Here is a 72089-nt window from a genome sequence, read left to right as displayed (position 1 = left end):
AATCTACAAAGAATCTTGGAACGGGTCCCTGCTGCACGTCTGCGCCTGTGTCTCCGTTGTGCCATATCCTGGACGGCGTAGCACGATGGTCATCTGAAAAAGAGAGCAACTTAATTGAAAAGTTATCGTGCAAAAGTTAAGTTATACTAAATAAACAATATGTAGTTGAAAATGAGTAAAGGTGAGCCTTATTGCCACTTTTGCGCGCGCGTTGAGCCCCTTGTATTGTAATAGGGGTATAGCCATCAAACCTGTATTAATTACATATAGCTGAGCCGGACTCGTCTAGCCGTGTCCGTGGTCTTAACGACCTGTCAAATGCTTGAGTTGGTGAGGCCGTTTAGTGTGCGGCGGCCAAGGCGGCCGCACCGTCTTCGGCATGCAAGGAGCGCTCAATATTTCCATTTACTGTAATGATGCCGCGTGGACCGGGCATCTTGAGCTTGAGGGAAGCGTAATGCGGTATTGCATTAAAGCGAGCGAAAGCTTCGTGTCCGAGTAGTTCTTGATAGCCACTTTGGAACGGAGCGACGTGGAAAGTTAAATTTTCGCTGCGGAAGTTATCGGGGAAGCCGAATATAACCTCTAGTAGCAGGGAGCCCCTTTAGTGAGCCTCCAGGCCTGGCACTACTCCTTTAAAGGTAGCATTGCTGCGGCAAATTTTTGTTGGGTCTATCCCCATTTTGCGGACTGTGTCCTGATATATCAGATTTAAACTGCCGCCGCCGTCCATCAAGACTCGAGTGAAGTGGTATCCATCAATTATTGGATCTAATACCAAGGCAGCCCATCCTGCACGCTGGATACTTGCCAAGTAATCTCGATGGTCGATGGTGATCGGTTGGGACGACCAGCGGCGGAGCTCCGCGGTGATAGGCCCTGGGGCATGTTCCTCTAAAGGTGCCGCTTTGTTTCTCCCTTTTATCACGTGTAACACGTTGATTGTTTTGACTTCTGGTGGGAATTTCTTCTATTCCCCTGTGCTTTGCTCACGAGGCTCGTCCTCATCTTCACTTGGTGTATCCTGCCCCTTGTGTTCGACGTTGAGCTTGCCGGACTGTTTGAAGACCCAACATTCTCTGGGGGTATGATTTGCAGGTTTATCCGGGGTGCTATGGATCTGACATATTTGGTCCTGAATTTTGTTTAGGCTGGACAATTCGTCTCTGTTGCCTTTGGAGGGCGGCTTCTGCTTCCCTGGCCGAGAGCTTCTAAATCCGGCGTTTACAGTCGTGCTCTTCGAGCTGTCTTCTTTATTCCGGCGCTTATTCTTGATGCGTCGTGATTTCCCGTTTCCATCCCTGACTTTGGATGTACTTGGGTCGCTGGTGCTGCATCGGGCTAACCAGTTGTCCTCGCCCGCGCAAAAACGGGTCATGAGGCTTGTTAATGCTGCCATTGTTCTCGGCTTTTCTTGACCGAGGTGTCTGGCAAGCCATTCGTCTCGAACGCTATGCTTGAAGGCTGCTAAGGCTTCAGCGTCCGGACAGTCAACTATTTGGTTCTTTTTAGTGAGGAACCTGTTCCAAAGTTTTCGGGCTGACTCACCGGGTTGTTGAGTTATATGACTTAAATCGCCTGTATCCGATGGTCAGACATATGTCCCTTGAAAATTTGCCTGAAAGGCGTCTTCGAGCTCTTCCCAGCTTTCGATGGAATTTTCGGGGAGGCTTTTAAGTCAGTGCTGAGCTGGCCCTTTGAGCTTGAGGGGTAAGTACTTGATGGCGTGGAGATCGTCTCCTCGAGCCATCTGGATGTGGAGGATGTAGTCCTCAATCCAGACCCCAGGGTCCGTTGTTCCGTCGTATGCCTCTATGTTTACGGGTTTGAATCCCCCTGGAAATTCATGGTCCAGCACCTCGTCGGTGAAACATAGAGGGTGTGTGGCACCCCTGTATTTGGGTGTACCGTGGTGTTCAGATGTTTGTTGTGTTGCATTGTATGTTGGAGTGCGCCTGCGTCGTCCATACATGGATCTGGTTGCGTCGTCCTTTTGATGCGAGCCCTTACACGGATCGCGTACTAGTTTATGTGCGACGTCGTTTGCCGCTTTATGTTGGCTATGAAGTCGTCTATCCGACCGGATGGCCGTTTTATTTTTTAATTGTGGAGGATCTAAGGCCTCCTCATCAAATTCAGGTAGCAACTTTCGCTTCGGATAGCTCTTGGTGTGGTGATTACTGTCGTACTTCGCTGCAGTGTTGAGTACTTCACTCCATTTGATTTTGAGTGTGTCTTGTGCAGCCTTGAGCCTTTGCTTCTGTTTTTTCAGACTCCTCGCCGTGTCAACAAGCCTTTGGTGGGCATTATGTTGCTCCTGGCGCCTGTCCGGTGTGATGTCGTCCGGACTGTTATCTTCGACGGAGTCAGGTTGTTCGGTTTGATTCCCCGTGTTGCCCTGGGCGGGCGATGGTGCACCCTGCTCTATTGCTGGGTCTATATGATTGTTATTTCTGCCGAGGCGGGATTTGGAGCGGCGTTTACGCCGCCGCGTTGACTGCTTTTCGAGGGAACAACCCTTCGCTGCGTCCTTCCATTCCTCGTCGTTGTTTTCTTTGGGTGTGTCCACCATGTATACGTCGTGTGATGAAGTGGGCGTCCAGTGCCCTGTGGGCAGTGGTTCCTCTTCGTCTCCCGCACCGTCGTCCATACCGTCGATGTCTTCGGAGTCAAAGTCGAGCATGTCGGTTAAGTCATCGACAGTGGCTACTAAGTGGGTGGTGGGTGGGCGGCGAATTTCTTCGTCATCCGCATCCCAATCCTGCCGGACGTAGTTCGGTCAGGACTCTCCTGACAAGGAGAGAGACCTTAATGAGTTCAGTATGTCGCCAAAGGGCGAGTGCTGAAAAATATCCGCGGAGGTAAACTCCATGATCGGCGCCCAATCGGATTCGACAGGAACGGGCGCAGGCGGTTCGGAGTCCGTGGCCGGAGAAGGAACCAGCAATTTAGCAACACAACTCTCGTGAAGGGTAAGGTCGATATTCGGCTTGATCACCGCAGAGGATACGGCCTCCGTGCCGGGGTCTATCCACCCGTCCATGGATGGCGCAACTGGCTCCAAATTGAGGGTCGGAGCGGTTGGCGGTGCGATTTCTCAAACACTGTCCGATGGTAGAGCTAAATCGTACTCATCGTGACCGCGTGGCGCATAAGGCAGGGGCTCGAATCCGTCGAAGATCAAGTCTCCACGGATATCAACCGTGTAGTTTAAGCTTCCAAACCTGACCTGGTGGCCAGGGGCGTAACTTTCGATCTGCTCCAGATGGCCAAGCGAGTTGGCCCGTAGTGCGAAGCCGCCGAACACAAGGATCTGTCTGGGGAGAAAAGTCTCACCCTGGACTGCATCGCTATCGATGATCGTAGGAGCCATCAAGCCTAACGGTGACGACACAGAGGAACTCTCAATGAAAGCACCAATGTCGGTGTCAAAACCGGCGGATCTCGGGTAGGGGGTCCCGAACTGTGCGTCTAAGGCGGATGGTAACAGGAGGCAGGGGACATGATGTTTTACCCAGGTTCGGGCCCTCTTGATGGAGGTAAAACCCTACATCCTGCTTGATTTATTCTTGATGATATGAGTATTACAAGAGTTGATCTACCACAAGATCAGAGAGGCTAAACCCTAGAAGCTAGCCTATGGTATGATTGTATGTTGTCCTACGGACTAAAACCCTCCGGTTTATATAGACACCGGAGGGGGCTAGGGTTACACAAGGTCGGTTACAAAGGAGGAGATATACATATCCGTATTGCCTAGCTTGCCTTCCATGCCAAGTAGAGTCCTATCCGGACACGGGACGAAGTCTTCAATCTTGTATCTTCATAGTCCAACAGTCCGGCCAAAAGAATAGTCCGGCTGTCCGGAGACCCCCTAATCCAGGACTCCCTCAATAAGGTTGGCAATGTGTTTGCCAAATTTGTTGGTGCTCAAAGTGGTGTCAAGAAAAGAACCATTTGGGTAGCCAAGGTTACTGTGACTAACCTCTTAGGACCCAACTTGGTTGGGGACCAACAAGCTCAAACTTGATCAATAGGTGATGTTGGAGGTCATTGGAGACTTGGCTACATTATTAAGAATTAAGGGGACTTCATCATTCTTATTGTCTCAAGCCAAGTAATTCGTATTATCAAGTTTCTATCTTATATCCAATGTTCCTCCTTGCGGTAACTCATGCTTAAATTGTTTACATTGAAAGTTACTTGCCCCTTTGCATGTTTGGCTTTGTTCCTTGCATGTGTTTGTATATTTTATGCTTCCAACTTGATTATCTTGAGCAATCAAGTATGTGTGTGTTGGTTTGCACATCATGTACATGTGTGTCATTCGTTGAGCCTTTGTGCATCTTGGTCATATCTTAGTTGGCTCTTGTGAGAGATTAATGGAATATCCCATTATGGGGAGGGATGTGCTTTGTGCACTTCACAATCCTATAAAGGTGGGTACATGGGGAATACCACTTAGTATTGATATTGCAAGCTTATCTAGTCACTATGTGGTATGTCTTCTCATGAGAAATTCAAATTCTAAATAGTCCATTAATTATCTCTTGTTGGATCCTTTTATTTGCCTCTTGTTTATCCTTAATTGGTATCACATTATGGGGGAGTAATATGCTATGTGTATATTACTAGCCTAGAAAATGTGTACATTTGAGATATTTTCACCTAGTGTTGATATTGTAAATTATCTTGTTCCTAGGTGGCATGTTAGCTCTACAACTTGCAATTTGCTTGTGTTTGGTGTGAAGATGATGTTGGATATCCTTGCAATCTACCACCGGGAATTATTTCCAAATACTTCTTGTCTTTTGACAATTGGTACTCACTTGTGTGGTAGAAATTATTGATCATCTTTACATTAGCCTTTGCTTTTATTTGCCTTATCTCTTGCCTAGGATTGTGTCAACTCCCATTGTATTCCATACCACTTGTGGATCTTGTTATTTCCTAAAGCTTGTCTAGTGTTTGTATAGATATAGTGAAAGTGGTGATCCCATCTTGTGCTTTTTGTATTCAAATGCAAATTCTCCATAATGCACAATGCTCGGGGGAGCTATCCTATTTTTCTTAGAACACTCACCTTGTGATCCTTTTCAACTGTGTGTTGGTGGAATGCAAATTGTTTCTTTTGGTACTTTGTGCCATCATGAAACTTTGTAGAGCACTTGGTTTGTTTGGAACCATTCTCTCTTTTGGGAGTTTGACATCTTCCTTTTTGTGTATCAATGGATATCTCATTCCTTGATGTATCGTTTAATGATATCCTCCAAGTCATGATTTATTCATTTGGTATCCTTTCTTCACTTGGCTTTTCTTTTTCTTTTGGTTTCGGTTCTTGAAAGTCTTGAGCATGCATATTTACTTCGTGTAGTATCTTTGGCATGTTTTCTTCTTTGACCCAATATATAGGGGAAACTCTACCAAGTCTCAAATTGGATGAGATGTGCATGAAATTCATTTTCGTATCTATATGCACATTTTTATGTGGATTTTGTCCTATGTATTGTTGGTTCTCTAACTATTTGGTCCCAATGAGTTTGGGTACCATTTTGTTTGTGTTTTTGTTCTAGGAACAATTGGAGATACATTGGATGCTCGGCTTACTCACAAGGAAGGTGTTGTCATCATGTGCTTATTGGAGTTGAGCTACGATGATCAATTAACTACTATCTACCTTAAATTGGTATCTACTACATCCTTCCAATGTTAACTCGGTAACAAGTATCTTCATATTCTTCATGCACACATTTCTTGCATCAACCTTGTGTAGGTTGTATCATGGCATGTTATTCATTCATTCTTGTGATACTTGTTTCCTTTCTCAAAGCATCCAAACAATGATCTCTTGTTGCTAGTTGTGATGTATTTGTTGTTCGTGTGTGGACTTCATTTATATACAATAAGACCATATCTAGCCATGTGCTATGCTCCCAAGCAAATATCTTATTGGTATATGTATGACCTCCCTTTGGATATCTTGTTCCTCGTGTTGTAACTATTTCGGGTGTGCATCCTTCTTTGTAGATATATATCATCATGATTTCATCTACATAGAATCTTATACACTTGAGAGAAGTTGCATATCTAGTTGATATCCTTTCTTTCACGTCCACCTTGTCTTTCTCTTGTTATTTCTTTGGTGGCTCCGTGAAATCTTTTGCCTTGAGTGTGTGTCTTCTTTCGTTGCATCTTGATGCACTCTTGTGTGGTGGAGATTATTTTCCTCATGCTTATCTTTACGAGGCTTTTGCCATCTTAATTGGTATCCCTCGTCTTGATGAGGCTTTCATCTTCTATCTTCACCACGGGTTGTCACAAGCATAGGTTCTTTATATGCTTATTAGTAAGCTTGTGAACCCATTTGCTAGTTGTGTGTGGGAATGATAGGCCTTGCACCGTGTGCCTCATTCTTTCAAGACTTTATGGATGCTTAATGCTCATCCGTACTTTAGTCTTCTCAAGTGCATTGCCTTGACTCACACACATCATTTTGGTTGAGCCCATTCTTAAATTGCTTATTTTACTTGTTGCTCAACCATGTGTTTGTTGCAAGTACTAGGCTTAGTTTCCTATTTGCTCACTTGCACTTGTTGTAAGTTTCTATTGATTTTGGGGGAGCTATGATCCTATTTTGTGCACTTTGTATCCAAATACAAATATTCTTATGTGTGCACAAATCATGGGGAGCTTCTCTAGTTTCTCTAGAAGAACACTCCTTTGCTCATATCGTAATATCTTTTATTCTTGTGGCTCGTAGGATCATTGGTCTAGTTGGTTCAATTGGTATCTTTTGATAGCTTGCTTCAATTGGTACCTTTTGATGCATAATTCCTTGTATAAACTCTCTTGAAAGTGATTGTCATCAATTATCAAAATGGGGGAGATTGAAAGAACATGTGGTGCCCCCATGTTTGGTTTTGGTAATTGATGACAATCTCTATGGACTAATGATTGCCCTGAGTTATATTTGAAGGTTTTGTCCATAGGCTTTTCTTGGAGTACATGTGTTGGTTTCAAGGAGAGTTTGTGTCGACCAAGGTGCTATTCAAGGAATTATCCAAAGATTGGTCATGTGAGTGTTGAGCTTATTGCAAGCATGTCTTGAAGAAGAAGATTGTGTGATCATTCATGTCTACCTTCAAGACATCATCCAAATGAAGAGAATTGGAAAGATTCAAGGTTGATCAAGATTAAGTCAAGAATGAATCAAGTTGATCAACACACAAAGCATACAAGATGTACCGAGGGATCAAGTGATCCCATGGTATGGTAAGCATTGTCCATTACACTTTGTTTGCTAACCCATTTTTTTCATGAGAGTTCTTTGTGGGGTTAGGTTGCGATGTGCAAGTTCAAGTGGAGCATCATGAAGAGATCAAATGCTTGAAGCTTGCCGTCCATTTTGGTAACAATGGATTTATGAAGATATGCTGAAGAGTGGCTCACCCATAGTGGAGTATGGGGGAGCAATCAACTAGTCTTTATCGAGCCAACACAATCTAGAAAGGTGGTCCAACTTGAGGAAGTCAAGATCGTCATCATCTAGCTCAAGTGGACTATCTGCAAGACAAAGGTTTGCCCTTGATAGGTTTTCTATTTTACCGGTCTCATAGTGGTAGTTGGTGAAAGAAATATGCCCTAGAGGCAATAATAAAGTTATTATTTATTTCCTTATATCATGATAAATGTTTATTATTCATGCTATAATTGTATTAACCGGAAACATAATACATGTGTGAATACATAGACAAACATAGTGTCACTAGTATGCCTCTACTTGACTAGCTCGTTAATCAAAGATGGTTATGTTTTCTAACCATAGACATGAGTTGTCATTTGATTAATGAGATCACATCATTATGAGAATGATGTGATTGACTTGACCCATTTCGTTAGCTTAGCACTTCATCGTTTAGTTTGTTGCTATTGCTTTCTTCATGACTTATACATGTTCCTATGACTATGAGATTATGCAACTCCCATTTACCGGAGGAACACTTTGTGTGCTACCAAACGTCACAACGTAACTGGGTGATTATAAAGGTGCTCTACAGGTGTCTCTGAAGGTACTTGTTGGGTTGGCGTATTTTGAGATTAGGATTTGTCACTCTGATTGTTGGAGAGGTATCTCTGGGCCCTCACGGTAATGCATATCACATAAGCCTTGCAAGCATTGCAACTAATAAGTTAGTTGTGGGATGATGTATTACAGAATGGGTAAAGAGACTTGTCGGTAACGAGATTGAACTAGGTATTGAGATACCGACGATCAAATCTCGGGCAAGTAACATACCGATGACAAAGGGAACAACGTATGTTGTTATGCGGTCTGACCGATAAAAGATCTTCGTAGAATATGTAGGAGCCAATATGAGCATCCAGGTTCCGCTATTGGTTATTGACCGGAGACGTGTCTCGGTCATGTCTACATTGTTCTCGAACCCGTAGGGTCCGCACGCTTAACGTTACGATGACAGTTTCATTATGAGTTTATATATTTTGATGTACCGAAGGTTGTTCGGAGTCTCGGATGTGATCACGGACATAATGAGGAGTCTCGAAATAGTCAAGACATAAAGATTGATATATTGGACGACTATATTCGGACACACGAATGGTTCCGGGAGTTATCGGATATAAAACGGAGTACTGGGGGTTATCGAACCCCCCCGCTCCCCCGGGGGGGGGGGGGTTAATGGGCCTCATGGGCCCAAAGTGGAGCAGAGGAGGGGCGGCCAGGGCAGGCTGCGCGCCCCCTCCCCCTCTAGTCCGAATTGGACAAGGAGGAAGGGGCGGCGCCCCCCTTTCCTTTCTCTCCTCTCTCCCTTCCTTACCCCTCTCCTAGTTGGACAAGGAAAGGAGGGAGTCCTACTCCCGGTAGGAGTAGGACTCCTCCCTGGCATGCCTCCTCCTGGCCGGCCACCCCTCCTCCTTGCTCCTTTATATACGGGGGCAGGGGGGCACCTCTAGACACAACAATTGATCCTTGAGATCTATTAGCCGTGTGTGGTGCCCTCCTCCACCATAATCCTCGATAATATTGTAGCGGTGCTTAGGCGAAGCCCTGCGACTGTAGAACATCAAGATCATCACCACGCCATCGTGCTGACGGAACTCTTCCCCGACATTCTGCTGGATCGGAGTCCGGGGATCGTCATCGAGCTGAACGTGTGCTAGAACTCGGAGGTGCCGTAGTTTCGGTGCTTGATCGGTCGGGCCGTGAAGACGTACGACTACATCAACCGTGTTGTGCTAACGCTTCCGCTTCCGGTCTACGAGGGTACGTAGACAACACTCTCCCCTCTCGTTGCTATGCATCACCATGATCTTGCGTGTGCGTAGGAATTTTTTTGAAATTACTATGTTCCCCAACAGTGCCATCCGAGCCTAGGTTTTATGCGTTGATGTTGTGCACGAGTAGAACACAAGTGAGTTGTGGGCGATATAAGTCATACTGCTTACCTGCATGTCATACTTTGGTTCGGCGGTATTGTTGGATGAAGCGGCCCGGACCGACATTACGCGTACGCTTACGTGAGACTGGTTCTACCAACGTGCTTTGCACACAGGTGGCTGGCGGGTGTCAGTTTCTCCAACTTTAGTTGAACCAAGTGTGGCTACACCCGGTCCTTGCGAAGGTTAAAACAGCACCAACTTGACAAACTATCGTTGTGGTTTTGATACGTAGGTAAGAACGGTTCTTGCTAAGCCCGTAGCAGCCACGTAAAACTTGCAACAACAAAGTAGAGGATGACTAACTTGTTTTTGCAGGACATGTTGTCATGTGATATGGTCAAGACATGATGCTAAATTTTATTGTATGAGATGATCATGTTTTGTAACCGAGTTATCGGCAACTGGCAGGAGCCATATGGTTGTTGCTTTATTGTATGCAATGCAATTGCGCTGTAATGCTTTACTTTATCAGTAAGCGGTAGCGATAGTCGTGGAAGCATAAGATTGGCGAGATGACAACGATGCTATGATGGTGATCAAGGTGTCGCGCCGGTGACGATGGTGATCATGACGGTGCTTCGAAGATGGAGATCACAAGCACAAGATGATGATGGCCATATCATATCACTTATATTGATTTCATGTGATGTTTATCTTTTATGCATCTTATCTTGTTTTGATTGACGGTAGCATTATAAGATGATCCCTCACTAAATTATCAAAGTATAAGTGTTCTCCCTGAGTATGCACAGTTGCGAAAGTTCTTCGTGCTGAGACACCATGTGATGATCGGGTGTGATAGGCTCTACGTTCAAATACAACGGGTGCAAAACAGTTGCACACACGGAATACTCAGGTTTAACTTGACGAGCCTAGCATATAACAGATATGGCCTCAGAACACAGAGACTGAAAGGTCGAGCGTGAATCATATAGTAGATATGGTCAACATATTGATGTTCACCCTTGATACTACTCCATCTCACGTGATGATCGGACATGGTTTAGTTGATTTGGATCACGTGATCACTTAGAGGATTAGAGGGATATCTTTCTAAGTGGGAGTTCTTAAGTAATATGATTAATTGAACTTAAATTTATCATGAACTTAGTACCTGATAGTATCTTGCTTGTCTATGTTTGATTGTTGATAGATGGCTCGTGTTGTTGTTCCGTTGAATTTTAACGCGTTCCTTGAGAAAACAAAGTTGAAATATGATGGAAGCAATTACACGGACTGGGTCCGTAACTTGAGGATTATCCTCATTGCTGCACAGAAGAATTACGTCCTGGAAGCACCGCTAAGTGCCAAGCCTGCTGCAGGAGCAACACCAGATGTTATGAACATCTGGTAGAGCAAAGCTGATGACTACTCGATAGTTCAGTGTGCCATGCTTTACGGCTTAGAACCGGGTCTTCAAAGACGTTTTGAACGTCATGGAGCATATGAGATGTTCCAGGAGTTGAAGTTAATATTTCAAGCAAATGCCCGGATTGAGAGATAAGAAGTCTCCAATAAGTTCTATAGCTGCAAGATGGAGGAGAATAGTTCTGTCAGTGAACATATACTCAAAATGTCTGGGTATCATAATCACTTGACTCAACTGGGGGTTAATCTTCCTGTTGATAGTGTCATTGACAGAGTTCTTCAATCACTGCCACCAAGCTACAAAAGCTTCATGATGAACTATAATATGCAAGGGATGAATAAGACTATTCCTGAGCTCTTCGCAATGCTAAAAGCCGCGGAGGAAGAAATCAAGAAGGAGCATCAAGTGTTGATGGTCAATAAGACCACCAGTTTCAAGAAAAAGGGCAAAGGGAAGAAGAAAGGGAACTTCAAGAAGAACAGCAAACAAGTTGCTGCTCAGGAGAAGAAACCCAAGTCTGGACCTAAGCCTGAGACTGAGTGCTTCTACTGCAAGCAGACTGGTCACTGGAAGCGGAACTGCCCCAAGTATTTGGCGGATAAGAAGGATGGCAAAGTGAACAAAGGTATATGTGATATACATGTTATTGATGTGTACCTCACTAATGCTCGCAGTAGCACCTGGGTATTTGATACTGGTTCTGTTGCTAACATTTGCAACGCGAAACAGGGGCTACGGATTAAGTGAAGATTGGCTAAGGACGAGGTGACGATGCGCGTGGGAAATGGTTCCAAAGTCGATGTGATTGCGGTCGGCATGCTACCTCTACATCTACCTTCGGGATTAGTATTAGACCTAAATAATTGCTATTTGGTGCCAGCGTTGAGCATGAACATTATATATGGATCTTGTTTGATGCGAGACGGTTATTCATTTAAATCAGAGAATAATGGTTGTTCTATTTATATGAGTAATATCTTTTATGGTCATGCACCCTTGAAGAGTGGTCTATTTTTGATGAATCTCGATAGTAGTGATACACATATTCATAATGTTGAAATCAAAAGATGCAGAGTTGATAATGATAGTGCAACTTATTTGTGGCACTACCGTTTAGGTCATATCGGGGTAAAGCGCATGAAGAAACTCCATACTGATGGACTTTTGGAACCACTTGATTATGAATCACTTGGTACTTGCGAACCGTGCCTCATGGGTAAGATGACTAAAACGTTGTTCTCCTGTACTATGGCGAGAGCAACGGATTTGTTGGAAATCATACATACAGATGTATGTGGTCCAATGATTGTTGAGGCTCGTGGCAGATATCGTTATTTTCTCACCTTCACAGATGATTTAAGCAGATATGGGTATATCTACTTAATGAAACATAAGTTTGAAACATTTGAAAAGTTCAAAGAATTTCATAGTGAAGTTGAAAATCATCGTAACAAGAAAATAAAGTTTCTATGATCTGATCGTGGAGGAGAATATTTGAGTTACGAGTTTGGTCTACATTTGAAACAATGCGGAATAGTTTCGCAACTCACGCCACCCGGAACACCACAGCGTAATGGTGTGTCCAAACGTCGTAATCGTACTTTATTAGATATGGTGCGATCTATGATGTCTCTTACTGATTTACCGTTATCGTTTTGGGGTTATGCTTTAGAGATGGCTGCATTCACGTTAAATAGGACACCATCGAAATCCGTTGAGACGACGCCTTATGAACTGTGGTTTGGCAAGAAACCAAAGTTGTCGTTTCTGAAAGTTTGGGGCTGCAATGCTTATGTGAAAAAGCTTCAACCTGATCAGCTCAAACCCAAATCAGAGAAATGTGTCTTCATAGGATACCCAAAGGAGACTGTTGGGTACACCTTGTATCACAGATCCGAAGGCAAGACTTTTGTTGCTAAATTCGGAGTTTTTCTAGAGAAGGAGTTTCTCTCGAAAGAAGTGAGTGGGAGAAAAGTAGAACTTGATGTGGTAACTGTACATACTCCCTTATTGGAAAGTAGTACATCACAGAAACCGGTTTCTGTGACACCTACACCAATTAGTGAGGAAGCTAATGATAATGATCATGAAACTTCAGATCAAGTTACTACCGAACCTCGTAGATCAACCAGAGTAAGATCCGCACCAGAGTGGTACGGTAATCCTGTTCTGGAAGTCATGCTACTAGATCATGATGAACCTACGAACTATGAAGAAGCGATGGTGAGCCCAGATTCCGCAAAATGGCTAGAAGCCATGAAATCTGAGATGGGATCCATGTATGAGAACAAAGTGTGGACTTTGGTTGACTTGCTCGTTGATCGGCAAGCAATTGAGAATAAATGGATCTTCAAGAAGAAGACTGATGCTGACGGTAATGTTACTGTCTATAAAGCTCTACTTGTTGCAAAAGGTTTTCGACAAGTTCAAGGGTTTGACTACTGTCGTGGTTTTGTCACGGCAGATGTCCTAGAGAAAGGACTTAGTCGTGAGGCCATCGTAATGGGTTAGCTCGAAGGGGTTAAAGCGGACACAGGGACGCAAGAGGGTTTATACTAGTTCGGCCCCTTCGATGAAGGTAAAAAGCCTACGTCTAGTTGTGATGGGATTGATGAGGTTTCGATGACTAGGGAGCAAACAAGCTTCGCCTAAGTCTCGAGTTGTTCTCTGTCCTTCTAAACCGCCGCCGGGTCATCCCCTTATATATACGGGTGATGCCCGTCGGTTCACAGAGTCCTAACACCGGTTCATATTCGTATCCGGGTTGGTCTCTCCTTATTCCTATCTTACAATACAAGTTTACATACAGATGCCGGTTTACGGCTACAAGTCTTAAACCAACTACGGGACTCAGGCCCTCATCTATCTTCTTGGGCTTTAACACTCTTGAGTTACTGATGAAGTTAATCCGGCCCACATAGGCCGGTTTACGCCCAATAGTAATATTCCCAACATTAGGCCCCAGATTGATTTGAACGGGTTCATGTCAATCCTTAGCAAAATCTTCATCTTCAACATCTTCTCGTAGTTGCTGAACCGCCATGATGTCATCCTCTCCAGTTGCTGTAAGCCGAGGTGACGTCATCTGTCATAAAGAAAACATCCATGATATCTCCTTGTTTAATAAACTCACAACAACCGAGGCGACAGCTCCACTTCCGAAATTTTCGGTTCCTGGATTCACGCGCCTGACACATGTCTTTTTGCCTTATAAATAGGGCCGAAGGGTCATTTCTTTTCTCCCCTTCGTGCACTTCCTCTTCGTCTTCCTCGCGTCGCCAGTCTCAGAGCTCCGCTGCCGCCGTCGTCTTCTGCATCGACTTTGGCCGCTGCATCAACCTGAGCGTACCAGAAAACTGCGGCGACCTTCCGCATCTTCCTCAGCTCTGGTAGGTCTTCTGCTCTTCTCAACATAGATCTGTTCTAGGGTTTCGTGTTCTTGCTGCGTTCATCACCTGTTCATGTTCGTATACTAGCTCCTGGATACATCTGTGAACCCCTTCTCTGTGTAGTGATAACTTTTAGTATCTGCCTTTAGTTTCATGCCTAAAACCATAGATCTCACATATATTTCCGCCCGTTGATTCAATACTGTTCTGCTTTGAGCTTTTGAATATTTTCCTTCTTTTCTAAACTTGCTTCAGATCCATCGCTGTAGAGAAATCTTGTGAAATCTGTTTCTGTACACTTACTCATCCGCAATCTCAACTGTTTCAATGCTTAGATCCGGCGGTTTAACTTGGTGTAGAAAAAATTAACAAACCGGTATATACCATTAGTCCCCTTGTTGAACCGCTAGATGTTGTTGCTTCATAAAACTCCGGTTTAGATAGAGCTGTCTCCGGTTTAACATTGTACATACCAGTGTACTTTAATCAATGCATTCTTGAACCGGAATCACCTATCTTGTAGATTTCATCATGGCCAAGCAAGTATATGAGTGCAACTGGGTTCCTTCTCGCGTCACAGAGACTCAACTGAACAATTTAGTCCTGATCGGCGCCTTAGGCAGCAAAAATACCATCCATTGGAGGGTCCCTGGCAAAGAATGCCCTCCCACACCTCAAGAAGGAGAGGTCGTCGTTTTCGTAGATCACTTAGCCCGGGGCTTTAAGCCGCCCGGTTCTAAATTTTACCGGGATGTTTTAGCCAATTTTCAACTCCGCCCACAAGACACTGGCCCCAACTCTGTTACAAACATGTGTCACTTCCAAGTGCTCTATGAGGTGTTCTTTCAAGAGGAGCCCATAGTTGAGTTGTTCAGAGAATGCTTCCATCTAAACCGCCGCACCGAGTTTACTAATGGTTCCAATACGGAATTGGGTGGTGTGGCGATTCAGAAAAGGAAAGAGGTCACATACCCTCACGCCAAACTGCACAACCACCCCCAAAGAGTGGAATCAAACATGGTTCTATTGCAAAGACACCTCCCCTGCTGATGAAAATCCTTTGCCTGGCTTTCGTCCGGAGCGGCTTAGCAATACACACCCATTTCCGCAAAGGTTGACTGCCAAGGAGAGAATCAAATACGCTCCTCAACTGTCCAAGCTCAGATCCTTCATGGCCAATGGTTTAACAGGGGTTGATCTCGCTCGCTGTTGGATATTGTGGAGCATACTGCCCCTTAGTCAGCGCTCCGGTTTGATGTGCGAGTATACTGGCAGTGTTGATGACCCACTGCGACATGCTAAGATCCAGCTCACCAACGAAGAAATCACAGAGGCTGTGAATAAAATGCTGAATGAACCGGAACACATCTGTGCTCGAACCGGCCTGCTTCCCTTCTGTGCCACCAACAAACTGCCAGTTGTAAGAGTTTAATTTTTCTTTTTACTGAACCTGTTTATTGATATATCTGGTCATTGTTTAATATCAATGTCTGTTTAAATAGGGCAATGATCCGTTTTGGAGCAAGAAGCTTCCATAGGAAAAGCCAGAAAAAACAGACAAACCGGAAAGACCAACCCGGCCAAAGACTATAGTCGTGAAATGGCCTGCTCATAAGAAGAAAACCACTGCATCTTTTGATCCGGCCGCTGATGATGATGTGGGTAATCCGGACCTTGAGGTAGAGCTTGACTCACTTAGCTTATTTTTCACACGCCTTATTGATGATGATATTTGTCAGGATGATGCCGAAACCAGCCATGCTGATGCTGCAGAGGTAATTACTCTCTCTTCCGATTCAAACCCTTTGCCTTCGCTAAAAATCCGTCAGGCAAATCGGAAGGTTAAATTTTCTCATCCTCTTGCTTACTTGGATCCCAAATTTCTTATGAAGACCCAACAGCACGAAGCTCGCCGCACAACCCGGCACAGCGGCCAGGTAGTTACCTCCGCCGGTTTACCGAACAGTCCGGTTCCGAAACGCCGTTCAGAGGTCTCTAATTTGCTTGTAAATGCTTGTCCTAAAGCGGGCTGTTTTCGTCAACCTCTTAATCCATCTGACTCCGATTATCAGGTTACTTCCCACTCATCCTCTGGTGAGTCATCGGCTACTCAGCTGCCACCGCTCAAAATGGTGCTTGGGTAAGCTATACTTATCATAATATTTCTGGTACATCACCTTGGAACATATGCTGTATTTGACTTTGTTATTCCTTTCAGGGCCAAGCCTAGGCCGAGCAAGAAGGCTCGCCTGGATAAAGCGGCCGAGGAAGACGCCGTCCCTGAACCTGGTAAAACACCAGATCTTGAAGCGGCTATTCATGAAGATATACCCAATGATCCACCACAGCAGGATGACGATTTTATTGCTGAAGAAATGCCTATTGACACCTCAGGCCCTGTCAACCAGCCCACAAGCCCCATCCGGATTGAGAAATCCACCAGTCCATCAAAGCCTACTGATAAGCCAACGGCCCCAGTGCAAACCGGCGATGCCAAGGATGATGAGGTTGTCATTACTGGCATTGGTCGCACAGAGCCAGGCAATCCCATTGCTTTATCCAGACACACTGCCAAGGAAGAATTTGCTGCCATTGGCAAGGGAAAATGGAATGCCGATCTGACAACTTATGCCGCTTTGAACGCCCAAGATCTCCATTCCGGCTATCTGAACCGGCTATACACCAGCCGTGACTATGAAGCTGGTCTGGTTAATATGATGAAAGAGAAATATGAGGTAACTTCCATATGCTTATCTGCGTATGTACTTCAATCTGTCAACTCTCCTAGCCCCCAAGGGCCGGTTTAGAATCTCTGTTCAAACCGGGACTTGTCAATGCAGACTTCAATGTTTTCTGAATTTGCTGATATAGCCCCCAAGGGCCGGTTCAACTTAGTGTAGTTAAACCGGGACTTTAGGTAATCAATATTGTAGCAGCAGTATTAACTGAACAAATAGCCATTAGCCCCCAAGTGCCAAGTTGAATACTTGTATTGAGCTTGGGACTTTTCTGAACAATTGAAGAGCAAATATGCATTAGCCCCCAAGTACCAAGGGCATAACTTGTTATGTGGTTGGTACTTCAATTCTTGTACCGTTATCTAAATCGTATGACTGTCTATATGCAGGCTGAGCTGAACAAAAGGGAAAACCAAATCGCTGATCTGCAAGAAAATCTGAAGTGCCAACAAGCTGAAACCTCCAAAGCAAAAGAGGAATTAACCAGCGCTTTAAGCGCCATGGAACAACTTAAGAATGGCTGCAAGAAGGAGCGGGCGGATTGGGCCACTGAAAAATCCACTTTAACCAAACGAGCAGAAGATGCCAAGGCTGCACTGAAACCGGTGGTGGATGAACTGACCAGCATAAAGCAGCAAGTGCATGCCATGACCGCTGCTATCTTTGGTAAGCTGGTTTGATTTCTGGATTGATTCGGCCGTCTTATAGAGCTGCCGGTTTGTTAACCCTTTGTAATATTTCAGGGACACGCATTGATCACTTGGGGTCAGATGTGCGAAGAAATTGAAAGCCGCCTACACATTGATCGAACAACTGTACACTGGTGCACAGCGGATCATCTCTACTGCATCCCACAACAATCCGGCGCCCACTTTGATTCAGGACACTCTGAAGAGACTGTCGATGCTTCCTGCCCGGGCTGAAGAGCTGAAGAAATCTGCTGCTCAAACTGGTGCGATCAATGCCTTAATCCGGGCAAAAGCTTGGGTGCCGGATTTTGATCCTGTTGAAGCGGCTCAGGGCTATCCCAGCTTGAAGGAAGACGGGTCAGAGTTTAGTGAAGCGGATCTGCGAGCAATAAACCGGGAGGTGCGTCCACTAGCTTGTCAATTGGTTGAAGAAGTAGACTTGTCTCATTATTAAGCCCAATATGACAACCAAAACAAGCGAGTAGTTGCACCAATTCCTGAAGTGGAAAATCTTATCCCTCCAATCCGTAAGCATACTTACGCTCCCGATATTGAACCGTCGTTGCTGATCCATGATGAAGCTATCTTTCAAGCATTAATGGGAATCGACTGGACAACTGTTGATTTCCAGCCGCTGGGTAGAGAAGCTGAAGTTGAAGCTGCGCGGGATGACCCACAACCATCAGGCCAGGCTGGTGATCAAGCTTGAACCGGAAGCCGGTTTAAACTGCTTCTCCTTTGCGAAAAAACAATGATCTTATTTTGGGCACTGTGTTGCCTTGTAATAGGCTAGCCGATACTCTTGATTTTGATATGCCTTCGTGCATAATTACTGCAACTTGTTCTTCCTTTGGGTGATGAACTTTCCAAAGTATTTTCTGCAATACAAAAAATCTTAAAGTGCCACCGCGGTTGTACCGTCAGGCGGAGTATGATGTCTGCATATGTGAAATCAAAATATCTGAAATTTAAGCATATGATCAAATCTTTGGGATACATAATACCTGCCATCGTTGGGCATGAAGTTGGCTTGCCTAATCTTGAAGCGGAGGTTTATAAACCCACACTGTTGGAGGAGATAGCAACTCCTGTATATATATAATGCCGGTTTCCCATGTAAACCGTGCCGGGTTATAATAAAACACCGTGTTACTCCGTAATAGGATGTTAATAAAAAGTCAAACCGGGCAAATAGTCTCCGGATTAAAAATGGACCGTGTTCCGTCAATTGACAGTTTGAACCGGTTTAAAACTTTGTCGGTTTAAAAAACGCAACAAAAATAAAGAAATATCTATCAAAGAAAATTGTGAAGCAAAGGCAATGATAAAACCGTTTGCAAAAAGAGGCTTATTTGAGCCGATCAGATGGCGTTACCATGGTCGGACACGACCAAGCTCCCGATAGGTATAGCTATGGTTCAAGTCAACCAGGTCCCCAAATGAAACTGTGGCATTTATGCCGATCAAGAGGCGTGGCAATGGTTCGGGTTCGACCAAGCCCCCAAGTGATTCTGTGGCCTTAGGACGATCAAGAGGCGTGACTGGTTCAGACTTGACCATGTCCCCAAGTGATCTGGTGGCTTTCGCCTATCAAAAGGTGTTGCATTGGTTTGGATACGACCAAGCCCCCAAGTGATATTACATGATGCTTTGAAAAGCTAACTCAAGGGGTAAACCAGAGGCCGCTTTAGAACAACTCCGTGTAACCACACATGATGTAAAAGAACAGATACCCCACTTTAGCTGAGGTTCCGGTTTATTATATTAATCATAATATATACATCGTCGTAATATGTACATAAGTAGAGCCAATGGCTCAGGTATAGTAAGGCCGAAGATGAGCTATGTTCCATGGCCTGTTGGTCTCCTCCTCTGATGTACGTGAGTCTTTATGCTCTCGAATATCGATCAGATAGTATGACCCGTTGTGCAGATTCTTGCTGACCATGAAAGGTCCCTCCCAAGGTGGGGATAACTTATGCATATCAGTCTGATCTTGGATGAGCCGAAGCACCAAATCTCCCTCTTGAAAGGTTTTGGTTCTAACTCGGTGACTGTGATAACGACGAAGATCCTGTTGGTAAATCGCCGAGCTAGCAGCTGCTATGTCACGCTCTTCATCCAACCGGTCCAAAGCATCTTGCCGTGTTGTCTCGTTGTCCGCTTTAACATAAGCCGCCACACGAGGTGAATCATGACAGATATCACTAGGGAGAATCGCCTCCGCTCCATAGACCATGAAGAATGGTGTGTATCCTGTTGATCTGTTGGGTGTGGTATTGATGCTCCATAACACAGACGGTAACTCTTCTACCCAACAACCCGGTGTTCTCTGCAAAGGAACCATAAGCCGGGGCTTGATGCCTCTCAAGATCTCCTGATTAGCCCTTTCTGCTTGACCATTGGACTGTGGGTGCGCTACGGATGAAACGTCAAGCCGGATGTGCTCCCGTTCGCAGAACTCCTTCATGGCACCCTTGGACAAATTGGTACCATTATCTGTGATGATACTGTGTGGAAAGCCAAACCGGAAAATCACTTTTTTGATGAACTGAACCGCCGTGGCCGCATCACACTTGCTAACAGGTTCTGCCTCCACCCACTTTGTAAACTTGTCAACCGCCACCAGGAGGTGGGTCTTCTTATCTTTGGACCTTTTGAAAGGCCCAACCATATCCAGCCCCCAAGTCGCAAACGGCCAAGTAATTGGAATGATTCTCAATTCTTGAGCCGGCACATGAGCACGTCTTGAAAACTTTTGGCAACCATCACATCGTCTGACCAGAGCCTCCGCATCAACATGAGCAGTTAACCAATAGAAGCCATGGCGGAACGCTTTAGCCACCAAAGATTTTGAACCGGCGTGGTGACCACAATCTCCTTCGTGGATCTCACGGAAAATTTCACAGCCTTCTTCAGGAGACACACAACGTTGAAACGCCCCTGATACACTACAATGATGCAACTCGCCATTGACAATAGTCATGGACTTGGACCGCCGGATTATCTGTCGGGCCAGAGTCTCATCCTCTGGTAACTCGCCCCGGTTCATGTACGCCAGGTAAGGAAGCGTCCAATCTGGAATGACATGAAGAGTTGCCACCAATTGAGCCTCCGGATCAGGAATAGCCAAATCCGCTTCACCAGGGAGCTTGACTGACAGGTTGTGCAGCACATCCAGAAAAACATTGGGCGGGACCGGTTTGCGCTAAGAGCCCAGCCGGCTTAAAGCGTCCGCCGCTTCATTCTTTCGTCGGTCCATGTGGTCCACCTGATAGCCTTTAAAGTGACCTGCAACAATATCCACCTCACGACGATATGCTGCCATGAGTGGGTCCTTGGAATCCCAAGTGCCAGACACTTGTTGAGCCACGAGGTCCGAGTCACCGAAGCACTTAACTCGACTTAGATTCATCTCCTTAGCCATCAGGAGACCATGGAGTAAGGCTTCATACTCACCTACATTGTTAGTACAAGGGAACATTAAGTCGAGAACGTAACAAAACTTATCACCTCGTGGGGAAGTTAATACGACTCCAGCCCCCGAGCCTTCCAATTGCCTGGATCCGTCAAAATGGATGGTCCAATATGTGTGATCCGGATTTTCTTCAGGTGCTTGCAGTTCCGTCCAATCATTGATGAAATCAACAAGTGCTTGAGACTTAACCACCGTCCGAGGCACATACTTCAACCCGTGCGGCCCAAGCTCTATAGCCCACTTGGCAATCCGGCCAGTCGCTTCCCGGTTCTGGATGATATCCCCCAAGGGAGCAGAACTGACCATCGTAATGGGGTGCCCTTGGAAGTATTGCTTAAGCTTCCGGCTTGCCATAAAAACTCCATATACCATCTTCTGCCAATGCGGATACCTTTGCTTGGACTCAATGAGTACCTCGCTAATATAATAGACCGAACATTGAACCGGATGCTCCTTGCCTGCCTCTTTTCGCTCCACCACAATAGCCACACTGACCGCACGAGCATTAGCAGCAACATATAGCAGCAACGGCTCCTTGTCAATGGGAGCGGCGAGCACAGGCGGATTGGCCAATTGCCGCTTTAAGTCCTCAAATGCTTTATCAGCAGCAGAACTCCAGACGAATTGATCCGTCTTCTTCAACATCTGATACAAAGGGATTGCCTTCTCACCAAGGCGGCTGATAAACCGGCTTAACGCGGCAATCTGGCCTGCCAGGCGTTGAACATCACTGATACACTTCGGTTTAGCCAGGGAGGTGATGGTTGTGATCTTCTCCGGATTAGCCTCGATTCCCCTGTTGGACACCAGAAAACCCAATAACTTGCCTGCCGGTACACCAAAGACAGACTTGGCCGGATTAAGCATCATCTTGTACGTCCTCAGGTTATCAAAGGTTTCCTTCAAGTCGTCAACCAGAGTCTCCTTCTCCCTTGACTTAACCACGATATCATCCACGTAAGCATGTACATTACGGCCAATCTGCTTGTGAAGACAATTGTGTACACACTGTTGATAAGTTCCCTGGGCACTCTTGAGCCCAAAGGGCATAGACACATAGCAGAAGGCTCCAAAGGGAGTTATGAATGCCGTCTTCTCCTGGTCCTTAACTGCCATTTTGATCTGATGATAGCCAGAATATGCATCCAAAAAACTCAAACGCTCACAACCCGCTGTAGCATCAATAATTTGATCAATACGGGGGAGGGCAAAAGGATCTGCTGGACAAGCCTTATTAAGATCCGTGTAATCCACGCACATGCGCCAGGTGCCGTTTTTCTTAAGGACCAGCACCGGATTGGCAAGCCACTCAGGGTGGAAAACTTCAATAATAAAGCCAGCTGCTAAGAGTCTGGCTACCTCTTCTCCAATTGCCTTGCGTCTTTCTTCGTTAAACCGGCGGAGGAACTGTTTCACCGGTTTGTATTTAGGATCCACATTAAGGGTGTGCTCAGCGAGTTGCCTCGGTACACCTGGCATGTCAGAGGGCTTCCATGCAAAAATGTCCCGATTCTCATGGATGAACTCGATGAGCGCGCTTTCCTATTTCGGATCCAAGTGGGCACTGATGCTAAACTGCTTGGACGAATCGCCAGGCACGAAGTCAACAAGCTTAGTTTCAGCTGCCGATTTGAACTTCAGGGCCGGATCATGTTAGCAATTGCCGCATTTTATGATTATGAAATTTGGCAAATGGATGTCAAAACTGCATTCCTGAATAGATTTCTGGAAGAAGAGTTGTATATGATGCAACCAGGAGGTTTTGTCGATCCAAAGGGAGCTAACAAAGTGTGCAAGCTCCAGCAATCCATTTATGGACTGGTGCAAGCCTCTCAGAGTTGGAATAAACGCTTTGATAGTGTGATCAAAGCATTTGGTTTTGTACAGACTTTTGGAGAAGCCTGTATTTACAAGAAAGTGAGTGGGAGCTCTGTAGCATTTCTGATATTATATGTGGATGACATATTATTGATTGGAAATGATATAGAATTTCTGGATAGCATAAAGGGATACTTGAATAAGAGTTTTTCAATGAAAGACCTCGGTGAAGCTGCTTACATATTGGGCATTAAGATCTATAGAGATAGATCAAGACGCTTAATTGGACTTTCACAAAGCACATACCTTGACAAGGTTTTGAATAAGTTCAAAATGGATCAAGCAAAGAAAGGGTTCTTGCCTGTGTTACAAGGTGTGAAGTTGAGTAAGACTCAATGTTCGACCACCGCAGAAGATAGAGAGAAAATGAAAGATGTTCCCTATCCTTCAGCCATAGGCTTTATCATGTATGCAATGCTGTGTACCAGACCTGATGTGTGCCTTGCTGTAAGTCTAGCAGGGAGGTACCAAAGTAATCCAGGAGTGGATAACTGGATAGCGGTCAAGAACATCCTGAAATACCTGAAAAGGACTAAGGATATGTTTCTCGTATATGGAGGTGACAAAGAGCTCATCGTAAATGGTTACGTTGATGCAAGCTTTGACACTGATCCGGACGATTCTAAATCGCAAACCGGATACGTGTTTTTACTGAACGGTGGAGCTGTCAGTTGGTGCAGTTCTAAACAAAGCGTCGTGGTGGGATCTACATGTGAAGCAGAGTACATAGCTGCTTCGGAAGCAACAAATGAAGGAGTCTGGATGAAGGAGTTCATATCCGATCTAGGTGTCATACCTAGTGCATCGGGTCCAATGAAAATCTTTTGTGACAATACTGGGGCAATTGCCTTGGCAAAGGAATCTAGATTTCACAAGAGAACCAAGCACATCAAGAGACGCTTCAATTCCATTCGGGATTTAGTCCAAGTGGGAGAGATAGAAATTTGCAAGATACATACGGATCTGAATGTTGCAGACCCGCTGACTAAGCCTCTTCCACGAGCAAAACATGATCATCACCAAGGCTCCATGGGTGTTATAATCATTACTGTGTAATCTAGATTATTGACTCTAGTGCAAGTGGGAGACTAAAGGAAATATGCCCTAGAGGCAATAATAAAGTTATTATTTATTTCCTTATATCATGATAAATGTTTATTATTCATGCTAGAATTGTATTGACCGGAAACATAATACATGTGTGAATACATAGACAAACATAGTGTCACTAGTATGCCTCTACTTGACTAGCTCGTTGATCAAAGATGGTTATGTTTCCTAACCATAAACATGAGTTGTCCTTTGATTAACAGGATCACATCATTAGGAGAATGATGTGATTGACTTGACCCATTTCGTTAGCTTACCACTTGATCGTTTAGTTTGTTGCTATTGCTTTCTTCATGACTTATACATGTTCCTATGACTATGAGATTATGCAACTCCTGTTTACCGGAGGAACACTTTGTGTGCTACCAAACGTCACAACGTAACTGGGTGATTATAAAGGTGCTCTACAGGTGTCTCCGAAGGTACTTGTTGGGTTGGCGTATTTCGAGATTAGGATTTGTCACTCCGATTGTCGGAGAGGTATCTCTGGGCCCTCTCGGTAATGCATATCACATAAGCCTTGCAAGCATTGCAACTAATAAGTTAGTTGCGGGATGATGTATTACGGAACGAGTAAAGAGACTTGCAGGTAACGAGATTGAACTAGGTATTGAGATACCGACGATCAAATCTCGGGTAAGTAACATACCGATGACAAAGGGAACAACGTATGTTGTTATGCGGTCTGACCGATAAAAGATCTTCGTAGAATATGTAGGAGCCAATATGAGCATCCAGGTTCCGCTATTTGTTATTGACCGGAGATGTGTCTCGGTCATGTCTACATTGTTCTCGAACCCGTATGGTCCGCACGCTTAACGTTACGATGACAGTTTCATTATGAGTTTACATATTTTGATGTACCGAAGGTTGTTCGGAGTCCCGGATGTGATCACGGACATAAGGAGGAGTCTCGAAATAGTCGAGACATAAAGATTGATATATTGGACGACTATATACAGACACAGGAATGGTTCCGGGAGTTATCAGATATAAAACAGAGTACCGGGGGTTACCGGAACCACCCCAGGGGGGTTAATGGGCCTCATGGGCCCAAAGTGGAGCAGAGGAGGGGCGGCCAGGGCAGGTTGCGCGCCCCCTCCCCCTCTAGTCCGAATTGGACAAGGAGGGAGGGGCGGCGCCCCCCCCCTTTCCTTTCTCTCCTCTCTCCCTTCCTTCCCCCTCTCCTAGTTGGACAAGGAAAGGAGGGAGTCCTACTCCCGGTAGGAGTAGGACTCCTCCCTGGTGCGCCTCCTCCTGGCCGGCCGCCCCTCCCCCTTGCTCCTTTATATACGGGGGCAGGGGGCACCTCTAGACACGACAATTGATCCTTGAGATCTATTAGCCGTGTGCGGTGCCCTCCTCCACCATAATCCTCGATAATATTGTAGCGGTGCTTAGGCGAAGTAGAACATCAAGATCGTCGCCACGCCGTCATGCTGATGGAACTCTTCCCCGACATTCTGCTGGGTCGGAGTCCGGGGATTGTCATCGAGCTGAACGTGTGCTAGAACTCGGAGGTGCCGTAGTTTCGGTGCTTGATCGGTCGGGCCGTGAAGACGTACGACTACATCAACCGCGTTGTGCTAACGCTTCTGCTTCCGGTCTACAAGGGTACGTAGACAACACTCTCCCCTCTCGTTGCTATGCATCACCATGATCTTGCGTGTGCGTAGGAATTTTTTTGAAATTACTACGTTCCCCAACAGTTGGGAGACTGGGTTATAGGATCTATTGTCGTACTATCAAGGGGGGCTCTCGATGAGTAGCTTGATCATATCGTTCATAGAGAGCTCAAACCATTGCATCCTTGCATCATCTTTACTGGTTCTTGTTTGGTTCGCTTTGTGAGTCTTAGAGCTTATGGTCATCTTGATGACAAGCTCGAGTTCATCGAAAATGAAGTTCACATGCATCTTCTATGATGTTTTCGATGTTGGAGGTTTTGTCGGTTCTTCTCGGTTGGAGGTTTCACTCCTCTATTTCACTCCTCTATTTGATGCTACTCGTCGTCTTGTTTCCAACAAGCTTGAGTTTGCTCAATTCGGAGCTCATATGCAGAAGTTATAGAAGTTCTTGTTTTCTTGGAAGTGGCTTTTGTCTGGTCCCAGCGGTAGTACCGTGAGCCCAAGCGGTAGTACCGCTTGGAGCTCTCAGCCGTAGTACCGCTGCAGTACTGCTCTACTTCTGCCTCGATTTTGGGTCCTGCACTTTTCGTGTCGGGTTTAGTAGTAGTTGCACGGCAGTAAGACACGGTAGTTCTGCCTAAGCGGTAGTACCGCTCCGGTCGGGCAGTAGTACTGCTACTGCATTACTGCCGCGGTACTCTGCTCTGCCCTGCCTCTTTTGGTCCCGTGTTCTGCTCCTCCAGCGGTAGTGCCGCTGGGGTGAGCGGTAGTACCGCTTATAAGCGGTACTACCGCCCCAAGGTTCATGTTTTGTTGCTCCCTTTCCCTGCTTCTTCCGTCCGAGCGGTAGTACCGCTCGTGTGCAGGCTGAGCACATAACGGTTGGTTTTTTCCCTCCTATAAAAGGGGGTCTTCTTCCCTATTGAACCTTATCCTTTGAGCTCGTGTTCTTCCACCATTGTTGACCTTCTTCGAGCTTGCTAACTCTCAATCCCTCCATGGATTCTTGCTAGTTTTTGAGGGAAAAGAGAGAGGAGATCTAGATCCACATTTCCACCAATCACTTTCTCCTCTATGTGAGGGGAACCCCTTGGATCTAGATCTTGGAGTTCTTGGTGTTATCTTTCTTGTTCTTCCTCTCATTTTCCTCCCTAGCATTAGTTGCTTCGATGGGATTTGAGAGAGAAGGACTTGGGCACTCCGTGTGCCCTTGCCATTGCATTTGGTGCATCGGTTTGAGTTCTCCACGGTGATACGTGGAAGTTACAAGTTGAGAAGCTTATTACTCTTGGGTGCTTGGTGCCCTTGAGCTTGTTCCTCTTGGGTGCTTGGGCGCCCTAGACGGTTGGTGGTGTTTGGAGCTCAATCATTGTGGTGTAAAGCTCCGGGCAAGCGTCGGGGTCTCCAATTAGGTTGTGGAGATCGCCCCGAGCAATTTGACGGGTACCGGTGACCGTCCCCAAGGGTTGCCAAAGTGTACGGGTTCGGTGACTGCCCCCAAGGGTTGCCATTTGTACGGGTTCGGTGACCGCCCTCAAGGGTTGCCATTTGTACGGGTTCGGTGACCGCCCTCAAGGGTCCCTTAGTGGAATCACGGCATCTTGCATTGTGCGAGGGAGTGAGGAGATTACGGTGGCCCTAGTGGCTTCTTGGGGAGCATTGTGCCTCCACACCGCTCCAAACGGAGATTAGCATCCGCAAGGGTGTGAACTTCGGGATACATCATCGTCTATGCGTGCCTCGGTTATCTCTTACCCGAGCCCTTTACTTATGCACTTTACTTTGTGATATATAGCCATATTGTTTCTTGTCATATAGCTTGCTATCACTTAGTAGTTTATCTTGCTTAGCATAAGTTGTTGGTGCACATAGGTGAGCCTAGTTGTTGTAGGTTTTGTGCTTGACAAATTAACCGCTAGGTTTATTCCGCATTTGTTCAAGCCTCAACCGTAAATATTTTAAAACGCCTATTCACCCCCTCTAGGTGACATCCACGATCTTTCAGCATGGTTCGCAAGTACCAAGTGATTCATAATCAAGTGATTCCAAAAGTCCATCAGTATGGAGTTCTTCATGCGCTTTATACCAATATGACCTAAACGGCAGTGCCACAAATAAGTTGCACTATCATTATCAACTCTGCATCTTTTGGCTTCAACATTATGAATATATGTATCACTACTATCGAGATTCAACAAAAATAGACCACTCTTCAAGGGTGCATGACCATAAAAGATATTACTCATATAAATAGAACAACCATTATTCTCAGATTTAAATGAATAACCGTCTCGCATCAAATAAGATCCAGATATAATGTTCATGCTTAACGCTGGCACCAAATAACAATTATTTAGGTCTAAAACTAATCCTGAAGGTAGATGTAGAGGTAGCATGCCGACGGCGATCACATCGACTTTGGAACCATTTCCCACGCGCATCGTCACCTCGTCCTTAGCCAGTCTTCGCTTAATCCCTAGTCCTTGTTTCGAGTTGCAAATATTAGCAACAGAACCAGTATCAAATACCCAGGTGCTACTGCGAGCTCTGGTAAGGTACACATCAACAACATGTATATCACATATACCTTTGTTCACCTTGCCATCCTTCTTATCCGCCAAATACTTGGGGCAGTTCTACTTCCAGTGACCAGTTTGTTTGTGGTAGAAACACTCAGTCTCAGGCTTAGGTCGAGACTTGGGTTTCTTCTCCTGAGCAGCAACTTGTTTGCTGTTCTTCTTAAAGTTCCCCTTCTTCTTCTTCCCTTTACCCTTTTTCTTGAAATTGGTGGTCTTGTTGACCATCAACACTTGATGCTCCTTCTTGATTTCTACCTCCGCTGCTTTTAGCATTGCGAAGAGCTCGGGAATTGTCTTATTCATCCCTTGCATATTATAGTTCATCACGAAGCTCTTGTAGCTTGGTGGTAGTGATTGAAGAACTCTGTCAATGAAACTATCAACAGGAAGATTAACTCCCAGTTGAGTCAAGTGATTATGATACCCAGACATTTTGAGTATATGTTCACTGACAGAACTATTCTCCTCCATCTTGCAGCTATAGAACTTATTGGAGACTTCATATCTCTCAATCCGGGCATTTGCTTGAAATATTAACTTCAACTCCTGGAACATCTCATATGCTCCATGACGTTCAAAACGTCGTTGAAGTCCCGGTTCTAAGACGTAAAGCATGGCACACTGAACTATCGAGTAGTCATTAGCTTTACTCTGCCAGACGTTCTTAACGTCATCAGCAGCATCTGCAGTAGGCCTGGCACCCAGTGGTGCCAGTAATGAGGATAATCCTCAAGTTACGGACCCAGTCCGTGTAATTGCTACCATCATCTTTCAACTTTGCTTTCTCAAGGAACGCATTAAAATTCAACGGAACAACAACACGGGCCATCTATCTACAATCAACATAGACAAGCAAAATACTATCAGGTACTAAGTTCATGATAAATTTAAGTTCAATTAATCATATTACTTAAGAACTCCCACTTAGATAGACATCCCTCTAATCATCTAAGTGATCACGTGATCCAAATCAACTAAACCATGTCCGATCATCACGTGAGATAGAGTAGTTTTCAATGGTGAACATCACTATGTTGATTATATCTACTATATGATTCACGCTCGACCTTTCGGTCTCAGTGTTCTGAGGCCATATGTGCATATGCTAGGCTCGTCAAATTTAACCCGAGTATTCTGCGTGTGCAAAACTGGCTTGCACCCGTTGTAGATGAACGTAGAGCTTATCACACCCGATCATCACGTGGTGTCTCGGCACGACGAACTTTGGCAACGGTGCATACTCGGGGAGAACACTTTTATCTTGAAATTTAGTGAGAGATCATCTTATAATGCTACCGTCAATCAAAGCAAAATAAGATGCATAAAAGATAAACATCACATGCAATCAATATAAGTGATGTGATATGGCCATCATCATCTTGTGTTTGTGATCTCCATCTCCGAAGCACCGTCATGATCACCATTGTCACCGGCGCGATACCTTGATCTCCATCGTAGCATTGTTGTCATCTCGCCAACTATTGCTTCTACGACTATCACTACCGCTTAGTGATAAAGTAAAACAATTACAGGGCGATTGCATTGCATACAATAAAGCGACAACCATATGGCTCCTGCCAGTTGCCGATAACTCGGTTACAAAACATGATCATCTCATACAACAAAATATAGCATCATTTCTTGACCATATCACATCACAACATGCCCTGCAAAAACAAGTTAGACATCCTCTACTTTGTTGTTGCAAGTTTTACGTGGCTGCTATGGGCTGAGCAAGAACCATTCTTACATACGCATCAAAACCACAATGATAGTTTGTCAAGTTAGTGTTGTTTTAACCTTCTCAAGGACCGGGCGTAGCCACACTCGGTCCAACTAAAGTTGGAGAAACTGACACCCGCCAGCCACCTGTGTGCCAAGCACGTCGGTAGAACCAGTCTCGCGTAAGCATACGCGTAATGTCGGTCCGGGCCGCTTCATCCAACAATACTGCCGAACCAAAGTATGATATGCTGGTAAGCAGTATGACTTGTATCACCCACAACTCACTTGTGTTCTACTCGTGCATATAACATCTACGCATAAAACCTGGCTCGAATGCCACTGTTGGGGAACGTAGTAATTTCAAAAAAAATTCTACGCACACGCAAGATCATGGTGATGTATAGCAACGAGAGGGAATAGTATCGTCCACGTACCCTCGTAGACCGTAAGTGGAAGCATTATGAGAACGCGGTTGATGTAGTCGAACGTCTTCACGATCCGACCGATCCAAGTACCGAACGCATGGCACCTTCGAGTTCAGCACACGTTCAACTCGATGACGTCCCACGAACTCCGATCCTGCAGAGCTTCACAGGAGAGTTCCGTCAGCACGACGGTGATGATGTTGCTACCGACGCAGGGCTTCGCCTAAGCACCGCTACGATATGATCGAGGTGGATTATGGTGGAGGGGGGCACCGCACACGGCTAAGGGATCAATGATCAACTTGTGTGTCTAGAGGTGCCCCCTGCCCCCGTATATAAAGGAGCAAAGGGGGGAGTCCGGCCGGCCCTCTATGGCGCGCCAGGAGGAGGAGTCCTCCTCCTAGTAGGAGTAAGACTCCCCTCTTTCCTACTCCTACTAGGAGGGGGAGAGGGAGAAGGAAAGGGGGGCGCCGCCCCCCTCTCCTAGTCCAATTCAGACCAGAGGGGGAGGGGCGCACGGCCTGCCCTAGGCCAGCCCTCTCTCTCTCCACTAAGGCCCATAAGGCCCATTATTTCTCCCGGGGGGTTTCGGTAACCCTCCGACACTCCGGTTTTCTCTGAAATCACCCGGAACACTTCCGGTGTCCGAATATAGTCGTCCAATATACCGATCTTTATGTATCGACCATTTCGAGACTCCTCATCATGTCCGTGGTCATATCCGAGACTCCGAACTACCTTCGGTACATCAAAACACAAAAACTCATAATACCGATCGTCACCGAACTTTAAGCGTGCGGACCCTACAGGTTCGAGAACTATGTAGACATGACCGAGACACGTCTCCGGTCAATAACCAATAGCGGAACCTATATGTTCATATTGGATCCCACATATTCTACGAAGATCTTTATCGGTCAAACTGCATAATAGCATACGTTGTTCCCTTTGTCATCGGTATGTTACTTGCCCGAGATTCGATCGTCGGTATCTCAATACCTAGTTCAATCTCATTACCGGCAAGTCTCTTTACTCATTCCGTAATGCATCATCCCGCAACTAACTCATTAGTCACATTGCTTGCAAGGCTTACAGTGATGTGCATTACCGAGAGGGCCCAGAGATACCTCTCCGACAATCGGAGTGACAAATCCTAATCTCAAAATACGCCAACTCAACAAGTACCTTTAGAGACACCTGTAGAGCACCTTTATAATCACCCAGTTACGTTGTAACGTTTGGTAGCACACAAAGTGTTCCTCCGGTAAACAGGAGTTGCATAATCTCATAGTCATAGGAACATGTATAAGTCATGAAGAAAGCAATAGCAACATACTAAACGATCAAGTGCTAAGCTAACGGAATGTGTCAAGTCAATCACATCATCCTTCTAATGATGTGATCCCGTTAATCAAATGACAACTCATGTCTATGGCTAGGAAACATAACCATCTTTGATCAATGAGCTAGTCAAGTAGATGCATATTAGTGACACTCTATTTGTCTATGTATTCACACATGTATTATGTTTCCGGTTAATACAATTCTATCATGAATAATAAACATTTACCATGATATAAGGAAATAAATAATAACTTTATTATTGCCTCTAGGGCATATTTCCTTCACCAAGCGCCGTCCCGCACCGAGAGTTTTATTCTACGCGCACACATGCAACTGCCGCCGCCTCCTCCAAAAAAGTTAGAGTTCCTTTGTCTCCCGCCAGAGCCACAATTGGTGCGTCTCATCTCCGGTGGCCCTAGGGCCATGGGGGTGCGATGGATCCTGGCACTTGCCGGCAAAAGGGCTCCGTTTTTAGATATTTATTTTGGTTTTGTTAGGCTTTGTGTCTTGCTTAGAAAGACGAGACAACGACGAATCCCTGAAAATGGAATAAGGTTATGCCCGTCTGGCCTCCGTTCGGGTGGTGCATCTAGCATCGTCGGAGGGTGTGTGGAGGTGTCTCTCCAACAGATCTCATAGGATTTGGCCGTTGGTTGTTTTTGGTGAATCTACTCGAATCCGGTTATCGTTCGTCTCCGTTTATGTGTCTTCAGGATGGATCCTTTCGATCTACGCGTTTCTTCATCAGTGGCGGTTGTTGTTCTGGTGCGATGGTCCTATAGGTTGTTAGTACGATGACTTTCCGACTATCTACTACAACAAGTTTTGCCCGGCTCCGACGAAGGAGGGACGATGACGGCGGTGCGCCTTCAGCTTGTTTCATTGCTTGTAGTCGTCGCCAGGTGGTCTACGATTACAGATGTAATTTTTATTGTTTTTGTTGTTCATTATTCTAACATGATTTTAAATGAATAGACCGAAAGTTTCCTGAAAAAAAGTAACGAGAAATTTTAAGGTGTTCCAACTATTATAGATCATTCATTATTTCTAATTCAATGGCTAAGATTGAACTTACGAGCTAACAGATCACCAATGAGAGATAATAGGTTACCTACCTCTCATATTTGGTAAGCATCAGAAAAGAATTGATTATAAGATATTTCTAGTATTGCATATATCCTAGTAAAAGGAAATTATCGCATTCCTATTTGGTGCAACTAAAGCCATTAAACGTTGCGGCTAACACGGAAATGTTAGGAGGTCAGAGAATAATGTGACGACAAATTAAAATTTATTCTTTATGACAACTTTAGTTACTTGAGGGTGACAACTTCAGTTGTGAAACATGATAACTTTCTGTTTGGATGGTAAATTTTATTTTTTTTATTTTTTTGGATGACAACTTTAACTGTAAAAACGTCAGGACGGTGTTATTTCGTGCTACACGTGTGGCACTCATCATTTAGGCAAAAAATTGTGAAATAGAGGTTGTAACGTGAGAGCAGATTAAGTTGGAACACAGAACTGGATAAAATATTTACACTGATATTGTAACGTGACAGTATTGATATTTTCCCTGAAGCCGCTACACATGGGTACACGACATTTGGACATGGACGCGTCTTCGGAGCACATGGTCGGATTTTATTTTAGGGTCTGTTTAGGACACATCTAGATGTGACATAGTTATGTCACATCTAAGCTGATTTTCACTTTGTTTGTGATTTATTTTTTTTGTTCTAGTTTTTTTGTTTCTTATTGCTTCATTATATATTTATGGGAGGTTAGATGTGACATCCTTATAAAACATCTAGATATGAATTAGACAAATTGTTTATTTTACTCCGTATTATTTTGCGCGAGAGCACATGGTTGGATTTGACGGAGAGACCAGGAATATGTAAATCCAAAAATCTCACGTACTACGATTGCGTACCGCATATTCCGATTGGTGAGCAGCAAATCATGTTTGATTGTGCTAATTAAATGCTCAAGATCACAGCGGGACCGACCGGCGCCGGCGACCGGGCTTGGGAGTAGGCACCAGCCACGCCACACTAGCGAGAAGTACTACTAGTAGGAGAATTGGCGTGCGTCATGCATGCACAGCCAGAATCCATGACTGGCTCGGCTGGCCGGGCGCGTCCGTCGGCCTGGATCCATCTGCGCGCGAGTGCGGCGGTTCACTCGATCCAACTCTATCTTGGCTGACGTGCCGCCCCCTCCATCGGCTCGGCCCAGTCAACCCGCCCCCGCTGCCTTCGCTCCATACTATACAGCGCGCGGCAGCCACCAGTGCTCCTCCCCACCCCACCCCACCCCCCGCTCGCGCTCACTCCTTCGCTCGCTCGGTCAGTGGCGGTAAGCCGGCAGGAAGGCTCCCTCCCGGCCCACTCACAGCTGCCTGCTGCCATCGACAACGCGCGCTCGCGCACGGGAAGGAGCGCGCGGCGTCCGTTCCGTTGTTTCCATGGCTCCATCCCGCGCCGGCGCCGGCGCCGTGCTGCCCGTGGTGGTGGCGCTCCTCCTCGGCGTCGTCGCGGCCGCCGCCGCCACCGGTGGCGCCAGGAAGATGGCGTCCCACGGCGAGGTGCGGTATCGATCCCTACGAGATTACTACAAAGTTGTCTAGTAGTGCTGCAGTATCCGATTGTCACACGGCGCATCCTCTGCATTTACTATTCGACTATCATGCGGCGCATCTGCTGCATGCGTCGATACCGCATGCGGCGGGGTTATTTCTTTTAGAGAGGGCTAGTTGATACTGATTAGGGAGGGCTCGTCTGTATACTACTTAAAAAAACGTAAGGTTCCTATTTCATTTTTTTCCACCGTCCCTTCGTCCAACCTTTCATATATATAATAATTAATCACCTTAGTTTACATACCTTATGAACCAATTTCACTTTAATTTACTTACCAAACTTCTAATCAAAATATAAGATAATTCACGGGCAGAATTTGATGAACACTTATTTACACAATCACATTATTATTGACAGATAAATCACATGCTAACGTACTAGAATATTTATATCTCGTTGCAACGCATGGGCATTGTTCTATTGATACTGATGGACGGAGACTTCACGTGGTGGTGGGCAGGTAACTCCAACTGGGGTCTATCTATCCTCTATCCCCTTGCCCGCGTGACGGCAATCAACGAATCCATCTGACATTCTGACTATATATCTATGTAATCTAGGCAACGTGCGGGCGGGTGACCCCCCTGCTGAGCTGCGAACGGAATGGGCTACTGTCCGAACCCGATTTCGCTTCAACGTACTAGCAGTAGTAGTACTTGCTACGATCTGTGTCGAATATTACCGCTGGGTGCTCTCGATCTTGATAGGCGGTAGTTCACGCTGTATTATCATCACGTGGAGCGTGGGTTCGTGTTGTACCCAATCTTTGGCTATCGCCGATAAGCTAGCTATCGCATTCTCACGTCCGGCCGGCTGGCCGGAAGGCGCAAATAACAGTTAAAAGTCGCCGCAAATCTGAAGATAATGATTGTGTCCATAGACACTAAGAGCTCCAGATTTTGTAAATGTTTTAATATTTTTTTGTAGATGTCACCAGAGGCACAACAAAGCTGGAGTGCACGTGATTCTTTCTCATAGATATTTTAACACAATAGGAGGACTATATGGGTCAAATCTTGATGTCAAACAAATACACAAAATAAGATTTATGTTTTGGTTATGAAGTATAGATTTTCCGTGTTAAAAGCATAGATTTTCCAGCCATTTCTCTAACTGATAAAATAGATATGTTACCAAATAATTAATTGTTACTTATTTGCTTCTAGTCATATATTTATTGCTATTTATATGGCCGACACTTATCAGGTTTTACCATAAGAAACAAATTTTTTATAGACCATGAATTATTGCTATACCGTAAATTGATCTGTTTTATTGGGTAAAAATTGGTTTGATAAAAACCAAAAGGGGGTGAAAAACGTAGGATAGAGTGAAAGATGGAACCTTAGGTTCTTTTTAAGTAAGTAGAGAGTAGAGATAGAGATTATTAGATATTTTGATTAATTATATTGTTGTTTATTGGATTCATTATTAGGTGTATGAAAATGGCTACCGATTTGTGAAACAGGAAGAAAACAATACAATATGCATCTTTACAACAAAAGATCAGATACACTATAAATAATATAACATCAATAGAATTTCATAATTAATAATTTGCTTTAAAATCACATCTGGATGTATTAAGTGAGTACTCTATTTTAGTGGTAATTACTAAATGTGTACATGCAATGCACATTGATGCTAGTAGGAAGTATCAATTGAGCGGAGATATTAGGTAGAATAGCTGATATTAGATAATATATTAATTGCATGTAAATAGTTGGTAGGATATTTTTACGCATTAACTACATGATTAGTGCTAACATTGATAGTAAGTTAGGTAGGATGCTTTTTACGCATTAATTACATGATTATCGCTAACATTGATACTCCCTCCGTCTAGGTGAATAAATCATTTTAGGTTGTGCACCGTGACCAAGGAGGAGGGGAAAACGAGAGAATTTAATGTTTATTTGCTAATTAATAGCATTGCATGCAATAAACTAACCACTGCATGTCGTGTTTGGTAGTCTCAAGTCATTAAAAGCATGCACACCCACATCTCTTATTGGTTGATATGTCAAGAAACAAGAAACGAGGTAGACGTTAATGCATCGTGCCTAAGTGTTTTGGGATTATTTGATTTTCGTAAGATGACTTACACACATAGACGGAGGGAGTAGTAAATTGAGTGCTAAACATGTTAAACACTCGTCGTTGAAACAATCTAAGTCGTTGAATTGACCTGGTTTGATGGTTGAGATTAGTTGGATCTCCCACTTTGAGTTTTTTATATTGATATATAAATATATAGATATAGATATAGATATAGATGAAAAAGGAGAGAATTGACAAAAAAGGGAGAACATGCATTTTCGAAAATGGCGCACAAAATGTATATATTCTAATCGCAAAAAAAATATTCTAGAAACAAAAGAAAATTGTAAAAGCTTTTCCCCCTTCCCTTTGCTGCTCTCGTCTTCCGTCGCGCTAAACAACAACGGGCCGGATGCACACGCACGCAGGGCGCGAATCTCAAGGCATCTCCCGGCGCGCCTGCGGCGGGCGGCTCGGCGGACCAGTTCCGGGGCAAGGCGCGGCTGCCGAGCTTCGCAGCGCCGCGCCGCTACGAGCTCTTCCTCCGCCCCGACCTCGTCGCCTGCACCTTCTCCGGCTCGGTGGCCATCTCCGTCGCCGTCTCCGCGCCCACCCGCTTCCTCGTGCTCAACGCCCTCGACCTCTCCGTCAACCGCGCCTCCATCCGCTTCCAGGTAAGGAGAATGAGAAGGATTATGAAATTCCTGGAGACCTCGCCCTGTCCTCATCGTCCTTCGCCGGCACGGTTCTCGCAGGCTTTGGAGCCCACGGAGGTGGTGTTCTTCAAGGATGACGGTGTGTTGGTGCTCGGGTTCGCCAAGCAGCTGCCCCTCGGCGAGGGCCTGCTCAAGATGGACTTCAACGGCACTCTCAACGACCAGATGAGAGGTTTCTACAGGAGGTATGCAACGACTTCTTCTGGAATCTGCCGCCCTTGGTATTTACACCGCACATCATGATCAACGACCCCCCAACATTTGTAGGAAACCATGTCATGATTTGTTCCAAAAGATACCAATAGAAAATGACAAAAGGGGAAAAGTTGAACTGTGTTCTGTATTAACTACTCCCGATTAGTTACTCACCGACCAACCAAGTGACCAGTTCCAACTCCCGAGAATGCACTTACTATGAATTCGACGAATTTTTGCACTAGTTTGTGCTTAGGAAGTTCACTGTGAAGCCATTATAGTATTATATGATCTATTTCTAAAACTAGTAAATGAGCATGTGCAATGCACATTGATATTAAGGAGAAAATTAACTGCATGTTGATATTAGGTAGGATATCAATTACATGTTAATTATAAGATTAATATAGATGTTGATGTTTGGTATGCTATCAATTGCATGCTCAACATGTTGAGAGCTCACCATTGGAGCAATCTAGGTCGTTGGATTGACATGGTTTGATGGCTGAGATTAATTGGATCTGCCCCTTTGGGTCTTTTTATATTGGTATAGATATAGATAGATATATAGATATAGATATAGATAAGAGTTCAATCGAGCAATTTGGTATGAATTTCTTTCCTGCTATTTATGATTTTCTGATTCTATTTGATTGCAGTAAGTACCAGTATAAAGGAAAGGAGAGAAATATGGCGGTGACGCAGTTTGAGTCCGTGGATGCACGGCGGTGCTTCCCCTGCTGGGACGAGCCCGCATTCAAGGTGAATATATATGATAGCTGGAAGGAGTGTTCACGTAATTAGATTTTTCCCGCTCCGATCAACTATTTTGGTACTCTTGATTGACATTCTTAGTCCCTTATAAGTTGAGTATGTATATAATTAAATATATGTGGAAGCATATTCTCCCTGCCCAGCACACGACTTTATGTTCCTCAAATATGTGCACATAGAGCATCGGTGAGGTCAGATATATTTTCTAACATTTCTTGTTTTGCCGTTTCGATTTTCCAGGCTAAGTTCAAGCTTACACTTGAAGTTCCATCTGAGCTGGTAGCACTGTCCAACATGCCAGTAGCTAACGCGACATTTGCTGGTCCTATCAAAACTGTGCGTTACCAGGAATCGCCACCTATGTCAACTTATTTAGTGGCCATAGTTGTCGGTTTGTTTGAATATGTAGAGGGTATGACAACAAAAGGTATCATCTCTGTTTCTGAAATCATCCATTCAAAGAGTGTGCATGAGACCTTTCTCTTTCCCTTTATTTTATTTGTTTGTTTAATTTTATTCAGGCACGAGAGTTCGTGTGTACACTCAAATTGGTAAGAGTAACCAAGGGAAGTTTGCACTAGATGTTGGAGTGAAGTCGTTGAATCTCTATAAAGAGTAAGATATCTACCCGTGCTTCCACACTTTGGTTTCTAAAGAATAGACATGATTGATGTTAATGAAATACTGTGTCAAAGCCACGGTTGTTGCTGAAACAGTAACATTAACAAAAAAACTCATTTCCTCAATTGTTCAGTTACTTTGACACTCCTTATCCACTCCCCAAGTTGGATATGATTGCTATCCCCGATTTTGCTGCTGGAGCCATGGAGAACTACGGATTGGTCACTTACCGGGAAGTAGCTTTGCTTTTCGATGACAAGTCTTCATCAGCATCCAGCAAACAGAGTGTATCTATCATAGCTCAGAAACTTATTTAACTTATCTTTTCATCGTTTACAGTTCACCTCTTAACTAACCGTGCTATGTTACTATACATAAATCGGTTCAGTAAGAAAAACTAAACTATCTCATGATCATCTATAATTCACTAATAATTCTTAACATTTTTTCGTCATTAAACCTTTTATATGTGTAAACATCCTTTTTATATTGACCTCAGCATGTATTTTGTTAGGTTGCAATTACTGTGGCACATGAATTGGCTCATCAATGGTTTGGCAATCTTGTAACCATGGAATGGTGGACTCACTTGTGGTTAAATGAGGGATTTGCTACATGGGTAAAACAATTTGATCACTCAAAAGTTAAAAGAATGAAATATCAGGTTATCAATGTATACTGAATGAATAGGCTTTTTGTTTTCCCAGATGAGCCATCTAGCAGTAGATTCTTTTTTTCCACAATGGAATATCTGGACACAGTTTCTCGATAGCACAACCACTGCTCTCAGGCTGGATTCACTAGAGGCGTCTCATCCTATTGAGGTAATCTCATTGTTTATAGGGAAACAGCAGGATTCTGCTGCGTATTTTTATTAATTTTTGTAAAATGAATACAAGAAGTTCCACAAAAAATAAGAAGAGCTATACAAAAACATGCGTCTCATCCTATTGAGGTAATCTCATTGTCTATTACTGTGCAATAGCCTGCTTCGGTGGTTGGATATGTTGTGCACTACATTCTCCGGAACCATAGTTGTCATTTGTCAATGTCGTGCACTCTACTATCATACCGAAAAAGGCTTTCGCCCCGCTTTATATATAAAGCAAAGATCAACAACAACCCGGTACAAACGCACTCCACCACAACACACACACCCAAGACAGGATACATAGGCGCCAAGCGCAGCAACACGACCCCTAGCACTACAAGAGCAATCGGGGGCTCCAACAATGAACACGCCACCGTGAAGATATGAAGCCACATATGACGAACCGTGGACTCCAAGACAGTGCCTTCAGGAAGGTTACGACACTGGAGTGCCGACACCGCCCGATTCGAGGATTAGAGTTTCCCCTGGAGCCAAACGACGAGCAATGAGAGATGTGACGACGCCTTCAAGAAGGGAACGAGCTACGCCGCCGCCGGTCTGTCCGAAGATAGAGTAGGTTTTCACCCCGGCCAACACTCACCGCCACCGAAAGGCACTCCCCGACAACCACGCCGCCCATGCGGCCATGGCCATCAGGCAGTACTGAGCGTCGGGCTCTGCCCATGAGCACCGTGCTACCACTACCAGGGCCACCGCCCCGGCATCCAAGACCTAGATCCGCCTCACCCAATACCCACCGCTACCCCAACCGAAGAGATGATCGGATCCTGGGGCAAACAAGGCTCCATCGATTTGTCCTGCAACACCGGGCGTGTGACGAGCATGGTCCTGCTGCCGGGCGCAAGACAGGCTCGGTCCTGCTGCCGGGCGCAAGACGAGCGTGGTCCTGTTGCCGGGCGCGAGACGAGTGTGTTCCTGCAGCCGAGCACGAGACAAGCTCGGTCCTGCAGCCCGAGCGCGAGACTAGCGATGGGCCGCAGTTGGGAGAGGGCCATCCGTTCAACGGAAATAGCACCCGGACGACGAGGAGACAGATCGAAGGCCGACACAAGCCGCCAACAGACAAGCCGATGCCGAAACATGCCCACCGCTGCCGCTGCCGACCTGCCAAGCTACCGTGGAGCCACCCACGGCCAGGCCGCAACCACACCGGGCCACGGCCCAACCCGCGCCGCCCGGCGAGCTCCAAGCGTCGGAGCCGCCGGGCACACACCCGCGCAACCAACCTATGCTGCAAGCCACTACAGGGCCACCACGGACCGGCGCTGGGGGGGGGGGGGAGTAGCGCTAGACCCACCATCGGCAGAACCACCTACACCACGTAGAGGCCACTGGCACGGGGAGACCAGTCGCCCCAGCCAGCACCACGCTAGCCAGGGCACACCGCAGAACCTCGCCAGACAAGCCCGGCCGAGTAGGCCGTCTTCGGCCAGGCAGGATGGGATCAGCAACTCCACCCGCCGCCAACCAGAGCCGCCGGGGCCTCCACCACGTGCATCCGCCCTGCCACCCACGCGGCCAGGACGGCCAGCACCGCCACGTCTCGCCGACGATGTGCGCCCACTGGATCCGAGCAAAGGAGCGCAGATCCACCGCCAAAACGGCCAGCCGCCGCTCCCCATGGCGAGGAAGGAGAGGAGGGGGCCACCGCTTCCTGGGGCCGCCGCCCCAACGCCCAGCGCCGCCGCGCCGCAGAAGAGGCCGGAGGGCCTGATCCGCCCCGGCGCGCAGCTCTGTGACGCACGCCTTGCCGTCCAGGGCCGGCCTCCGCGTGCGACCAGAGAGAGAGGCCCGCCGCCGCCATCTGCTGCACGGGCTTTGCCCGGCGGCGTCTCCCGACGGCGGCGAGGGGGGCGGGAGTAGGTGGGGGTGGCGGCGGCGTTAGGTTTCACTCTACTATCATAGAAGTGCAAGAATCTATTTTAAACTGTAAATTTTGACAATGTTATGTTTAAGTAACGATGGTGCACACTGCGTAATATGTTATTACCAACAAATTATTGGCCGATTCATGATTGACTCATGAAATTTCTATGGAATATTAAAATTGATGCCTAAATCTCTACTTTGACAAGTGGCATCTTACTTTGGGGAGCAACTTCAGTCAATGCATCAACAGAGATTCAGTTCGTGGCATTAATATTTTCACTTCTCTAATGCTAACTTGTGATTCATTTTATACTTTCCACTATTCGTTTTCCTGGATGCTCAGGTTGAAATACACCATGCCAGTGAAGTTGATCAGATTTTTGATGCTATTAGCTATGACAAGGGTGCTTCTGTTATTCGCATGCTACAAAGTTACCTTGGCGCAGAGCGTTTTCAGGTCTAATACTGCCTCTACTTGAACTCCAGAAACTTGTCACCGACTCACTCTTCTTGCCTAGACTTGGCATTCTTTTTCTCGTCACGTTGCTTAAAAGTATACAAGATCACTTTCAGCCAGTTTATTTTGTTCTTTAAGGAAACAGTGATACTTTGATGTCATTTCCCCACTATTCCATGTAGTGGAAACACTAGACAACTCCATGGCTTGTCCATTGCATAAAATGTTTGTATGCTCTTGAATCATACTAGTTGGTAAACATGCTTTTGTCAGCGGTGCTTTAGGGAGAGATTGCTGTTCTTTGAAGACATATTCTAGGAGCAAAATAGCCATTTCTTCGTAGATTATCCTGCCCTTGTTTAATGCATACAAGCATCATATGTGACAATTTGTACTTCACCGGTCACATGATTTAAGGCGGATGGTTTGATAAATTAGCATATAGAGACAGATTTATCGATATGGGTGTGATGGTGATCTTATGTATTGTTGTAGCATGTGTCATTCTCACAGGATAACATTACTTGTTCACAGAAAAAAAAGGAGTAAAATTTAACGATCTTTGACTCTTTTGTTGATCATATAATGAATCTATCAAACTGCACAGTAGCTTATTATGTTAAAATTCATTTTTCAATTAATTACATTATTTAGTGAAACGAATTGCTGCACTCTCCTTTTTGTGTAATTTCCCCCTGCTCCTCTTTTAACTCCACGTCGTTCTCCTAGTGTATTCTCATATGCTATATATATGAAACTGTGTTCTTGCAGAAAGCGATGGCTTCATATATGAAGAAATATGCATACTCAAATGCTAAAACCGAGGACCTGTGGGCTGTTCTTGAAAAGGAAACTGGTGAACCTGTCAAGGATTTGATGACTACATGGACGAAGCAAAAAGGTTATCCTGTTATTAATGCGAAAATTAAAGGGAATGACATAGAGATTGAGCAGGTAATAGGTTATCTTACATACCATCCTTCGTATCTATCATGCATTTATCATCACACGAACAACCAAGTACACATTTGTTTGGTTAATATTCCCTTGCTATTTTGTTAAGTTCTAGTCGTGCCATGCCATTTGGAGTTTCTTGTTTAAGAAAATCATCTGCTAACTGGTTATGGCAAAAGCTTGACCAAACCTTTGTTTTTGTTCCATACCATTTTGTGGACGTATAACTGACTGTTGTAACTGGTCCTCTGAGAATACTGTACTCAATGATGTCAAAAACTGGAAATGTTGTACTGCCTGTATGGCCATTGATCTGTCACTTGTTGCATTCACGTATTTACGTAGCAGCCCTAGTATCTGATCATATATTCTGGGGTATGGCTGAACGGTATCAACAACAACTTACATGAATCTCATAGAAGAACTGAATTAGATCTTGTTCTGAAGTTGGAGCTCTTTTAGGGTGCTCTATCTTACCACATTAGAGGTAAGAGCTGGTTTCAATCTGAGTCGTTGGTTGATGAAAGTTTGAAGGTTATTTTGGGCCCTAGTCCAGATAAGGCTAATAAGGAAACCTACAATTAATTTGGTAAGGTAGATAGGCACGGAAGTTCCCCTACAAATCACGAGAGACATGTTTAAATGCACATTACTTCCCATGTTCCCATCTCAGCCCAGGGATATACATCCTGCATGACTATTGATTTAAATCAGATGGTTGCAAAAAGATCTAGACCACAGTTTTCTGCAGTTTCAGTTATGTATTGCTAATTTGAATGTTAAAATAATTTATATTTGGGAGCAATGTTTAGTGTTAAATTTTATAACAGCTTGAAATGGAAGCGTCAGATTCGGACTTACAGATGACGTTAGTATTATACGGCGATAGGCATGAATTAGTTATCAAACTTTAATCATGAAGTATGCTTTTTCTGTAGTAATGTACTTGCATGTTTAATGGTGACAATTTGGGATAATGTTTGAATTTCTTTACTTTTCTTTCAGTTTTCTGAGAGGATGTTTATTTCTAATAAATCTAGACAAGCAATTCAAAAAATAATCATTACATTTGTCCTGTCAAATGTGAGTCTCCATGTATAATTTGATGTGCAGTGATAAATTATGGTATTAGGTCAGACTGGCTTCCTTTCCTTAAATATGTTGATTTTTTACAGTTATTTGCCAATTATTTCATGTATTGCCGTACCCAATTCCCTCTACGAGTTAATAGACCACCCTTAGCCACTAGACCAAAGCAAATAGAGGGTTCTCACAGAAGTGCGTCTTAAAAGCGGATATTTTATATTGGTTAAAGTGAAAATTCTAATAAATGAAAATGTTAAATACTTGATCTCGTTGACCGATAGATCTTCATGTATAGCATTTTTCTCCGTGAACTTAATGATTTCTGTTTGTTCCAGGCCCAGTTTTTGTTAGATGGGTCCTCTGGCTCTGGCATGTGGATTGTCCCTGTAACTTCAGGCTGTGGTGCATATGATACACAGAAAAAGTTCTTGTTGAAACTTAAACGTGATAAGCTGGTCATTGATTCACAATGTGGTGACCGAAAGAAGGGCGGAAACTTTTGGACTAAGTTGAATATAAATGGAACTGGATTTTACAGAGTTAAATATGACGATGAGCTTGCAGCTGCACTTCAAAATGCGTTGGAGACCAAGAAGCTCTCACTAATGGATAAAATTGGTAAACGCAACATGTGACCGTTGAATCTGCTTGTAATATTTTGGTGTCAGGTATTATAACATTACCATTGCAGGCATTGTGGATGACTTATATGCGCTTTCTATTGCCCGCCAGCAAACATTTGCGTCGTTGCTACGTTTACTCTACGGTTATCGTGGGGAAGCTGATTATAGTGTTCTTTCACACATAAACACTGTACGTAAATCCTGTAGGTCCAGTTGATTCTATCGTGTTCTATTGTTCATGAAGATAAATCGCCTATATCTTTTACTTTGGATTGGCAGGTAACCGCAAGTATTGCTAAAGTATCTGCCGATGCTATTCCTGCCTTGGCTGGTGACATCAAGCAACTTTTGATCAAGATTCTTTTGTCACCTGCAGAGTATGCCTCACCATAACTGCTATGAGTTTCTTAATGTGTTACACTCACAATAGATCATCTCTTTTGTTTCACAAAAAGGAAAAGGAAACATAATATGTCATTAATCTTCTTCCTAACTTCTCATATTGCTTGAACATTCCTTCTTTTGAGGCCGATGCATGACAATCGCATGATTCTTTCACATTATTACTGTATATTTGCTACATTTTCCTATGTTTCTTCTTTTTGACTATGTGATACTTATCTTTCAGAAAGTTAGGCTGGGACCCCAAGAAGGGTGAGAGCCACCTGGATGTAATGCTTAGACCACTGCTGTTGACTGCACTTGTCCAACTTGGATATGGTAAGACCATCAATGAAGGAGTTAGGCGCTTTAACATCTTCACACGTGATCGCAGCACTTCTCTTCTTCCTCCGGATACTAGAAAGGTCCTACCTTTTGCTATCACTTCACGTGGTACTCCTATGATTATTTCTTCCATTTGTAACTTGCGCTGTTCTGCAGGCTGCATACCTCTCTGTGATGCAGAATGTTAGTAGTTCAAACAGATCCGGTTATGATGCTCTCCGAAAAATCTACAAGGAGTCAGCTGAAGGGGAGGAAAGATTACAAGTCTTAGGTGTGCAGCCCTTTGACCATGTTAAACTAACAAAGCTTGCCCATGTTTTTGGTTGCTCTAAAAGCATTTTTTTTATTGTTTGAAGGCATATTATCTTCTTGCCGGGATAAGAGTATCGTCCTTGAATCACTGAATTTAATTTTCACTAATGAGGTAAATGCAAATATCATTACTTTCTTCCACATTTATAGTCGAAGGTCTCTATGAGCTTACTTGTGTGTCAAGGGCAAGCTGTACTCAGGTCTCATATGCCTCTCTTGCTTGTCAGGTTCGCAATCAAGATGCATCTATGCTCCTTAGAGGTATTCAACCAGAGGCACGTGAAATTTCGTGGAACTGGTTGAAGGTACGATCTCTTTTAACAACGAGGACCCTTTTATCTCTGTGTGTTGACATGTTGATGCGTAAAAGTCGTTATTTCTGGGTCCTGTCTGGAACATCAGATTCTTGTAGGTATTCTAAACAAATTGGAATATCCAATCATGAGATGTTTCCTTTTCTACCAACTTCATTGAGATTTCTGCATTACAAAGAGGACCCAGGGTTCTTCTGTTTTTGTCTACAAGATCTCAAGTCAAGTGGCATATTTGCAAACAGCTGAACTATGTTTGTGAATTTGTTTCGGGATCCTGATCTCTGTATATGGATTTCCCTTGTGAATGTATTTTAAATAGAGTGAATTTGAGGCAGCAGCACCCAACCATCTATTTTTTGTGGTTCCTTCATCTGACACCTTAGGAGATGACTGATGGTTCATACTTAGTGTTAGCAGACTGAAACATTTCAAAACATGGTGCTAACATTTGTCCCGTTCTGTCTGTCTGCAGGAAAACTGGGAGCGCATCTCAAGGACATTTTCTGGGAGCTTGGAGGCGAGTTTTGTTAAAAACATTGTTCCATTGGTACATTTAATCACAGTTCTATTGCCCTATTTCCGTGATCATATTCCCCAGTTTTGCAGGTATTATTTCCATAAGGCCATAGCTAATGTGGACTTCCTTGTTTCTTGTCAGTTCACCTCCAACGAGAAGGCGGCAGAGATCTCCAAGTTCTTTGCAACGCGCACAAAGCCCGGATTCGAGAGGACGCTGAAGCAGAGCCTTGAAAGCGTGCGGATCAGCGCGAGATGGGCCGAGGGCATCAGGAGTGAGCCCGGGCTTGCACAGACGGTGCGCGAGCTCCTGGCCAAGCCCTGACGTGCTGCAGCTAGAGTGCTAGGTTACAGTTGTTGTTGGCAATAAGAATGCATTTGTGCCTTATCATAGAAACTGTGGCTTGAGATGGTATTTGGTTGTACATTTGTAGTGGTGGTGGTAGTGAGTCAGCTGATGCCAGTTTGTAGCCAAATCATTGATTGTTATGAATGCATGTGGTGCAAACGGGTTGTATGAACAATGAGAATGTCAAGTTGGAACTAGGTAGCATATCCATTAAGAGGAAATTCAGGCAAAACAAAGAAATTTTTGGAAAAGCTCCAATCTCAGTGTCATTAGAACAAGCCTCCTTGATGTATCTTTTTTGGTAAACTGAATGTACGAGGAGACTTCACGTGTGTGGTTATAAAGCCGAGCCGACGGAATATACGGGACAACTCTTGATGCAAAGCAAATACACAAAAAAAAGATTGTGTTTGGTTATAAAGTATAGATTTTCCAGCTCTCTTTGTCCTTAATATAAGATGGTTTTTTGCAGTGACTGTTGTAGTGTTCCTTAAACTGATAAAATAGGTATGTGCCCAATTAATATTTGGTTACCAAATAGTATAAGAGATTTATCGGGTTACCAGATATAGTATTAGATATTGATTGATACTTATCAAGTATGTAAGATATTGATTGATAATTATCTGCTTCTGGGTTGTGAATTTACTACTAGTACTACTTATTGGGTTACCAAAGATGGGGCCGCTCCATCCATACCCCCCGCTGCCTCCGCTCCATATTTATACAGCGGCAGCCGCCAGTGCTCCTCCCCACCCCCTCGCTCGCTCGCTCACTAGCTCGCTCGCTCAGTAGTGGTAGGCCGGCAGGAAGGCTCCCGGCCCGCTCACAGCTGCCTGCCATCGACAACGCGCGCGCGCGCGCACGGGAGCGCGCGTCGTCCGTTGTTTCCATGGCTCCACCCCGCGTCGGCGCCGGCGCCGTGCTGCCCGTGGTGGTGGCGCTCCTCCTCGTCGTCGCAGCAGCGGCCGCCGGCGGCGGCATGAAGACGGCGACACACGGCGAGGTGCTGTATCGATCCCCTGCCCACGAGATTACAAATTGACTGTTTGTTTGTGATGCGCCGCATCTGCTGCATGCGTTGCAGGATGGTGCTGTAGTATTTCATTTTTGAGAGAGCTAGTTGAAACTGATAGGAGGAGACTTCACGTGGTGGGTAGCCGGGTAGGTAGGTCCAGCCGGAGTCTATCTGTATCCCATTGCCTCCGTCTGGGACTGAAACGGCTAGATGTATATATGGAAACGGCTACATATTGGTGTAACTGAAACAAAATATGCATATTTAAACAAACTGGTAGTAAATGCTTGCACGTCAATATTAGGAAGGGAATTAATACATGTTTATAATAGATAGGGATATCAATTGCGTATTAATTACACGTTTATATTCAATAGAATATCGATTACATTTTAATTGCACGCTTATATTGGATATGATGTCAATTACACCTGAATAATGTGATTAGCATAAAGGTTGTTGTTTTTTTTTGAGATTTTTTTCATTCAAATCACGAATCAGTACAAAGTAGTTGACCCTTACAAGCACACTGAAACGCAAACACAAAGGACCATGAACACCTAGAGTACCCTAAGGCAACCATAACACAAGAAGATCTCCGGAGCCCTGTGTCATCATCCCTGAATCTTGACAGAAGACCCCTGCAACAGAAGGATCTGCAACCAGTCGCAAATAGGTCATCATCTTCGACCACGGTATAATTGCCACCATGCTGCCTCCTCCTTTCTTAACACCAGCGCTGAGAGGGTATGGACATCAATCCAACACACCTGCAACAGCCATCGCCATTTTTGGCTTTGAGTACCGTGAAAAGTGTCCCTTCCGGAAGGAAGAGAACTCGAGTCATCCAACCGGTCCAGCACCGCGGCCGGGTCATCCGTCCGGACAAAGCAGGATCTCCCACCAGCATCAGCGCAGAGCAAGAAGAAGAACAACAACAACAACAACAAATCATACCAACAAGGAAGAAGAAAGGTCCTCATCTTCCTGCATCCATCGCCCATCTGAGGATCCAAACGGCCAGTGCCGATGGACCTCTAGCCACCATAGCCCGCGACCTCGACGAGATCCGGAGATCCCCAACCCTGTTGGCTCCTAGACAAAGGCAAAAGCCTCGCCTGACCGTGAACGGAGCCCAGAGAAACTTATTCCGACGCGACACCACCGCAACGGCCTCGACAGCGTCTCCCTCACCCCTAACCCTACCACACACCCACCTAGTGAACAGACCCGAGGTTCCCCCTCCCTCCCGCCGTCGAAGCGACCGACGGAGAGAGAGGGAACCGGCGGCGCGCAAGGGATCCCTCGTCGCCTCCTTGATCGCCTCGTGCGATCCTACTTTTCCGGGCGACTTGCGGTCTGTCTCCGCCAACTGTTCATAAAGGTTGTTACTACTTGGTAGTATGATATTAATTTCATGCTAAACATGTTGAGTGATGACCATTGAGACAATTTTTTGATGGCCGAGATTAACTGAGCTTTTTATATCGAAAAAACTAACTGGCCAATGTTCTTCGGGAGGGGTTGGCAAACAAACGCATTTTCTTGACAGTTTCAGTTGCGACTTGAGATAAAATGGCGACAGTTTTTAAGAAGAAAAATGCATTTCTTGAAGAAACTGTCATGTTATTATAAAAAATTGTCACGCGGTTCACAAAATGTCACTCCCTTCCAGCGAACATGCGCTGGCTATTGGCGTTCTTTTATATTGGTGTACACATAGATATAGATATGATATGGATATACAATATATTAAATTCGTGATTAATATTTTGCTTTAAAATCACATTTGGATGTATAAAGTTTTTTTTAGCAAAATTTGGATGTATAAAGTGAGTACGCTATTTTAGTGGTACTGAAAAAGGAGATAATCCATTTTCGGAAAGTCCCTTAAAGTGTGCAAGTTTGTAATAAGAAAAGAAAAATGTAAAAGCTTGTTTTTTTTTTCCGCTTCTCTCGTCTTTTCTCTTCCCTCGCGCTAAACAACAACGGGATATACGCGCACGTAGGGCGCGAATCTCAAGGCATCTCACGGCGCGTCCGCGCCGCCTGCGGCCGGCGGCTCGGCGGAGCAGTTCCGGGGCAAAGCGCGGCTGCCGAGCTTCGCCGCGCCGCGCCGCTACGAGCTCTTCCTCCGCCCCGACCTGGTCACCTGCACCTTCTCCGGCTCGGTGGCCATCTCCGTCGCCGTCTCCGCGCCCACCCGCTTCCTCGTGCTCAACGCGCTCGACCTCTCCGTCAACCGCGCCTCCATCCGCTTCCAGGTAAGGAGAAAGAAGGAGAAGAAATATGAAATTCGTTGAGACCTCCTCGCCCTCTTCTAACCATCCTTCGCCGATACGGTTCTCGCAGGCTTTGGCGCCCACGGAGGTGGTGTTCTTCAAGGATGACGGTGTGTTGGTGCTCGGGTTTGCCAAGCAGCTGCCCCTCGGCGAGGGCGTGCTCAAGATGGACTTCAACGGCATTCTCAACGACCAAATGAGAGGCTTCTACAGGAGGTATGCGACGACTTCTTTCTGGACTCTACCACCCTTGGTATTTGCACCGTACATCAACACAGCACTTGTGATAATCTATATATAGGAAATCATGCCATGATTTGTTGAAATTTTAAGCAGGAAATTACAAAAAGGGGAAAAGTTGAACTATGGTTTCTCTTTACTACTCCCGATTAGTTACTCACCGACCAACCAAGTGACCAGTCCCGAAAATGCACTGGCTACGAATTCGATGATACGTGGTTTGGAAGTTCACTGTGAAGGCATTACAGTGTTATGATCTATTTCTGAAATAAGAGTTTGATCGAGCACTTTGGTATGAATGCCTGTCCTGCTATTTATGCTTTTCTGATTTCATTTGGTTGCAGTAAATACCTGTATAAGGGGAAAGAGAGAAACATGGCGGTGACGCAGTTTGAGTCCGTGGATGCGCGGCGGTGCTTCCCCTGCTGGGATGAGCCCGCATTCAAGGTGATTATATATGATAGCTGGAAGGATGACTTTATGTTCCTCAAATATGTGCGCATAGAGCATCAGTGAAGTTAGATATATTTCATAACATTCCTTGTTTTGCCATTTTGATTTTCCAGGCTAAGTTCAAGCTAACACTTGAAGTTCCATCTGAGCTGGTAGCACTGTCCAACATGCCAGTAGCTAACGCAACATTTGCTGGTCCTCTCAAAACTGTGCGTTACCAGGAATCGCCACGTATGTCAACTTATTTAGTGGCCATAGTTGTCGGTTTGTTTGAATATGTAGAGGGTATGACAACAAAAGGTATCATCTCTGTTTCTGAAATCATCCATTCAAAGAGTGTTCATGAGACCTTTCTCTTTCCCTTTATTTTATTTGTTTGTTTAATTTTATTCAGGCACGAGAGTTCGTGTGTACACTCAAATTGGTAAGAGTAACCAAGGGAAGTTTGCACTAGATGTTGGAGTGAAGTCGTTGAATCTCTATAAAGAGTAAGATCACAATCTAGCCGTGCTTCCACACTTTGGTTTCTAACGGATATGCATGATTGATGTTAATGAAATACTGTGTCAAGCCGTGGTTGTTGCTGAAACAGTAACATTAACAAAAAAACTCTTTTCCTCAATTGTTCAGTTACTTTGCCACTCCTTATCCACTCCCCAAGTTGGATATGGTTGCTATCCCTGATTTTGCTCCTGGAGCCATGGAGAACTACGGATTGGTCACTTACCGGGAAGTAGCTTTGCTTTTCGATGACAAGTCTTCATCAGCATCCAGCAAACAGAATGTATGTATCATAGCTCACTTATCTTTTCATCGTTTACAGTTCACCTCTTAACTAACTGTGTGATGTTACTATACATAAATCGGTTTAGGAAAAAAGCTACACTATATCATGATCATCAATAATTCACTAATAATTCCTAACAATTTTTCGTAATTAAACCTTTTATATGTGTAAACCCTTTTTATATTAACCACAGCATGTATTTTGTTTAGATTGCAATTACTGTGGCACACGAATTAGCTCATCAATGGTTTGGCAATCTTGTAACCATGGAATGGTGGACTCACTTGTGGTTAAATGAGGGATTTGCTACATGGGTAAATCAATTCGATCACTCAAAAGTTAAAAGAATGAGATATCAGGTTACCAATGTATACTGAATGAATAGGCCTTTTGTTTTCCCAGATGAGCCATCTAGCAGTAGATTCTTTTTTTCCACAATGGAATATCTGGGCACAGTTTCTTGATCGCACAACCACTGCTCTCAGGCTGGATTCACTCGAGGCGTCTCATCCTATTGAGGTAATCTCATTGTTTATTACTGTGCCATAGCCTGCTCCGGTGGTTGGATATGTTGTGGACTACATTCTCCAAAACCATGGTTGTCAATGTCATTCACTCTACTATCATAGAAGTTCAAGAATCTATTTTAAATTGTAAATTTTGACAATGGTATGTTCAAGTAACGATAGTGCATAGTGCGCAATATGCTATTACCAACACATTATTGGCCGATTCATGATTGACTCATAAAATTTCTATGGAATATTAAAATTGATGCTTAAGTATCTCTACTCTGACAAGTGGCATCTTACTTTGGGGAGCAACTTCAGTCAATGCATCAACAGAGATTCAGTTCATGGCATTAACATTTTCACTTCTCTAATTCTAACTTGTGATTCATTTTATACTTTCCACTATCCTTTTTCCTGGATGCTCAGGTTGAAATACACCATGCCAGTGAAGTTGATCAGATTTTTGATGCTATTAGCTATGACAAGGGTGCTTCTGTTATTCGCATGCTACAAAGTTATCTTGGCGCAGAGCGTTTTCAGGTCTAGTACTGCCTCTACCTGAACTCTAGAAACTCGTCACCGACTCACTCTTCTTGCCTAGATTTCGCATTCTTTTTCTCGTCATGTAGCTTAAAAGTATACAAGATCACTTTCAGCCAGTTTATTTTCTTCTTTATGGAAACAGTGATACTTTGATGTCATTTCCCCGCTATTCCATCTAGTGGAAACACTAGACGACTCCATGGCTTGTCCATTGCATAAAATGTCTGTATGCTCTTGAATCATACTAGTTGGTAAACATGCTTTTGGTCAGCAGTGTTTTAGGGAGAGATTGTTCTCTGAAGACATATTCTAGGAGCAAAATGACCATTTCTTCATAGATTATCCTGCCCTTGTTTAATGCATACAAGCATCATGTGACCATTTGTACTTCACCGATCGCATGATTTAAGGGGGATGGTTTGATAAATTAGCATATAGAGACAGATTTGTCGATATAGGTGTGATGGTCATCTTATATATTGTTGTAGCATGTGTCATGCTCACAGGATAACATTACTTGTTCACAAAAAAAGGAGTAAAATTTAGTGATCGTTGACTCTTTTCTTGATCATATAATGAATCTATCAAACTGCACACTAGCTTATTATGTTAAAAGTCAATTTTTAATTAATTACATTATTTAGTGAAACGAATTGCTGCACTCTCCTTTCTGTATAATTTCCCCCTGCTACTCTTTAACTCCACGTCGTTCTCCTAGTGTATTCTCATATGCTATAAATATGAAACTGTGTTCTTTCAGAAAGCAATGGCTTCATATATGAAGAAATATGCATACTCAAATGCTAAAACCGAGGACCTTTGGGCTGTTCTTGAAAAGGAAACTGGTGAATCTGTCAAGGATTTGATGACTACATGGACGAAGCAAAAAGGTTATCCTGTTATTAATGCGAAAATTAAAGGGAATGACATAGAGATTGAGCAGGTAATATTTTTTTTTGCGGGTGAGCAGGTAATAGGTTATCTTACATACCATCCTTCGTATCTATCATGCATTCATCATCACACGACTAACCAAGTATGCATTTGTTTGGTTAATATGTCCTTGCTATTTAGTTAAGTTCTAGTCGTGGCATGCCATTTAGAGTTTCTTCTTTAAGAAAATCATCTGCTAACTGGTTGTGGCAAAAGCTTGACCAAACCTCGATTTTTGTTCCATACCATTTTGTGAATGTATAACTGACTGTTATAACTGGTCCTCTGAGAATACTGTACTCAATGATGTCAAAAACTGGAAATATTTTACTGCCCCTACGGCCATTGATCTGTCACTTGATGCATTCACGTATTTACACAGCAGCCCTAGTATCTGATCATATATTCTGGGGTATGGTGAACAGTATCAAGAACAACTTACATGAATCTCGTAGAAGAACTGAATTAGATCTTGTTCTGAAGTTGGAGCTCTTTTAGGGTGCTCTATCTTACCACATTAGAGGTAAGAGGTGGTTTAAATCTGAGTCGTTGGTTGATGAAAGTTTGAAGGTTATTTTGGGCCCTAGTGCAGATAAGGCTAATAAGGAAACCTACAATTAATTTGGTAAGGTAGATAGGCACAGACGTTTCCCTACAAATCACGAGAGACATGTTTAAATGCACATTACTTCCCATGTTCCCATCTCAGCCCAGGGATACACATCCTGCATGACTATTGATCAAATCAGATGGTTGCAAAAAGATCTAGACCACAGTTTTCTGCAGTTTCAGTTATGTATTGCTAATTTGAATGATCAAATAATATTTGAGAGCAATGTTTAGTGTTAAATTTTATGACAGCTTGAAATGGAAGTGTCAGATTCAGACTTACATATAAAGTTAGTATTATAAGGCAATAGGCATAAATTAATTATCAAATTTTAATCATGAAGTTTGTTTTTTTCTGTAGTAATGTACTTGTATGTTTAATAGTGATAATTTGGTATATATCTTTGAATTTCTTTAGTTTTCTTTCATTTTTCTGAAAGGATGTTTATTTTTAATAAATCCAGACATACAATTCAAGAAATATCATTACATTTGTCCTGTCAAATGTGAGTCTCGATGTATAATTTTATGTACAATGATAAATTATGGTATTAGATCAGACTGGCTTCCTTTTCTTAAATATGTTGATTATTTACAATTATTTGCCAATTATTTCATGTATTGCTGTGCCCACTTCCCTCTACGAGTTAATAGATCACCCTTAGCCACTAGACCAAGGCAAAGAGAGGGTTCTCACAAAAGTGTTTCTTATTTTATATTGGTTAAAGTGAAAAATCTAATAAATAAAAATGTTAAAAACTTGATCTCGTTGACTGATAGATCTCCGAGTATAGTATTTTTCTCCACGAACTTGATGATTTCTGTTTGTTGCAGGCCCAGTTTTTGTTAGATGGGTCCTCTGGCTCTGGCATGTGGATTGTCCCTATAACTTCAGGCTGTGGTGCATATGATACACAGAAAAAGTTGTTGAAACTTAAACGTGATAAGCTGGTCATTGGTTCACAATGTGGTGACCGAAAGAAGGGCGGAAACTTTTGGACTAAGTTGAATATAAATGGAACTGGATTTTACAGAGTTAAATATGACGATGAGCTTGCAGCTGCACTTCAAAATGCATTGGAGACCAAGAAGCTCTCACTAATGGATAAAATTGGTAAACGCAACATGTGACCGTTGAATCTGCTTGTAATATTTTTGTGGCAGGTATTATAACATTACCATTGCAGGCATCATGGATGACTTATATGCGCTTTCTATTGCCCGACAACAAACATTTGCGTCGTTGCTACATTTACTCTACGGTTATCGTGGGGAAGCTGATTATAGTGTTCTTTCACACATAAACACTGTACGTAAATCCTGTAGGTCCAGTTGATTCTATCGTGTTCAATTGTTCATGAAGATAGATCGCCTATATCTATACTTTGGATTGGCAGGTAACCACAAGTATTGCTAAAATATCTGCTGATGCTACTCCTGCCTTGGCTGGTGACGTCAAGCAACTTTTGATCAAGATTCTTTTGTCACCTGCAGAGTATGCCTCACCATAACTGCTATGAGTTTCTTAATGTGTTACACTTACAATATATCATCTCTTTTGTTTCACAAAAAGGAAAAGGAAACATAATATGTCATTAATCTTCTTCCTAACTTCTCATGTTGCTTGAACATTCCTTCTTTTGTGGCCGATGCATGACAATTGCATGATTCTTTCACGTCATTACTGTATATTTGCTACATTTTCCTATGTTTCTTCTTTTTGACTATGTGACACTTATCTTTCAGAAAGTTAGGCTGGGACCCCAAGAAGGGTGAGAGCCACCTGGATGTAATGCTTAGACCACTGCTGTTGACTGCACTTGTCCAACTTGGACATGGTAAGACCATTAATGAAGGAGTTAGGCGCTTTAACATCTTCACACGTGATCGCGGCACTTCTCTTCTTCCTCCGGATACTAGAAAGGTCCTACCTTTTGCTATCATTTCACGTGGTACCTATGATTACTTCTTCCATTTGTAACTTCCGCTGTTCTGCAGGCCGCATACCTCGCTGTGATGCAGAATGTTAGTAGTTCAAACAGATCCGGTTATGATGCTCTCCGAAAAATCTACAAGGAGTCAGCTGAAGGGGAGGAAAGATTACAAGTCTTAGGTGTGTAGCCCTTTGACCATGTTAAACTAACAAAGCTTGCCCATGTTTTTGGTTGTTCTAAAAGCAATTTCTTATTGTTTCAAGGCATATTATCTTCTTGCCGGGACAAGGGTATCGTCCTTGAATCACTGAATTTAATTTTCACTAGCGAGGTAAATAATGCAAATATCGTTACTTTCTTCCACAATTATAGTCGAAGGTTTCTATGAGCTTACTTGTGTGTCAAGGGCAAGCTGTACCCAGGTCTCATATGCCTCTCTTGCTTGTCAGGTTCGCAATCAAGATGCATATATTCTCCTTAGAGGTATTCAACCAGAGGCACGTGAAATTTCCTGGAACTGGTTGAAGGTACAATCTCTTTTAACAATGAGGACCCTTTTATCTATGTGTGTTGACGTGTTGTTGATGCGTAAAAATCGTTATTTCTGGGACCTGTCTGGAACATCAGATTCTTGTAGGTATTCTAAACAAATTTGAATATCCATCCATGAGATGTTTCTTTTTCTACCAACTTCATTGATATTTCTGCATTACAAAGAGGACCCAGGGTTCTTCTGTATTTGTCAACAAGAACTCAAGTCAAGTGGCATATTTGCACACAGCTGAACCATATTTGTGAATTTATTTCGGTATCCCGATCTCTTTAAATGGATTTCCCTTGTAAATGTATTTTAACTAGAGTGAATTTGAGGCAGCACCCAACCATCTATTTTTTGTAGTTCCTTCATATGACACCTTAGGAGATGACTGATGGTTCATACTTAGTGTTAGCAGACTGAAACATTTGAAAACATGGTGCTAACATTTGTCCCGTTCTGTCTGTCTGCAGGAAAACTGGGAGCGCATCTCAAAGACATTTGCCGGGAGCTTGGTTACGAATTTTGTTAAAACCATTGTTCCATTGGTACATTTAATCACAGTTCTATTGCCCCATTCCCGTGATCCATATTCCCCGCTTTTGCAGGTATTATTTCCATGAGGCCATGCTAATGTGGACTTCCTTGTTTCTTGTCAGTTCACCTCCAACGAGAAGGCGGCAGAGATCTCCAAGTTCTTTGTAACGCGCACAAAGCCCGGATTTGAGAGGACGCTGAAGCAGAGCCTTGAAAACGTGCGGATCAGCGCGAGATGGGCCGAGGGCATCAGGAGTGAGCCCGGGCTTTCACAGACGGTGCGTGAGCTCCTGGCCAAGCCCTGACGTGCTGCAGCTAGAGTGCTAGGTTACAGTTGTTGTTGGCAATAAGAATGCATTTGTGCCTTGTCATGTGTGGTGAAGAATGCATTTGTGGCTTGAGATGGTATTTGGTTGTACATCTGTAGTGGTGGTGGTAGTGAGTCAGCTGATGCCAGTTTGTAGCCAAATCATTGATTGTTATGAATGCATGTGGTGCAAACGGGTTGTATGAAGAATGAGAATGTCAAGGCGAAACTAGGTACTCCCTCGGTTCACTTTTATAAGTCGTTTCAGACAAGTGAAATTGAGCTGTTTTGCACTGTGTCTAAAACATCTACAAAGCCTTATAAAAGTGAACAGAGGGAGTAGCATATATCCATTCAAAGGAAATTCAGGCAAAATAAAGAAAATTTTGGAAAAGCTCGAATCTCAGTGTCATTAGAACAAGCCTCCTTGATGTATCTTTTTTTTGGTAAACTAAATGTATGAGTTGACTTCACGTGGGTGGTACTGATGGGCGGAGATTTCACGTGGGTGGTAGCTGGGTAGTAAGAGCATCTCCAGCCGCGCCCCCAACAGGTCCTTCCCAGGCGAATTTTCAGCACCGGCGGGCGGAAATCAGCCCAATCGCGCCCCCAGGAGTCAGTTTTCCGCCGGGTTGGGACGAAATAACAGCCGGCGCACCCGAGCCGAATCCGGCGCGCTGGGGGCGCCTGGGGGCGCCGGCACAAGCGAAAAGGGGCGTGGGGCCGCTCCGTCGGCGAGAGGAGGGCCTTTTCCCGCCGAATCTTCCCGCTTCCCCCCGGCTTCCCTCCCATTCTCTCCACTCCTCCCGCCAATCTTCCTCCTCCTTCCCTCCCAGTCGGTCGTCATGCCGCCGAAGGACGCCCCATGCCGCGACGGCTGCGACCACCGCCGTAGCCCAGCCGAAGCAGAGGAAGCCGAGGGTGCCGCCCTCCAAGCCTCCGGGCATGTCCAACGCCGACTGGAGGGCTGAAGTTCAGCGCCGGGAGGCTGTCACCACCGACCAGCGGAATAGGGCCAACGCCAAGAAGGCCCGGGACAGCGCGGCGTGGCTCGTGGCTATGGCGGCTGCGGAACAGGTGGAGCGGTCGGCCGAACAAGAGGCGGCTCGCGTGAGGATGATGAACCCGCCGGCGGCCACGGCCGGCTTCTCGTCGTCGCCGCAACCCTGGGGCTGCACGTCGTCACCGGGCTACGCCGATGGTGACGCGCATGGCGGGTTCAACCCCACATCACCTTCCCCCATGGTCACCCGGCATAGCGCACGCCCTCGCCTGCCTTCGTCGGCGTGCAGTACCCCCCGTACAACTACTCCCCGCCGGCATATGCATCCTCCCCGACACCCCTCTCCACCGTGGCGCACTGCCCTTCTCCCAAGCCTCCACGTCACATCTCAGCGACACCGACGCGACCGAAGCCGACATGGACGACATCATCACGGCAGGCTCGGCCGCCGCCGCCGCGTCCCCCGGCTTTACTACCCAGGATGACACAGTGGACCTCAACGGCGACATGGACGGCGAGCTTGAGTACGGCGAGGACGAGCCGGAGCCGGAGGAGGATGAGGATGAGGAGGAGGTGGAGGAACCGGCGCCTGCTCCGGCGAGGAAACGGAAGAAGAGGAAGGGGGCGACCAGGACCGGCGAGCTGCGCATCAAGTGGGCGTCCAAGGAGGATGAGTGCCTCGCCGAAGCGTGGAAAGTCATCTGCCTCGACCCGATCACCGGCACGAACCAGAGTATCGACATGTATTGGGACCGCATCAAGGCCGAGTTCGACGAGCGCAAACTCGTCGACCCCTACTTCAAAGGCGTGTACATGCAGCGCGGGGCGAAGGCAATGGCGAACCATTGGGGGCTCATTCAATCGGCGTGTAACAAATGGCATGGGATCGTCGAGGAGATCGCGGCTCGTCCGGAGAGCGGCACCAGCGTCGAGGATCAGGTATGGATCGCCGGCCTCTCCTTTTCCATTTTGCCGGGTGCACGCCGCTCACTGGTAGTCCCTCGGCGCAGCTTGTGCGGATGTTCGGCATGTTCCGGTAGGACAGCAACGACCAAGATTTCAAAAACCTCCACGTCTTCAAACAGATCGAGAAGTGCGACAAGTGGGCGTATGTCTGGCGCACCCTCGCCAAGGCCAAGGAGACCTACAAGCCGGACACGCCGATGCCGGGCACGGGCGAAGGGCGCCCCGAGGGCAACAAGGGGGCCAAGAAGGGGAAACACGCCGACTCGGCTACCGCGTGCATGCAGGAGTCCATCGAGCATTGCCTCGCCGACGCACAGGCCCGGGCCGCCCTACGTGAAGAGAAGACCGAGGTACGGTGGTCGGCGTTGATGACGAGCAGCGCCGTCAAGCTCTACCTACTCCGGACGAACATCGCCGCTGTAGCGACCCGACCTCAGATGGTTAAGTCTCTGTGCTTCAGTGTCATCCCTGGATCGGTAATGCTGACACACACAGTACTCTAAGGATTTATAACAGAGTAGCAATCACACACTTATTACATCGAATGTCTCAAGAGAGAACTTATTACAGTAATATGGCTTAAGGCCATCTAATGCGATAGCAGCGGAAGGCTTGGAATATAAAGTGAGTCCATCAACTCCAACAGCATAGCTGAGCTGCACGACAACGACCTAACGAACCTTACTCTTCATCTGAAAAGTCTGCAACATAATACGTTGCAGCCCGAAAATGGGTCAGCACATGGAATATGCTGGCAAGGTAACACAATAGAGTAAGAACATAATAATACTATCACTACATGCATATTTGGTTGGTGGAAAGCTCTATGGGTTCCCCAGGTGCCTCAATCCACCCAGATGTTTGATTTAAGTTGCCACTTAAGTTGAACCATTAATTAACAAACTCACATCTGTCATGGATTTCACTCAAACTCAAACCACGTCTACGAGCATAGCATAGTATAGTAATATAAGCAACCGTAGAAGTAACTCCCCAGGGTTTGAATATAACAGGGCAATAGGTTCTACCTCAACAACTACTTCCCAACCCACATGTTAATGACATCCTAATCATGCAATGTTTGAGGGGTGGAACTAATGCATAAAAACTGGGTATGAGAAGAGTATGATCAATGTGTTACTTGCCTTGCTGACGATCTGCGAAACCTAGGGACTTGTAGTAGCACGCTTCACACTCCGGGTGTTCTATCGCAAACAAACAATAACATACATAAGCAACAAGGAAAGATGCGCAAGCAAAACTCAAATAAAATAGGTTGACCGGAAAGTTCAACTTAAGAACTCCGGTTAGCAAAAAGAATCAAATCAAACGGAGCAAGGAAACTCAAATGGCGAAAGAAACAAGATCCGTTTACTAATCTGAACCTAGGTCAAATTTTATAGTAGCAAAAGCTTGTTCAAGTTGATTAAACAGAAAGAGGATCTCGAGACGAAGATCTAGGCACTTGAATCGCCTGATTCCGACTAACGAGCGAAAAGATAAACAGAAACTAAGATCGGATCAGAAATCGCGATCGAGAATAATCGCAGATAAATCCGATAAAAGAAAACTGACGAACAGACTAACGAACGAGCGTTCGTTTGCTGTAACTAATGGACGAAGAACCGTTCATTAAACGAACGTATGGATGAACGTCCGCTCACTAGAAGAACCGAGAAAAACCGGCGATCCGGAAAAAACGAATCTAGGGTTTTCTAAAAAAAGCGAACGGTTCAAAAAAAAAACCAGCGGCTTGAATTCCGGCGCGGTACCTCCGACGAGGCGGGGGCTGCGGGACGGTGGCTACGGGGCGACGGCGGCAAGCGCGGGCGGCGGCGGCTGCGGGCGGCGGGGTTGGCGGCGGCTGCGGTGGTGTGGTGTTGGGGCTCAGGGGGGGTATATAAAGGGGCGGGGCCGGTGACTTGGAGGAGGGGGCAAGGCGCGCACGCGCAGGAGGCGACGGCGGCCTGGCTCGGCTGGGCCTTAGGCCCAGTCGGGCGCGGAAACTTTTTTTTAAATAATAACGCCGACAGAAATAAAATCCTAGAAAAATAAATAAAAAATCTAAAAAATGCCAAAATAAATTTTCACAGTCTAAATAAAATATTTAGAACGAGATGAACATTTTCTTGGCCCTAAAATGCAATTTTGAAAACGTGCAATTTTTCTAATGCAAATAAAGTCCGAATAAAATCAAATAAATCCAACAAATGATTTTAATATTTTTCCTCCAATATTTCAATTATTGTGGAGAAATCATATTATCTCCTCTCATTTAATTTTAATATGGAATATTTTTCGGAGAGAAAAAAATATTAAAATAAAAAATCCCCGTTTCATTATTTGATAAAAATCAAATATGAAAACCGGGAAATCCCCAACTCTCTCCGAGGGTCCTTGAGTTGCTTAGGATTTCGAGGATTGCGGAACGGAAATGCAATAAAATATGATATGCATGGATGACCTATGTATAACATTCCAAATTGAAATTTTGGGATGTTACAAACCTACCCCCTTAAGATGAATCTCGCCCTCGAGATCCGGGTTGGCTAGAAAATAGGCGCGGGTGGTCTTTGCGGAGATTATCCTCTCATTCCCAGGTGGCTTCATCCTCAGTATGGTGGCTCCACTGAACTTTGCAAAACTTGGTAACCTTACTGCGAGTGACTCTACTGGCAAACTCAAGAATCTTAACTGGCTTCTCTTCGTAAGTCAAATCACTGTCCAACTGAATCGCCTCCAAGGGTACTGTATCCCTTAACGGTATATTGGCCATCTCAGCATGACACTTCTTCAACTGTGAAATGTGGAACACATCATGAACTCCTGACAATCCCTCGGATAATTCCAACTTGTAGGCAACTTCTCCCATCCGTTCCAAAACACGATATGGTCCTACAAATCTCGGAGCTAACTTTCCCTTAACTCCAAAACATTTCGATACTCGCAGATATGCTCTATCTCCAGTTTCGTAAATTACCTCCTTGCGTTTTGAGTCTGCATAACTCTTCTGCCTAGACTGAGCAATCTTCAGTCTATCGCGAATCAATTTAACCTTCTCCTCAGACTCCTTAATCAAGTCTGGTCCAAACAATTGTCGGTCTCCTACCTCATCCCACATCAACGGTGTTCTGCACCTTCGTCCATATAGGACTTCAAACGGTGCCATCTTCAAACTGGCTTGGTAGCTATTGTTATATGAGAACTCCGCGTAAGGCAAATTGTCATCCCAACTAGATCCATAATCTAGCGCACAGGCTCTCAACATGTCCTCCAGAATTTGGTTGACTCTCTCGGTCTGCCCATCTGTCTGTGGGTGAAATGCTGTACTGAACTCCAATCTCGTTCCCAAAGTCTGGTATAACCGATGCCAAAACTTTGAAGTAAATTGTGTTCCTCTATCTGATACGATGGTCCTCGAGACTCCATGCAGACATACGATCCGTGACATGTATATCTTGGCCAACTTTGCATTGGTATAAGTGGTTTTCCCTGGGATGAAGTGAGCCACTTTGGTCAAGCGATCAACTACTACACATATAGAATCATATCCTGCTTTGTTCCTGGGCAATCCGGTGATAAAGTCCATGCCCAGTTTATCCCACTTCCATTCAGGTATCGGCATAGGCTGTAACAGTCCTGCTGGCTTCTGATGCTCTGCTTTCACTCTCTGACATACATCACATACAGCTACGTACTCAGCAATATCCTTCTTCATACCAGTCCACCAGAAATGTTCCTTCAAATCCAGATACATCTTGGTGTTTCTGGGGTGTATCGAGTATGGTGAGTCATGAGCCTCCTGAAGTATTAACTTCCTGATCTCTGGGTTATTGGGCACATAAACTCGGTCCTCAAACCATAAGGTATCGTGCTCATCCTCACGAAAACCTTTGGCCTTTCCTTTGCTCATCTTCTCCTTTATCTCGGCAATCTCCTTGTCATCCTTTTGAGCTTCCCGAATCTTGTCCAGCAACCTCGACTGGACCTCCACTGTTGCAACGAATCCTCTAGGAACTATCTCTAACCGTAGTTCCATGATGTCCTTTGCTAACTCCTTCGGTAGTCCCTTACTTTCAAGGATATTAGCATAACTCTTCTGGCTCAAAGCGTCTTATACGACATTGGCCTTTCCTGGATGATGGTGTAGCTTCATGTCATAATCCTTTATAAGCTCTAACCATCTCCTCTGTCTAAGGTTCAGTTCCTTCTAAGTGAAAATGTACTTCAAACTCTTATGATCTGTGTACACATCACAACGGTTTCCTATGAGATAATGTCTCCAGGTCTTCAATGCATGCACTACGGATGCTAACTCCAAATCATGCGTGACATAGTCCAACTCATGAGGTTTTAGTTGTCATGAGGCATAAGAAACAACTCTTCCGTCTTGCATAAGCACACATCCAAGTCCTAAGCGAGAGGCATCGCAATACACTTGGAACTCCTTATGTATATCTGGCAGTGTTAGCACTGGCGCTGTAGTTAAACGTTTCTTCAACTCCTGGAAACTTGCCTCGCAATCGTCTGTCCATTTAAACTTAGTATCCTTCTTCAATAGTTCAGTCATTGGCTTCGCAATCTTGGAAAAGTTCTCAATGAATCTCTGATAGTACCCTGCGAGTCCAAGGAAACTGCGGATCTCGCTAACTGAAGTGGGTGCTAACCATTCAGTGACTGACTGAACTTTGCTGGGGTCTACTGCTATACCTTCTCCTGATATAACATGTCCAAGGAACCTGACTTCCTTCAACCAAAACTCGCATTTGCTAAATTTAGCATACAACTGGTGTTCCCTGAGTTTCTCGAGAACTAAGCGCAAATGTTCCTTGTGCTCCTCCTCGTCCTTCGAGTATACCATAATATCATCAATAAACACCACCACAAACTTGTCCAAATACTCGATGAACACCTTGTTCATCATGCTCATGAAATAAGCAGGGGCATTAGTCAGTCCAAATGACATGACCGTGTACTCGTATAATCCATACCGCATTGTGAACTCTGTCTTTGGTATATCCTTCTCTCGTATCTTCAACTGATGGTACCCCGATCGCAATTCGATCTTTAAAATACCTTAGCTCCTTGTAACTGATCGAACAGATCATTGATCATCGGCAGTGGGTACTTGTTCTTAATCGTTACTTCATTCAAGGCTCAATAATCAACAACCATCCTTAGGGATTTATCCTTCTTCTCAACCAAAAGCACAGGGGCTCCCCAAGGTGATGAACTTCTTCGAATGTATCCTTTCTCCAACAACTCCTTGATCTGTTTCTTGATTTCCTCCAGATCATTTGCGGGCATCCGATAGGGTCTCTTGGATATTGGCCCTGTACCTGGCAATAGCTCTATTAGAAACTCAATGTCTCTATCCGGTGGCATGCCTGGTAACTCCTCTGGAAAACATCCGGATAATCCTTCACTACAGGCACTTCCTCCTGAACAACTCCCGTGAGGGTATTCACTTGGCTCCTCCTAGGCACATGCCTAGATACATACTTAATCCTTTTTCCCTCCGGGTGGTGAGATAAATTGATTTACTAGCACAGTCAATGCTTCCTCCATACTTTGACATCCAGTCCATACCTAATATTACATCCAATCCTTGGGACTCCAAGATAATTAGGTCGGACGGAAAGACATGGGTGCCAATGGTTAGGGGTATCTGGTTGCACCATCGGCTGGCCATGTATTCTGCTCCAGGTGAGCTTACTAACAGAGGGGTCCTAAGGGTTTGGGTTGGTAGTTTAAACTTATCCACGAATCCCCTTGATATGTATGAATGCGATGCACCAGTATCGAAAAGAACAAGAGCGGTAAATGACTTAACCAAAAACTTACCTATTACCGCGTCCGGCTGCTCTTCAACCTCCTCCATGTTAACGTGGTTCACTTGTCCTTTATTGAATGGATTGGGCTTCTTCCCAGCACTCCCATTTCCGTTTCCATTCTTTCATTCAGGGCACTCCATGGCGTAGTGTCCAGTCTTCCCGCACTTGAAACAAGTAACGTGACTTAAGTCCCTTTTTGCGGGTGTGGCTGGATTGGGGTGGTTTTGATTATTGTTGGCTCCGTTCCCATTCCCATTCTTAGAACCATTGTGGTTATGCGATCCTCCTCGAGTGTGGTTGTGACCTCCATGGTTATGAACAAGTCCTCCCAAGTTCGGGGTTAGGCGAGGCTTTTGCTGAGCTCCTGAGTTATACTTCCCTTGTCCATACTTCCTCTTGCGGCTCTCAATCTGCTGCTGCTTCCCTTCAATCATAAGAGCCTTATCTACCAACTCATGGCAGTTGTTAAAGGTTGCTACCATCAACTGCATGCTCATCTCATCATTCAGCCCTTCCATAAACTTCTCCTGCTTCGCGGCATCTGTGGCCACATCATCAGGGGCATAGCGTGATAATTTGCTAAAATCATCCACGTACTGAGCCACAGTACAGTTCCCCTGGCGTAGGTTGCGGAACTCTCGCTTCTTTATTTGCATAGCTCTAGTTGAGACATGGGCTATGCGGGAAGCTTGCTGAAACTGGTCCCAAGTGATATTGGCTATAGTAAAGGTGGCTGTGTAATTATCCCACCATGAGGCTGCAGGTCCATCCAATTGGTGTGCGACAAAGCGCACTCTTTCAACATCTGTGCAACCAGCGGTGGTCAACTCCCTTCCAATACGGCGTAGCCAATCATCAGCAACTATAGACTCGGTGCTACTGGAAAACACCAGCGGCTGTAACCTTAGAAAACGGGCTAGGTTGTCCACTGGTGTCGGGTTGTTGTTGTTGTTGCCCTGGTTCTGAACTAGCAATTGCATCAAAGTATTCTGCTGCTAGATCAACTGGGTGAGCTCCGGTGGGAAAGCAAAACTGGTGTCACGTCTCGGAGGCATCTAATGGGTTTAGATGGAAGAGATCAGAATAGAAAAGGGGTCTAATGAGAAAGCACTACCCATATGCACATGAGACAAACACAAACATTTCACTCAATCAAATCAAGCAAGGGCATACAAAGGGTCTAGAACTATCGCAAAAGTGCTCAACTACTACTAAATACATGGGGGAATACTACTAATCATTTGATGGTCATCTAGAAATTTTGATCGGTGGAAGACTCCATGATATCTGCTCCAGCTTCGTCTTCAAAGTCATCTTCACTAGGGTCGGAGTCGGTGTCGTTGATGATGATGTAGTTGTCTGGGCAAGTGGGATCGTCGTCTTCTTCTCCCGGTGCTGGTCCTCCCATGAACACTCCGATCTTCTTAACTAGGTCGTCATTCTTCTCTAGTAGTGTCTTGATTTCCTCCTCATATCCATCGCGTGTGAACTTGAGTTCTTCCTCCAGTTCGATGATTCTAGTCTTCGCCTTCTTCAAGTCCATCATATCCGTGCACATCTGGTTCTCCTGACGTCGAATGTGCTGGTTTAACTCCTGGATGAAAGCTGCAATGGATCTATCCTTCTTGGTGCTGATTACTTCCCATTGCTCGTCTCGGCGCCCACATATCTGGTAGATACTGTCCTTAAGTTCCCTGTTGTAGACTTCTCCAATGCATCCCATGGTAATGTGGGCTGCCATGCTCTTTCCTAGACTCCAGGTGGGTGCTTTGAAAGAAAATTCTATGGGTTTAGAGGTTGGCCAGAACGTCCTTCCTGGAACTTGTACTTGAATCATCCAGCACTCCTGACGGTGTTCTGGACTAGGGGGTACTCACCACGTCGTCTCCCGATCTGTTAGATTGGGCCGAGGACCCCCATGGCCCTATACTCATGGGCCAGTTCAGACAGCTGCCGCATACATGGAAGATTCCACAAGACTTGGTGATCAAGACAAGGACTCCTCCCCACCGGCATATTCGGCTAGGACTCTTGTTATCCTAGGCCTCTGGTGCATTATATAAACTGAGACTAGGCTAGTCGATAGAACATATACAACAATCATACCATAGGCTAGCTTCTAGGGTTTAGCCTCTCTGATCTCGTGGTAGATCAACTCTTGTAATACTCATATCATCAAGAATAAATCAAGCAGGAAGTAGGGTTTTACCTCCATCAAGAGGGCCCGAACATGGGTAAAACATCGTGTCCCCTGCCTCCTGTTACCATCCGCCTTAGATGCACAGTTCGGGACCCCCTACCCGAGATCCGCCGGTTTTGACACCGACATTGGTGCTTTCATTGAGAGTTCCGTTGTGTGTTCGACAAAAGGTCGATGACTCGCTTGCAGATCAACTGCGACTTCGGCATCTTCGTCACCGGCTCGACTGGTCACCTTGGCTCGACCAAGGACTGTGCCCTACCTTCGATCATCATGTTCAGATGAGCGCCTTCATCAACATCAACTCCGATCTCTATAAAGATCATGGAGGAATCATCCAGGGAGCCCGGGGGCTCAACATCAACATTGCCCTTGGGCGACCGTGCTGTTTTTCTGGACAGCGAACTTGTGTCCGCCGCCACCGCCTCCTCAAGTGTCGTTTTAACGATTGCTTCAGTGGAATTGAGTCTACAACAACCCTGGAAAATTTCGTCGAGTTCCGATGGAGGAATCTCTGGCAATCTGCGATATACCGGAGCCCTGTCAAATCTGGACGAGAATCTGGACGAGTTTAGGGCGTGGTCTCCAGAGCCTAGCTCGGAGGTCCTTTGGAAGATCCAACCGTTCATCTTGTGCGGAATTCCCATATCTACCACCCCTCCAAATTTCAGCTCCATCCGACGGTTCAAACTCGGGGAACCTTCCGATGAGTAGACCAATTTTCGGATCCGTTTTCTGCGCGAATACGGATCCGACCCGAAATTATGTTTCTTTATGAACGTGATATGTGACAACCTTTTTAGAGGAATTCTCTTCTAGGGTATTGTGCGTTAATTTTAAACACGTGCCCGTAAATTTTTAAGCCTCCCCTGAGGTCATCTTGATCATCATGCTGGTGTCAAACCAGTCCGGCAATATTGCTCCAAGGTTGCCGACCCGCGCTAGACACGTCGTCACTTTGTTGAACCGAGCTCAACTTCTTCGGATCATCATCTCGGCAAGCCGAACAAGAGTCCGGCATCGCGAAGGATAAATCATCACCAACTTCGCCGCCCCACGGATTACACGGAGCGGGCATACCGGCATCGCCGCACGGTCACTTCATCAAGCTGGCATCGACCATGTCACGACCTGCATCGGCAGGGCTGCACTATTGCTTCTTCAAGCTGGTGTCCATCACGCCGACCCACTCCGACATGTCGGCTGGACCGGGGGCTTCACCATCTCTTCATCAACCTACTCCGGAGACTTCGGCGTCACTAGCCGACCAGCTCCGTCACGTTAGACGGACCGAGAGCTTTGCCTCGGTAAGACAACCTTTGCCAGCATCACCATGCCATCTCTTTATCGCCCATCAGGCAATGGGTGTGCGGATCGAGTCCCAATTTTGGTAATCATCTTTCTTAGGATTGCTACAACAAATAAACCAGGTGCTATTAATCCTAGTATTTTTTGCTTGTTTGGGTTCATTTTTCCCAAGGAATTATTACTCTGGTTTGTCAATCATATGTACGCAGGTCTATCAAATGGTGGCCGCATTAACGATGGTCACATGGTGGTTCGGTCAGTTTCCGTATATAGTACGGTGAACGCCGCATCCGGAACTCGGACCGACCTGTGAATTCAGGCTTTGCCACGCCTTTACCGCATCACGCCGATGCCCTGCATCAACATCGACTTCGGCGCCAGACCATATTTATTTTATTACTCACTTTGCATAAATTATTCATTATGCAACGATTTTTTAATTATTATTATTACTATTATCTCTGGTTTGCACTATTTTTTGTGCACAGGAAAATGATCCGGGTTGGGCAGTATCGTCAACTCAGCATACTTACATACCACGTCACCTCGGCTGGACGGGGGACTTCGTCAACACTTCATTACCCCATGCCGAGGATTTCGGCATCACTCTACCGGCCTGCATTGACCGTGCTATGTCACCACTTTGGAGTGCCGAGCTCTTTGATCTGCCACCTTGGGACCGGCTTGGGGGATGGAACCTTGTCCTGCATCAAGCTCGGACCGCGTCATCAATACCAAACACATTAACCAGCTAAGTTGCCTTCATGCTCAAAGTTCTAAATTTTTAACTTGTGTTCGGTTCGACCAAGCATTATACTTTTTTGGAAAAAAGTTGCTTGTAAAAAATTTCCTTGTCCAAACTTTGTTTGTGACGCACAAATTCAAATACACCGTTTATTTGGGGGCTTCCTTTATGAAGCTTTTCCTCTTGCATATGATTATACTTGTACGGCTTCGTTCCTTGTTCGTGTATTACGCCACAATATGCACCATATTGACTTAAGTGATTTGCAAGCTGGGTTGCCTGGCTCCTGTGCTTACCCCTACGTTCCCGATTGTTCTGCTAGGGAGTAAAGGGAGCACCTCTGCGATTGTCACGACCGGGTCCTCCGAGCTCTGACCTCAGACTGGGTGAAGCCAAAAGCTAGCGCTCTTATTGTTTTCAATCATGGTCGGCACACAACGGAACTCATGAGCACAAAAATCTATTGCACAAGTCTCATAGTAATAATGAGCACCGAAGAAAGGTATCGGTGGGGGTACTATTTTCTTCGAAGATGCTTCTTACACTTTGTCTGTAATATAGCATAAGTTCCCTGAGCGCGCTTTGTCTGTTATAGCCTTATGGCCCGGTTGCCTGGTTATCGGAAACACTGTCGATATTCTCGACAGGCGGAGTACATAACACTTTTCGGTCCTTGACCGAAGAGGGAGAAGCGTTTAAAGTTCGGGTGAACAAAGATATGATATTAGTACTTCGATACATACAATCATTATACATAAAATTATTTTACCCAAGTCACTTGGGGGCTCTTAAATTTATATGAGCCGTTTTATAATTAGTGTTCTTCTTGTTAGTTGTTGCAAAGTTTTATTACTATTATTATTCATCACTCCTTTTTTCGACACGAGTGTGTGGTCACTAGCCGGGGAGCCTAATTTCTCTCTCAAAGCTGCTAGAGTTTAGTTTGCTAAACTGGCCTAATGAGAAGCACTCCACCTTCGGGATAGGAGGTTGAAGCCGTAGGCTGACCCGCTTGAAGTCTTGAGATAGGATGTGTCATGTTAAAGCACGGTAGGAGCACTCTTTTTTTTCTAAGACCAATTTTCGGATTGACACCGAACACTTGATCTTGTTCGGACGTCAAGTTTGTACTGACGTTTTTTGGTTTCCCAAGCTTATGGCACTTTTAAACTATTTGTGTGTTTTCAGCACAAATCTCGCAGTGCAACACCGGACACCTTTAGAGATTCGGCAAAAATATTCTCGGATATTGCTATATATGCATCGGTTTCGAATTGTGTCTTCGGTCAAAAGTTGGGTTGCCCGGCTCCTGCACTTGCTTCCTACGTTCCGCTTTGTTCGGCTAGGCGTGCAAAGGGAGAACCACTGCGATTGTGCTTCCAGCTCACATGGTTAAGCACCTCAGTGGAGAAAGCCGAAAACTGACTGTCACAATAAGCGTAAACTGGTCAGCGATCCGATGACTGTGTTAAATGACGGGCCATTCATAACAATGGCCGAAGTGTTTACGGCTTGACCTCGATTGTTGCTGAACACTACCGGGGGCTATTAACTGGCCTCCCAAACTAAATCCTCGATATTTTGCTCTTACATTAGAGCTGAGGTTTCATGATCATGCTTAGCATGACAACCCAAAGAAAGGAACCAATAGCGGGACTATTTTCTTTGGAAGACATTTATTATGTTAAACAGTAATATAACATATCTCTTTGCGTACCTTTGTTTATAAAACCGTATGGCCAAATTGCCTTGTTTGTCGTAAATCTTTGCCCTCATAAAGGCTTTATAAAGTAGGACAAACACTCCTCGGCTACTGGCCGAGGAGGTGGAAGCCGATGGTCGGTCAACAAAGTTTTGTACAATGCGGATCCGAGCATTAATGATGTAAAATACTGGGATACATAGAATCATTACACATAATTTGTGATTTTACTCTGGATATCGATCCTTAATTCGGCCACCCGTGCCCGCATTAAACCTCGGGGGCTACTGGGCTTCGGGCTTATCATTTACTAATATTAAAGGGGCGTATCGATCCCCTGATCTGTTGTTGCCACCCGAGCAGTGTCTCGGGGGCTACTGCATTGGCAATCCAGTGCAGAAAATTTAAGTGCAATATAGTTTTCGAGGAGATTATGATCCTCAGGTTGGTCAGCCGCACCCAACCCGAGTCTCGAGGACTCTGCACACCGCCTTTTGTGTCCCGAAGTATTCTGCCGAGCTAGGAGTTGATCCTCAGACCGATTTTGCAAATCAACCTGAGTCTCAGTGGCTACTGGAATCATCGGTCTTATGTCATCCTTCAGGTCAATCTCAGATTTTAGACCGATACACACCTTGAGGGCTACTAGCTATATATCTCGGCAGAGAATAAATTGCACCAATAAAAAATATTGACAAAAAATCGGCCCACAGTCAGGGTGGTGCACCACCTCGGAAGCAG

General features: G+C 44.9%; 2 protein-coding genes across 4 annotated transcripts; both read left to right on the top strand.

Moving 5' to 3' along the window:
* The first annotated feature begins 34103 nt into the window (after positions 1 to 34103).
* Positions 34104 to 47158, top strand: LOC119301384 (aminopeptidase M1-C-like). 3 transcript variants are annotated; one of them, XM_037578349.1, is made up of 20 exons: positions 34105 to 34401; positions 36925 to 37170; positions 37252 to 37397; positions 38067 to 38169; positions 38422 to 38608; positions 38703 to 38796; positions 38936 to 39089; positions 39317 to 39421; positions 39510 to 39626; positions 41907 to 42020; positions 42792 to 42974; positions 44396 to 44678; positions 44752 to 44873; positions 44963 to 45060; positions 45312 to 45489; positions 45566 to 45680; positions 45766 to 45833; positions 45949 to 46026; positions 46508 to 46552; positions 46694 to 47158. In XM_037578349.1, exons 1-20 carry the CDS (start codon positions 34282 to 34284, stop codon positions 46874 to 46876), a joined length of 2739 nt encoding a protein of 912 aa, XP_037434246.1. In that variant the 5' UTR covers positions 34105 to 34281; the 3' UTR covers positions 46877 to 47158. The 3 variants fall into 3 exon arrangements, with proteins under 3 accessions (XP_037434244.1, XP_037434246.1, XP_037434245.1); XM_037578348.1 differs by having other exon boundaries at positions 34106 to 34401; positions 46508 to 46582; XM_037578347.1 differs by having other exon boundaries at positions 34104 to 34401; positions 46508 to 47158.
* Positions 47159 to 47692: 534 nt separating this feature from the next.
* Positions 47693 to 57793, top strand: LOC119301382 (aminopeptidase M1-C-like). The gene is made up of 20 exons (XM_037578346.1): positions 47693 to 47906; positions 49928 to 50182; positions 50271 to 50416; positions 50785 to 50887; positions 51007 to 51193; positions 51288 to 51381; positions 51524 to 51677; positions 51890 to 51994; positions 52083 to 52199; positions 52619 to 52732; positions 53496 to 53678; positions 55112 to 55391; positions 55465 to 55586; positions 55675 to 55772; positions 56024 to 56201; positions 56276 to 56390; positions 56475 to 56542; positions 56661 to 56738; positions 57220 to 57294; positions 57406 to 57793. The coding sequence occupies exons 1-20, from the start codon at positions 47793 to 47795 to the stop codon at positions 57586 to 57588; spliced, it is 2769 nt and encodes a 922-aa protein (XP_037434243.1). The 5' UTR covers positions 47693 to 47792; the 3' UTR covers positions 57589 to 57793.
* The last annotated feature ends 14296 nt before the right edge of the window (positions 57794 to 72089 follow it).

Source organism: Triticum dicoccoides, chromosome 5A, assembly GCF_002162155.2.
Source record: "Triticum dicoccoides isolate Atlit2015 ecotype Zavitan chromosome 5A, WEW_v2.0, whole genome shotgun sequence".
Lineage (NCBI taxonomy): Eukaryota > Viridiplantae > Streptophyta > Magnoliopsida > Poales > Poaceae > Triticum > Triticum dicoccoides.
Note: the sequence above shows the minus strand (reverse complement) of the source record. Positions and strands in the feature narration are given on the sequence as shown.

Coding starts and splice junctions, on each gene's coding strand:
- LOC119301384 (XM_037578347.1), top strand. CDS start 34,282: ATGGCTCCATCCCGCGCCGGCGCCGGCGCCGTGCTGCCCGTGGTGGTG. Junction 38,797..38,935: donor TCGTTGAATCTCTATAAAGA/GTAAGATATCTA, acceptor TCAATTGTTCAG/TTACTTTGACACTCCTTATC. Junction 45,834..45,948: donor ATTTAATTTTCACTAATGAG/GTAAATGCAAAT, acceptor CTTGCTTGTCAG/GTTCGCAATCAAGATGCATC.
- LOC119301382 (XM_037578346.1), top strand. CDS start 47,793: ATGGCTCCACCCCGCGTCGGCGCCGGCGCCGTGCTGCCCGTGGTGGTG. Junction 51,678..51,889: donor CAGCATCCAGCAAACAGAAT/GTATGTATCATA, acceptor TATTTTGTTTAG/ATTGCAATTACTGTGGCACA. Junction 57,295..57,405: donor TTAAAACCATTGTTCCATTG/GTACATTTAATC, acceptor GTTTCTTGTCAG/TTCACCTCCAACGAGAAGGC.